Below are 72,089 nucleotides of genomic sequence, written 5' to 3' on the forward strand. Positions count from 1 at the left end.
TGGTTACCGTGAAGCTGTGCCATGCCTTGACTGAGCACACTATGGCTGGAGAACACCAGCATACCGCCGCACTACCTCTGTTGTCCGCCATCACCGCCGGCAATGGTGCTCCAGTGTATCGCCGGTCCAACGAGGGTACCACTAGGAGCGGGGGATCACGGGGAATGCAACGGTGAGGACGCTACCGCCGGAGACTTCGCCATCGGTGAGCTATCGCCGGTCAAACACCATCCTCTATTCTGTTTTGCTGACGGGTGGGTCCCATTGACTGCAAGCCCCATCTGTCAGCCTATGTATGTTTTGATTTTCTGATTTATTTTCCAGATTTGATTGCATCTTTCAAAAATTTATATCTAGAGCTAGGAGTGTCCAAATGGGGTGAACCAAATTTTGTTGGATTCATCATGAAGAGTAGTATTTGATAAAAATATGAAATGCACTGTTTCTTGTATTTTTCTAGGAGAATTAAATGGAGTTAAATAAGTGCTTTTAAATTGTTTGCAATCTGTTGCTTCACACTTTTCAATAGGCTAAACTATTTTTGCTAAAATAAACCTAAGCAACTTGTCATTTTTGTATAGAGGGCTATACTTATCCAATTAGCATGAAATTTTCACAGTAGACTTTTGGAGTCATATGTATGATGCTGTAATTTTCTTTGAATTTATGGAGCAATAGAAATATTTATCTCAAATCACCTTATTATATAAAGAAATTAATAAAGGTATCTAAATACATTAGTTTGGCATAAACATATTGTTTTCGGTAGTCCTTGTGATGCGTATGATCTGCTGATATTGGTAGTTGTGCTTGAAGTTGATTGGTTATAAGCAGCTACTTAATTATTGCTTTATAATTCCGCTAAATGGCTACAGTAGTATTTCCTGTTGTATTGATAAATTCATGATGATAATTATATTTCCTATGAAACTTGTTATTAACAAAGTTGTAGATAACTTACTTATCTTACTTGTGTAAAATTTTCATGGTAATAGACTTAACTATTTGGGAGTTATAGCTGTTAGAAGTCTGATGTCCAAAAATTGCTTGTCTACTGGATAGATCTGTATGATTGAATTGTTTAACCTAGATAGCTATTAAATCATCTTGTGATGACTAAATGAAAGTTGTAGGCAATTTTAGGAGATTTCTAGAATGTCCTAGATCATAGCAATTGGTTGAGTAAAACTCCAGTTAAGATCTAAACTTGTAGCTGCTATGTTGTTGTCCAGAAATGGACTTAGTGTGGATTCTTGAAAATTCTAGAGAAGAGATATGCACCTACTCCGTAAATAAGAATTCAACTTGGTTATCATCTAAGTAACTTGATATAATCATCAGCATAGCATCATTCATGTTCTCATGTTATATCATTCACAATCCTTCTTATGCATCCATGATACTTACTTTGTGCATATGCATGCAATAGGTGCAGCGGAAGGAATCACGTTGGTGGAACTCGAAGCCGATCCAATAGAGGAGAACCAGGAAGCTTAGTACCAAGAAGCTCTAGGTGAAGGTGAGCCTGAAGTTGATCATCTCCAAGAGTGCCCTGACCACCAGTCGGCCATGTTTGTGAAAGGCAAGCCCCAGAGCATTCTAAGTCTCCCCTGTTTTACAAAATATTACTTGAGTCATGTATGTTTGATGCATTAGGTTATAAGAGTTGATTTGAACCACTTGCTACATATACTTTCCTTGTCTAGAAATATCTACCTTGAATCCTATGTAGGTCCAGGATCGACCTTTATGCTTAGCCATGCTTAGATAGGTAGAAGTCGGGTGATTTCCTGTCACCTACGAGCTATAGGTGGTGACTTGATCACGGTTGGCTATATTGTGCTATCGTGGAACATAACCTGGTGATGTTGAACAATTGGAGACCGGGTGGAATCTTATATGTTAGGTGTGGTGACTTATACTTATTCTGTCTGTGTTGTTTAAGGACTGGCCGTTGGAGGCCCTCTTGTCATGTTGAACGCATGCCTCTCACATAGTTGGCCGGATAAGTCATTCCGACCGCGAAGCCGAGTAGCTCAACTTAGGCCGGGGACACGAGCAGTTAAAGTGCGCACCCTAGAGGCAGTAAGGATGTGTGGAGGGCCAATGGCGTGTGTCCAAGGGCAGGTTTGATTCTCAAGCCTCCTAGCAGATTAGTAGTATCTTTGAGGGTGCGGCGCTGGTCTTACCCACGCTTTGGACCTGAGTTGTACCAAAGGTGACCCGATGTGGCCCTAACAGGGGGAGTATGGATGTGTGTTAGGAATAATTCCCTAGCTGGGTAGGAATCGATTCGAATCGCCGTCTCTCCTGGATAGTGAGAACTTGACATGAGCCCCATTCATCGTAGTAATTGATGAAAGTGTTGGTTATGTGGGTTATGAAAATTCTCAACTTGATATGGTTACTATTGTGATGATTTAATGGTACACCACATGTTTGGCATAGGATAGATGCTAATCAAGAATGGAACAAGAATAATAAACTTGTTATTCAAAAGTTAAAAGATACTAGATAAATATTGGCTTGTAGGCAAAGGATGTCAACCAGCTCCACTTATAAGCCTTGCATGATCCTTGGTGTCTCTTATTTTTGGTTTATGACGGGTAAGTCTAGCTGAGTACCTTCTCGTACTTAGGGTTTATTTCCCTATTGTTACAGATAACGTGATGTACCACGGCTACTGTATGCACTGCTTTGCTCCTGCAGTGGATGAGGAATAGGACCATGGGCATGGTCATTCCATATATCATCTCACCCTTGTGCTTTTGTTGGAGATGACTATGAAACTAGCTATGTATCTAAACTACTGTTGATGTCGTTCAGAACTATGTTGCTTCCGCTGCTGTTAAACTGATGTGGTAATAACTTTGTTGGAACTCCAATGTATAACAAACTATTTGTGAACTTGTTGTAACATGTGGCTTGTATATTGAATCATATACGATCTTGGCTTGTATGTTGGTTGATTCGAGATCCTTCGTGATACTCGACAGACTACCGGATTTATATGGGCTTAAGTGTGATGGTTTGACTACCTTGGTGGTTGCTATTGTACTTGTGCTCTTATAAATTGGACGGTTGGGTTACACACACAGCACTGGGTACACTTAGGAAAATGCTAGGTATACCCAGTTTGTGTACACAGAGAATTATAAATCCACTTTCCTAGATTAGAAAAATTCCTAGAAAAATTGTAAATAAACTAGATGCATTAGGGAATTTAATCATATAGTTTACACCCATTTTAATGCACTAGAAAATACATGTAAAAATACCATCTAGTTAAATTTACTATAGAATAAACTTATAAAATGCTTAACTCTTGCATCCTAGCTCCTTTTAGGTGAAACCACTTCTAAAATTCATCTAAAATATAGCTCTATGCATTCATCCTAGTGCCACTATATTGTTCTATGCTTGCTTTCTCTTTTTCTTTTGCATTTGATGATAGTCTTATATGATAGCTACGCCAATAGACGATGGTGACTACTAGGAAAGTGAAGACCCCGATTACATGAACGTGCCAGAAGAAGCCAATAGTGAAGGCAAGTCCTAGCTCCCCCTCCCTCTACCATCTTTCTTAACTATCACTAAATGAATAACTTGCTTAATTATTATCTTGGATTATGAGCTCGGTTATGGTGAAACGATTAATGTTGAATTGAGATAAATGGTTATCTTGTTGAGATCCACAATATAGATGAACTTAGGGATAATAATTAATAAAACTTAAAACTTGGTAAACCTAAAACTAAACACCGACAGGGGATGAGCGGGGATAGCTTATGTGGGATACGTTATCTTGGCGAGAATGCCTAGATAGGGTTCCCCAGGAGATGCTCGTCTCAGTCACATAAGGACCGGTTCATAGTCCCTCTCGCCTAGTGCGATGTTATGTATAGGCTCATGTCTATATGGGTAGACTTGATCTCACACCTTGTTAGATAGAAGTATAATTCCTGCTAGGAGGCCAGTGTTGGCAGCGGAATATTAGGAGCCAACACGGAAGGGGATCTTCCGTGGTTCGGTTGGCATGGTTGCTATGTGATCTTCCACGTTAAGCCCCTTGACTTTGGCCATGTTTGAGCCTAGGATTATTATTATTGATTATTTTGATGATTTGTTAACATTGGTACTGTTATGTTGGGATGATATGGTATCATCCAGGATTATGAGATGGGATGATAAGGTATCCTCCCGAGTTTTAGTGAGTTTTCCAACCCCTGAGAAGCTGTGGTAGAATTATATTGAAGTCTAGGGTAGCACCCAAGCGGGTATGGGGTCTTGTTAGGCCCATTTCAACCATTGATCATGGAAGGGATTGTGCCTATCATATGGGGAAATGTGTACACCTCTGCAGGGTTACTTAAATCTATTCGAATAGCCACGTCCTTGGAATGGGCAGATGCTAGGATGGGATAATATGATTAGCTTTACTTTTATGTGTAATGAAACTGGTAACCAACGTGACATGACAATAACCCGGGGACTAGTTGGAAGGGTAATGATCCACTAGGACCCAACCCTTAATTATAATCAGCACCACACCTCTATTTCCACCCTATGTTTAGGGCTTGCTGAGTACGTAAGTACTCACCCATTGTTGACTCATAGACTTCGGCACTGAGGAAGACCAAGACTATGATGAGGAAGCACACCACGAAGATTAGGAGTTATGCGAAGAGTCCAAACATAGGAAATGACATCGAAGCTAGGGTTTCGACCGTGCTCAAGCTTGCTTGTGGAATAGGTTATCGCTACGCTGTAGAATATCATTGTACTAGAGACCACCATGAATAAGTGCTGCTCCATGGTAGTAGTTTTCTGCTAGCTCTATAAGCCTATGACTAAGACCTTAGGGCTACTATTGTAGAACCCTTTTTAGATATCAATAAAGCTCGGAACCATTCTTTTTGGCTATGTACCAATTCTGTTGATTTTGTGTGTACTTGTGCGTGATCCTGTTGAAAGTACAGATGCACCTAGGACTCTTAGAAATGGTTATAGGGGCTGACCGGGCTGGTGGTGGTGCACACTATTGGTATTTATAAGTGCAAATAGAATATGAAGGATTCCGCAAGCGCACAGAATACCATTGTAGCATTTTACCGGGAGTATTCCAGATAGGGTTATTTATATTTTACCATAGGGAAACAATGGGGTAAAGATTATTTAATATTAAAATAGTATATATCAGTCAACATACCATCATAGCTAGAGCAAGGGGTAAAGGTAATGATAGGAATTAAGCATAATGACACTCAGGGGATAGATCACTAAGATACTGTAAACTAGTTAACTCAGGAGAACAACGGGTGAGGTAGATTCCTATGATATTCTTATTATAGGATCAAAGTATATATATATCCAACTATAGCTAAGACTCACTCTACTCTTGTGCACTTCGGGACGCCACTAGACGGTAGAGCACGCATAAAGGATAACTCTACTGACGCGACTACGGTCCTACAATTTAAGAACCTGCTCCCATGGGGTGGACTATAGAGGATAGACATGGCTGTCACCTCCCGCTGCTACCACACGGCTAGGGAACAGGGTGTACTCCTAGACAGAGCATCATATAAGCACCATGCTTACACGAGGCTCGGCTACTTAACCTAATCGATAAACTAGCAGGCTAAGCGCTCTATGAACCCACACACAAAAGTAAAGATAACCTCAACTAAGCAAGATACATATTAAAAGTAAGCATAGCTGTTGGTATTTATAAGTGCAAATAGAATATGAAGGATTCCGCAAGCGCACAGAATACCATTGTAGCATTTTACCGGGAGTATTGCAGGTATGGTTATTTATATTTTACCATAGGGAAACAATGGTGTAAAGAATATTTAATATCAAAATAGTATCTATCAGTCAACATACCATCATAGCTAGAGCAAGGGGTAAAGGTAATGATAGGAATTAAGCATAATGACACTCAGGGGATAGATCACTAAGATACTGTAAACTAGTTAACTCAGGAGAACAACGGGTGAGGTAGATTCCTATGATATTCTTATTATAGGATCAAAGTATATATATATCCGACTATAGCTAAAACTCACTCTACTCTTGTGCACTTCGGGACGCCGCTAGACGGTAGAGCACCGCAAAAGGATAACTCTACTGACGGACTACGGTCCTACAATTTAAGAACCTGCTCCCATGGGGTGGACTATAGAGGATAGACAGGGCTGTCACCTCCCGCTGCTACCACATGGCTAGGGAACAGGGTGTACTCACAGACAGAGCATCGTATAAGCACCATGCTTACACGAGGCTCGGCTACTTAACCTAATCGATAAACTAGCAGGCTAAGCGCTCTATGAACCCACACATAAAAGTAAAGATAACCTCAACTAAGCAAGATACATATTAAAAGTAAGCATAGCTAGTTGGTATTTATAAGTGCAAATAGAATATGAAGGATTCCGCAAGCGCACAGAATACCATTGTAGCATTTTACCGGGAGTATTCTAGGTATGGTTATTTATATTTTACCATAGGGAAACAATGGTGTAAAGAATATTTAATATCAAAATAGTATCTATCAGTCAACATACCATCATAGCTAGAGCAAGGGGTAAAGGTAATGATAGGAATTAAGCATAATGACACTCAGGGGATAGATCACTAAGATACTGTAAACTAGTTAACTCAGGAGAACAACGGGTGAGGTAGATTCCTATGATATTCTTATTATAGGATCAAAGTATATATATATCCGACTATAGCTAAAACTCACTCTACTCTTGTGCACTTCGGGACACCGCTAGACGGTAGAGCACAGCAAAAGGATAACTCTACTAACGCGACTACGGTCCTACAATTTAAGAACCTGCTCCCATGGGGTGGACTATAGAGGATAGACAGGGCTGTCACCTCCCGCTGCTACCACATGGCTAGGGAACAGGGTGTACTCACAGACAGAGCATCGTATAAGCACCATGCTTACAGGAGGCTCGGCTACTTAACCTAATCGATAAACTAGCAGGCTAAGCGCTCTATGAACCCACACATAAAAGTAAAGATAACCTCAACTAAGCAAGATACATATTAAAAGTAAGCATAGCTATTGGTATTTATAAGTGCAAATAGAATATGAAGGATTCCGCAAGCGCACAGAATACCATTGTAGCATTTTACCGGGAGTATTCTAGGTATGGTTATTTATATTTTACCATAGGGAAACAATGGTGTAAAGAATATTTAATATCAAAATAGTATCTATCAGTCAACATACCATCATAGCTAGAGCAAGGGGTAAAGGTAATGATAGGAATTAAGCATAATGACACTCAGGGGATAGATCACTAAGATACTGTAAACTAGTTAACTCAGGAGAACAACGGGTGAGGTAGATTCCTATGATATTCTTATTATAGGATCAAAGTATATATATATCCGACTATAGCTAAAACTCACTCTACTCTTGTGCACTTCGGGACGCCGCTAGACGGTAGAGCACCGCAAAAGGATAACTCTACTGACGCGACTACGGTCCTACAATTTAAGAACCTGCTCCCATGGGGTGGACTATAGAGGATAGACAGGGCTGTCACCTCCCGCTGCTACCACACGGCTAGGGAACAGGGTGTACTCATAGACAGAGCATCAGTATAAGCACCATGCTTACACGAGGCTCGGCTACTTAACCTAATCGATAAACTAGCAGGCTAAGCGCTCTATGAACCCACACACAAAAGTAAAGATAACCTCAACTAAGCAAGATACATATTAAAAGTAAGCATAGCTATTGGTATTTATAAGTGCAAATAGAATATGAAGGATTCCGCAAGCGCACAGAATACCATTATAGCATTTTACCGGGAGTATTCTAGGTATGGTTATTTATATTTTACCATAGGGAAACAATGGTGTAAAGAATATTTAATATCAAAATAGTATCTATCAGTCAACATACCATCATAGCTAGAGCAAGGGGTAAAGGTAATGATAGGAATTAAGCATAATGACACTCAGGGGATAGATCACTAAGATACTGTAAACTAGTTAACTCAGGAGAACAACGGGTGAGGTAGATTCCTATGATATTCTTATTATAGGATCAAAGTATATATATATCCGACTATAGCTAAAACTCACTCTACTCTTGTGCACTGCGGGACGCCACTAGACGGTAGAGCACCGCAAAAGGATAACTCTACTGACGCGACTATGGTCCTACAATTTAAGAACCTACTCCCATGGGGTGGACTATAGAGGATAGACAGGGCTGTCACCTCCCGCTGCTACCACATGGCTAGGGAACAGTGTGTACTCACAGACAGAGCATCGTATAAGCACCATGCTTACACGAGGCTCGGCTACTTAACCTAATCGATAAACTAGCAGGCTAAGCGCTCTATGAACCCACACATAAAAGTAAAGATAACCTCAACTAAGCAAGATACATATTAAAAGTAAGCATAGCTATTGGTATTTATAAGTACAAATAGAATATGAAGGATTCCGCAAGCGCACAGAATACCATTGTAGCATTTTACCGGGAGTATTCTAGGTATGGTTATTTATATTTTACCATAGGGAAACAATGGTGTAAAGAATATTTAATATCAAAATAGTATCTATCAGTCAACATACCATCACTAGCTAGAGCAAGGGGTAAAGGTAATGATAGGAATTAAGCATAATGACACTCAGGGGATAGATCACTAAGATACTGTAAACTAGTTAACTCAGGAGAACAACGGGTGAGGTAGATTCCTATGATATTCTTATTATAGGATCAAAGTATATATATATCCGACTATAGCTAAAACTCACTCTACTCTTGTGCACTTCGGGACGCCGCTAGACGGTAGAGCACAGCAAAAGGATAACTCTACTACGCGACTACGGTCCTACAATTTAAGAACCTGCTCCCATGGGGTGGACTATAGAGGATAGACTAGGGCTGTCACCTCCCGCTGCTACCACATGGCTAGGGAACAGGGTGTACTCACAGACAGAGCATCGTATAAGCACCATGCTTACAGGAGGCTCGGCTACTTAACCTAATCGATAAACTAGCAGGCTAAGCGCTCTATGAACCCACACATAAAAGTAAAGATAACCTCAACTAAGCAAGATACATATTAAAAGTAAGCATAGCTATTGGTATTTATAAGTGCAAATAGAATATGAAGGATTCCGCAAGCGCACAGAATACCATTGTAGCATTTTACCGGGAGTATTCCAGGTATGGTTATTTATATTTTACCACAGGGAAACAATGGTGTAAAGAATATTTAATATCAAAATAGTATCTATCAGTCAACATACCATCATAGCTAGAGCAAGGGGTAAAGGTAATGATAGGAATTAAGCATAATGACACTCAGGGGATAGATCACTAAGATACTGTAAACTAGTTAACTCAGGAGAACAACGGGTGAGGTAGATTCCTATGATATTCTTATTATAGGATCAAAGTATATATATATCCGACTATAGCTAAAACTCACTCTACTCTTGTGCACTTCGGGACGCCGCTAGACGGTAGAGCACCGCAAAAGGATAACTCTACTGACGCGACTACGGTCCTACAATTTAAGAACCTGCTCCCATGGGGTGGACTATAGAGGATAGACAGGGCTGTCACCTCCCGCTGCTACCACACGGCTAGGGAACAGGGTGTACTCACAGACAGAGCATCGTATAAGCACCATGCTTACACGAGGCTCGGCTACTTAACCTAATCGATAAACTAGCAGGCTAAGCGCTCTATGAACCCACACACAAAAGTAAAGATAACCTCAACTAAGCAAGATACATATTAAAAGTAAGCATAGCTGTTGGTATTTATAAGTGCAAATAGAATATGAAGGATTCCGCAAGCGCACAGAATACCATTGTAGCATTTTACCGGGAGTATTCTAGGTATGGTTATTTATATTTTACCATAGGGAAACAATGGTGTAAAGAATATTTAATATCAAAATAGTATCTATCAGTCAACATACCATCATAGCTAGAGCAAGGGGTAAAGGTAATGATAGGAATTAAGCATAATGACACTCAGGGGATAGATCACTAAGATACTGTAAACTAGTTAACTCAGGAGAACAACGGGTGAGGTAGATTCCTATGATATTCTTATTATAGGATCAAAGTATATATATATCCGACTATAGCTAAAACTCACTCTACTCTTGTGCACTTCGGGACGCCGCTAGACGGTAGAGCACCAGCAAAAGGATAACTCTACTGACGCGACTACGGTCCTACAATTTAAGAACCTACTCCCATGGGGTGGACTATAGAGGATAGATAGGGCTGTCACCTCCCGCTGCTACCACATGGCTAGGGAACAGTGTGTACTCACAGACAGAGCATCGTATAAGCACCATGCTTACACGAGGCTCGGCTACTTAACCTAATCGATAAACTAGCAGGCTAAGCGCTCTATGAACCCACACATAAAAGTAAAGATAACCTCAACTAAGCAAGATACATATTAAAAGTAAGCATAGCTATTGGTATTTATAAGTACAAATAGAATATGAAGGATTCCGCAAGCGCACAGAATACCATTGTAGCATTTTACCGGGAGTATTCTAGGTATGGTTATTTATATTTTACCATAGGGAAACAATGGTGTAAAGAATATTTAATATCAAAATAGTATCTATCAGTCAACATACCATCATAGCTAGAGCAAGGGGTAAAGGTAATGATAGGAATTAAGCATAATGACACTCAGGGGATAGATCACTAAGATACTGTAAACTAGTTAACTCAGGAGAACAACGGGTGAGGTAGATTCCTATGATATTCTTATTATAGGATCAAAGTATATATATATCCGACTATAGCTAAAACTCACTCTACTCTTGTGCACTTCGGGACACCGCTAGACGGTAGAGCACCGCAAAAGGATAACTCTACTGACGCGACTACGGTCCTACAATTTAAGAACCTAGCTCCCATGGGGTGGACTATAGAGGATAGACAGGGCTGTCACCTCCCGCTGCTACCACACGGCTAGGGAACAGGGTGTACTCACAGACAGAGCATCATATAAGCACCATGCTTACACGAGGCTCGGCTACTTAACCTAATCGATAAACTAGCAGGCTAAGCGCTCTATGAACCCACACACAAAAGTAAAGATAACCTCAACTAAGCAAGATACATATTAAAAGTAAGCATAGCTGTTGGTATTTATAAGTGCAAATAGAATATGAAGGATTCCGCAAGCGCACAGAATACCATTGTAGCATTTTACCGGGAGTATTCTAGGTATGGTTATTTATATTTTACCATAGGGAAACAATGGTGTAAAGAATATTTAATATCAAAATAGTATCTATCAGTCAACATACCATCATAGCTAGAGCAAGGGGTAAAGGTAATGATAGGAATTAAGCATAATGACACTCAGGGGATAGATCACTAAGATACTGTAAACTAGTTAACTCAGGAGAACAACGGGTGAGGTAGATTCCTATGATATTCTTATTATAGGATCAAAGTATATATATATCCGACTATAGCTAAAACTCACTCTACTCTTGTGCACTTCGGGACGCCGCTAGACGGTAGAGCACCGCAAAAGGATAACTCTACTGACGCGACTACGGTCCTACAATTTAAGAACCTGCTCCCATGGGGTGGACTATAGAGGATAGATAGGGCTGTCACCTCCCGCTGCTACCACATGGCTAGGGAACAGGGTGTACTCACAGACAGAGCATCGTATAAGCACCATGCTTACACGAGGCTCGGCTACTTAACCTAATCGATAAACTAGCAGGCTAAGCGCTCTATGAACCCACACATAAAAGTAAAGATAACCTCAACTAAGCAAGATACATATTAAAAGTAAGCATAGCTATTGGTATTTATAAGTGCAAATAGAATATGAAGGATTCCGCAAGCGCACAGAATACCATTGTAGCATTTTACCGGGAGTATTCTAGGTATGGTTATTTATATTTTACCATAGGGAAACAATGGTGTAAAGAATATTTAATATCAAAATAGTATCTATCAGTCAACATACCATCATAGCTAGAGCAAGGGGTAAAGGTAATGATAGGAATTAAGCATAATGACACTCAGGGGATAGATCACTAAGATACTGTAAACTAGTTAACTCAGGAGAACAACGGGTGAGGTAGATTCCTATGATATTCTTATTATAGGATCAAAGTATATATATATCCGACTATAGCTAAAACTCACTCTACTCTTGTGCACTTCGGGACGCCGCTAGACGGTAGAGCACCAGCAAAAGGATAACTCTACTGACGTGACTACGGTCCTACAATTTAAGAACCTGCTCCCATGGGGTGGACTATAGAGGATAGATAGGGCTGTCACCTCCCGCTGCTACCACACGGCTAGGGAACAGTGTGTACTCACAGACAGAGCATCGTATAAGCACCATGCTTACACGAGGCTCGGCTACTTAACCTAATCGATAAACTAGCAGGCTAAGCGCTCTATGAACCCACACACAAAAGTAAAGATAACCTCAACTAAGCAAGATACATATTAAAAGTAAGCATAGCTATTGGTATTTATAAGTGCAAATAGAATATGAAGGATTCCGCAAGCGCACAGAATACCATTGTAGCATTTTACCGGGAGTATTCCAGGTATGGTTATTTATATTTTACCACAGGGAAACAATGGTGTAAAGAATATTTAATATCAAAATAGTATCTATCAGTCAACATACCATCATAGCTAGAGCAAGGGGTAAAGGTAATGATAGGAATTAAGCATAATGACACTCAGGGGATAGATCACTAAGATACTGTAAACTAGTTAACTCAGGAGAACAACGGGTGAGGTAGATTCCTATGATATTCTTATTATAGGATCAAAGTATATATATATCCGACTATAGCTAAAACTCACTCTACTCTTGTGCACTTCGGGACACCGCTAGACGGTAGAGCACCGCAAAAGGATAACTCTACTGACGCGACTACGGTCCTACAATTTAAGAACCTAGCTCCCATGGGGTGGACTATAGAGGATAGATAGGGCTGTCACCTCCCGCTGCTACCACACGGCTAGGGAACTAGTGTGTACTCATAGACTAGAGCATCGTATAAGCACCATGCTTACACGAGGCTCGGCTACTTAACCTAATCGATAAACTAGCAGGCTAAGCGCTCTATGAACCCACACACAAAAGTAAAGATAACCTCAACTAAGCAAGATACATATTAAAAGTAAGCATAGCTATTGGTATTTATAAGTGCAAATAGAATATGAAGGATTCCGCAAGCGCACAGAATACCATTGTAGCATTTTACCGGGAGTATTCCTAGGTATGGTTATTTATATTTTACCACAGGGAAACAATGGTGTAAAGAATATTTAATATCAAAATAGTATCTATCAGTCAACATACCATCATAGCTAGAGCAAGGGGTAAAGGTAATGATAGGAATTAAGCATAATGACACTCAGGGGATAGATCACTAAGATACTGTAAACTAGTTAACTCAGGAGAACAACGGGTGAGGTAGATTCCTATGATATTCTTATTATAGGATCAAAGTATATATATATCCGACTATAGCTAAAACTCACTCTACTCTTGTGCACTTCGGGACGCCGCTATACGGTAGAGCACCAGCAAAAGGATAACTCTACTGACTGCGACTACGGTCCTACAATTTAAGAACCTGCTCCCATGGGGTGGACTATAGAGGATAGATAGGGCTATCACCTCCCGCTGCTACCACATGGCTAGGGAACAGGGTGTACTCACAGACTAGAGCATCGTATAAGCACCATGCTTACACGAGGCTCGGCTACTTAACCTAATCGATAAACTAGCAGGCTAAGCGCTCTATGAACCCACACATAAAAGTAAAGATAACCTCAACTAAGCAAGATACATATTAAAAGTAAGCATAGCTATTGGTATTTATAAGTGCAAATAGAATATGAAGGATTCCGCAAGCGCACAGAATACCATTGTAGCATTTTACCGGGAGTATTCTAGGTATGGTTATTTATATTTTACCATAGGGAAACAATGGTGTAAAGAATATTTAATATCAAAATAGTATCTATCAGTCAACATACCATCATAGCTAGAGCAAGGGGTAAAGGTAATGATAGGAATTAAGCATAATGACACTCAGGGGATAGATCACTAAGATACTGTAAACTAGTTAACTCAGGAGAACAACGGGTGAGGTAGATTCCTATGATATTCTTATTATAGGATCAAAGTATATATATATCCGACTATAGCTAAAACTCACTCTACTCTTGTGCACTTCGGGACGCCGCTAGACGGTAGAGCACCAGCAAAAGGATAACTCTACTGACGTGACTACGGTCCTACAATTTAAGAACCTGCTCCCATGGGGTGGACTATAGAGGATAGATAGGGCTGTCACCTCCCGCTGCTACCACACGGCTAGGGAATAGTGTGTACTCACAGACAGAGCATCGTATAAGCACCATGCTTACACGAGGCTCGGCTACTTAACCTAATCGATAAACTAGCAGGCTAAGCGCTCTATGAACCCACACACAAAAGTAAAGATAACCTCAACTAAGCAAGATACATATTAAAAGTAAGCATAGCTGTTGGTATTTATAAGTGCAAATAGAATATGAAGGATTCCGCAAGCGCACAGAATACCATTGTAGCATTTTACCGAGAGTATTCAATGTATGGTTATTTATATTTTACCACAGGGAAACAATGGTGTAAAGAATATTTAATATCAAAATAGTATCTATCAGTCAACATACCATCATAGCTAGAGCAAGGGGTAAAGGTAATGATAGGAATTAAGCATAATGACACTCAGGGGATAGATCACTAAGATACTATAAACTAGTTAACTCAGGAGAACAACGGGTGAGGTAGATTCCTATGATATTCTTATTATAGTATCAAAGTATATATATCCGACTATAGCTAAAACTCACTCTACTCTTGTGCACTTCGGGACACCGCTAGACGGTAGTAGCACCGCAAAAGGATAACTCTACTGACGCGACTACGGTCCTACAATTTAAGAACCTAGCTCCCATGGGGTGGACTATAGAGGATAGATAGGGCTATCACCTCCAGCTGCTACCACACGGCTAGGGAATAGTGTGTACTCATAGACTAGAGCATCGTATAAGCACCATGCTTACACGAGGCTCGGCTACTTAACCGAATCGATAAACTAGCAGGCTAAGCGCTCTATGAACCCACACACAAAAGTAAAGATAACCTCAACTAAGCAAGATACATATTAAAAGTAAGCATAGCTATTGGTATTTATAAGTGCAAATAGAGTATGAAGGATTCCGCAAGCGCACAGAATACCATTGTAGCATTTTACCGGGAGTATTCCAGGTATGGTTATTTATATTTTATCCATAGGGAGACAATGGTGTAAAGAATATTTAATATCAAAATAGTATCTATCAGTCAACATACCATCATAGCTAGAGCAAGGGGTAAAGGTAATGATAGGAATTAAGCATAATGACACTCAGGGGATAGATCACTAAGATACTGTAAACTAGTTAACTCAGGAGAACAACGGGTGAGGTAGATTCCTATGATATTCTTATTATAGGATCAAAGTATATATATATCCTGACTATAGCTAAAACTCACTCTACTCTTGTGCACTTCGGGACGCCGCTAGACGGTAGAGCACCGCAAAAGGATAACTCTACTGACGCGACTACGGTCCTACAATTTAAGAACCTGCTCCCATGGGGTGGACTATAGAGGATAGACAGGGCTGTCACCTCCCGCTGCTACCACATGGCTAGGGAATAGGGTGTACTCACAGACAGAGCATCGTATAAGCACCATGCTTACACGAGGCTCGGCTACTTAACCTAATCGATAAACTAGCAGGCTAAGCGCTCTATGAACCCAGTCACAAAAGTAAAGATAACCTCAACTAAGCAAGATACATATTAAAAGTAAGCATAGCTATTGGTATTTATAAGTGCAAATAGAATATGAAGGATTCCACAAGCGCACAGAATACCATTGTAGCATTTTACCAGGGAGTATTCCTAGGTATGGTTATTTATATTTTACCATAGGGAAACAATGGTGTAAAGAATATTTAATATCAAAATAGTATCTATCAGTCAACATACCATCATAGCTAGAGCAAGGGGTAAAGGTAATGATAGGAATTAAGCATAATGACACTCAGGGGATAGATCACTAAGATACTATAAACTAGTTAACTCAGGAGAACAACGGGTGAGGTAGATTCCTATGATATTCTTATTATAGTATCAAAGTATATATATCCGACTATAGCTAAAACTCACTCTACTCTTGTGCACTTCGGGACACCGCTAGACGGTGTAGCACCGCAAAAGGATAACTCTACTGACGCGACTATGGTCCTACAATTTAAGAACCTGCTCCCATGGGGTGGACTATAGAGGATAGATAGGGCTATCACCTCCAGCTGCTACCACACTGGCTAGGGAATAGTGTGTACTCACAGATAGAGCATCGTATAAGCACCATGCTTACACGAGGCTCGGCTACTTAACCGAATCGATAAAATAGCAGGCTAAGCGCTCTATGAACCCACACACAAAAGTAAAGATAACCTCAACTAAGCAAGATACATATTAAAAGTAAGCATAGCTATTGGTATTTATAAGTGCAAATAGAGTATGAAGGATTCCGCAAGCGCACAGAATACCATTGTAGCATTTTACCGGGAGTATTCTAGGTATGGTTATTTATATTTTATCACAAGGGAGACAATGGTGTAAAGAATATTTAATATCAAAATAGTATCTATCAGTCAACATACCATCATAGCTAGAGCAAGGGGTAAAGGTAATGATAGGAATTAAGCATAATGACACTCAGGGGATAGATCACTAAGATACTGTAAACTAGTTAACTCAGGAGAACAACGGGTGAGGTAGATTCCTATGATATTCTTATTATAGGATCAAAGTATATATATATCTGACTATAGCTAAAACTCACTCTACTCTTGTGCACTTCGGGACGCTGCTAGACGGTAGAGCACCGCAAAAGGATAACTCTACTGACGTGACTACGGTCCTACAATTTAAGAACCTGCCCCCATGGGGTGGACTATAGAGGATAGATAGGGCTATCACCACCCGCTTGCTACCACATGGCTAGGGAATAGGGTGTACTCATAGACAGAGCATCGTATAAGCACCATGCTTACACGAGGCTCGACTACTTAACCTAATCGATAAACTAGCAGGCTAAGCGCTCTATGAACCCACACACAAAAGTAAAGATAACCTCAACTAACAAAGAGACATATTAAAAGTAAGCATAGCTGTTGGTATTTATAAGTGCAAATAGAATATGAAGGATTCCACAAGCGCACAGAATACCATTGTAGCATTTTACCGGGAGTATTCCAGGTATGGTTATTTATATTTTACCACAGGGAAACAATGGTGTAAAGAATATTTAATATCAAAATAGTATCTATCAGTCAACATACCATCATCGCTAGAGCAAGGGGTAAAGGTAATGATAGGAATTAAGCATAATGACACTCAGGGGATAGAATATGAAGGATTCTGCAAGCGCACAAAATACCATTGTAGCATTTTACTGGGAGTATTGCAGGTATCGTATTTTATATTTTACCACGGGAAACAATGGAGTAAAGATGCGACTATGGTCCTACAATTTAAGAACCTGCTCAATTCGGAGTGAACTACATAGGATAGACGGGGCTATCTCCTCCTACTGCTACAACCCAACCAGCGAATAGGGTGTACTCATAGGCAAAGCATCATATAAGCACCATGCTTAGATGAGGCTTGGCTACTTAGCCCAATCAATAAACTACCAGGCTAAGCGCTCTATGAACCCACACACAAAAGTAATGATAACTTCAACTAAGCAAGATACATATTAAAAGTAAGCATAGCCATGTAGGTAGGAATATGATGAATTTATAATAAGTCTTACAAGATGTGGAAATGAAGATACAAGGTTTTGCCAAGCCTCCAAGACTAGATCCAGAACCTGAGCATGAGCCCAACTTGACCCCCACTCTTGAGCTACTAATCTACTACATTGGAGAGTCTAGACCTAATCCTCCTGGTGTATCTTGATCTCTGAATGAGAGGTATGAATTAGGGTTTCAGGGATGCTCTAGGGAGGAGGGTAGGGTCTGCTATATATAGGCCGAAGCATCAATTCTGGACCCTTGGATCAAACCAACTTGAAAGAACGGTGTAGATGCAATCTAGGAGGCGCTGGAGAGCCAACATTCAATGGAGGGGCTAACAGGTGGGCCTAGGGGGCGGGCAGCCTATAGGTGTGGCCGGTCGGCCCCACATGGCAGCCACCTACCCTTCGCTTTAGTGGTTTGCCTTCTAGAGTCTTCTAGAGTCTTCCCACGTCGGTTTTCATTGTGGATAAACGTGATTTGCTTTGACAAATAGGCCCTCCTTGACGGTTTTCTGAGTAAATCCTCCAACAAACATAGATTCACCAAAACATGTGGCATTTATTAGTTTAACCCCTAGACCTATGTTGGTGATCCTTTTTATGCATTTATATAAGTTATATTGACGGTTTATGAAGAATGTTAACTACCATAAACAAGCTCCCCCACACTTAACCTTTGCTAGTCCCTGAGCAAAGCCAAACTCAGCAATGGATCAGGAGTTGCTACAATGCTTTCACTCCTCAAAAGTACACAGGTGTTCAATCAAAAATTCTCCTCCAGATTAGAATAAACTGATATGACTTTCAAACTTACCCATATTACCTTCAACCATGGCGCTTCTTAGCCATCACTTGGGTCTTGAGCAATTGAAATACAGAATGATCAAGTCAAGCACTATGTATTAAGGTCTTTGTTCCACCATTGTTCTAGAGTTTTTATAAGTTTTCAAAATAAAATTCAGAGATTCCATTGTATGACACTCTCAAGTCTCTCAATATATGTGGTATTTGTAGATCCTCACCAAGGCAATAAAGATGTTATGCATTTTCTCTTCCTACCACTAAGGCTTATGTGGAGCTCATAGGAGTGGAGAAAGCATGAAAGAGCATACTTGCAATACATACATTATAAAGTCAAACCTCGGATCCAAAGAGAGTTAAGTCATACAATCAAATCAAGATGTGCATGTGTGTGGATGTTGTCGGCACGAAAACATGGTAGCTGCGCTGGGTGGACACGCAGCAAGCCAGAATGATCTAGAGATCTGCCTGGCTTCAATGCAGGACCAGTCGATCCTATGAATTCCCAAGGGCATGCCAGTCAATTTGACCTGCAATTGACAATGAGAGAAAGTTTATCAGTAATTTAGGGTGGAACATGCTGGTTTTGCCCAGATAGTTCCAAGTGTGCCGCTTCGGGAGTGGCCAGATGGGAAAATTGACTAAATAGCCGATACGAGAAGAAATTGATTGTTAAGGATTGTAACTCTCGTGGGTCATGATTGATTTTTAATGCACCCAGTTTTAATGATCCTTTCCCTTAAGCTATTAACATGTATGCATCAAAGATGCACCACTATCTAAATTGGATTTGATCAATACGTGGTGTAGAGCCAATGAATCCGGTGAAAAGGGATATGCCACGCAAACAATCGACTATTAGATATATACAGGTCTACAAACTATCTAGATCTAATCTATTATCATCAACAGTGAGGTTCAACTGGATCGATGTAGCTATGATGATGATAATAGTCTAGAACCAGAAAATCCATAGAACCGGTCATACTTCAACAGTTTATGAAAGCGTGCCATATCTGTGAAACCATAGGCGAATCCGCTAAAATACCTGATTCAGGTAGAAAAGGGATTATAGCATGTGAACAATCAACTGTTCAATATGGACAGATCTATAAACTCATTAGATCTAACCTGTTATCCTTAATAGTGGGGTTCGACCGGATCGATGGCAGCCATGATAAAGATAACAGATCAAACCTTTAAAATAAATAGATCTATTCACATTTAACAGAATCTTGTAGACACACTATAAGCGTTAAAGTATGGGCGATCGGCTATTTAGCCGATGCAGGCATAGCAAACAGCCAAGGTCATGCCTGGTCGAATGAAAATCTACCAACTAGCATACTCTGATTTAAAGTGCTAATAGTGGGGATTGACCGGATCATTACAGTCATAATAGCGAGCTATAGACCAGATTCAACTAGCTAGTAAACCTTCTCAAGATCAGACATGCCTTAGCCGCGTACTATGCACGATCAAGATCGAAGTAGAATGGCCGATAAAACATAATCAGTCGTTTAAAGTAAGAACCATCGCAATGTGACAAAATAGACGATGGACTAATAGGATGTGAGGTCGATCTAGATCGATCTCAATCGAGCAGGTTGATATTGCTAAAACTAATGACAACAAGAACATCAGCAAGATCAGTAACTTAATAAATCTACCCGAAGGATGCCACCCTTAGGTAGAGCCGATAACTTGACCTTAATCTAATTCAAGCAATGGAGGTCAAATTGCCGTATTTGAACTAAATAAGGATTGATAACTAACTTATACTAGAGCTCGTAAAAGGTCAGCCGGACCAATGCAGCCTTACAAACAAAAGTATAAGCCATGACGGTACTTATAGACAAGCCGGAGGTTGATCGGATTGATGTAGCCCTACTTGTTGAAGAACTCATCGAGGTCTACAGTACTCCTACTCCTAAGGGTTGGTGTGAAGCCAAAAAAAAGTAATTGGTATTGATTGATTGGATGTCTCTTACAATAGCCAGGGTCCAATATTTATACTCGGAACTTAAACATGAATCCTACTCAAACATGACTTATTACAATCTTTGAAATAAAATAAAACATTCCTAATTTAAGATAACTTGGACCATAATCCTTTCCTTTTTATAGAGTCCTACATATTTTCCTCCCCCGACGCCATCTGTACGTAATCCGTTGATGTTATCTACTGACGTCATAAATAAAATAGCCAATTTTTGATACCGCATCAAAATCGGCTGATATCAATTCACATCTGATCGATCCCTTGATACAATCTTGGAAGCTTTGAGTTCTCGCGTTCTTCTCTTCCCAAATTTTGGTGTAAACACATGCCCCCCAATTTTGGGATAAAAGTAATTTTATTCCAAAATTACCACGCCTGTACCCTCAATGGGTCCGTGGTCACGGGTAGAGAACCTTGACCTGGGGCCTACTATCTGTGACCTTCACCAACGTCCTTGCCTACTTATGAGCCCACACTTTAAAGCTTCATGAGAGCACTATTGCTTCACGGGTGCTTGGATTCAATCTTCTAGACAAACTATAAATGCTTATCCGACCCTGGCGAGAGCAACCCAATGACTTAATTATGTTTCTCTTTTGCTTGCCTCCTCGAGTGCCCTTGGCTCTACTAGACCCTCCATGGTCTAATTCCTTGCTATGAGGGTTTTGTGTGGTTAGAAGAATTCTTGTGCATAGGGCGATTGTGTCGCTCATTTTAGCACCTTGTTGAGCAAGAGGATCAGCTGCTGCGGTTAGAAGAATTCTTGTGATATCACCTTAGTTTTCTCACCATTAGTGCAGAGTTGTTCTAGTGTTTGCAAGGGTTCAAATGTGTGGACACCTTCCCCTTGTTCATTCTATCAAGTGCTCATGCCGAGAAATTGATTGGATATATGGGCATCTTTTTAGCAGGTGGCCTTTTCTCTCCCCTGATGCTACTTCTATCAGCGGGCTGATATGACTCGGTCCATGATGACCTTTGTCCTTGTGGGGTTTCGGACTCCCTTGAATCCAAGGAAGTCTTAGTGGGTTGATCATCGGTTAATGTAAACCTTTTGTATTAATCCCACGGTATCTGTAATTATGGGAAGCAATAAGTCTAAATCCGTTGTGCTTCCATGAACCGTTCCCTGAATTTCTAGAGTGTTGATCCATTTCCATAACTGATTTAAATTCCATACCCCTAACAAAGTCCATCTTCTCATCTCTCAGGCTATATATATGGGCCATGGTTGTGGATTGAAAAACAACCTGCTTCGTCCCAAACCTTCTGTGCCTTTGGTGCGATTTGCTTTCTAATAATCTCAAAGATATGGAGAGCGGTAAGAGGCCTGCTGAAGAGGCCCTTGATGAGTTTGTGCCACCACACCAGCGTCTTCATCACCAGGAGAATGCAACCTATGATCTTGGGCAGATGAACTTTCATCTGAATGCGCTGCAGGACGCTCTCATCATCTCAAAACATGGGGCCAACTCCACTTAAGTGAGGCTAGCTGAGGCTAAGGCCAGAATTATGGGTGAGATATCCACCACAATTCTCCATTTATTTTAGTGTTATCTTCAAGATCTTGATTACCCCTTCCTTGAATCTTTCTAGACCTACTAGCCCAGTTGGAAACCTTCAATCAGCTATAGAGTATGCAGCAGGATTCATCAATCCTAGGGGTGCCATACCGGTGGTTCGCCTGTACGACGTCCCAAACCATGTCAGAGAAGTTGCTCTTCACGGTGTTCGTCATGGTGCTGCCATGGCATTGGCTGTTGTGCAAGCTCGCTTTGGTCATGAGCTTCAACTTCTTCCCCATGGTTTCCTAGCCACCAAACACTCTAAGGACCATGAGTGCCTAGTCAAGGACTTCTTCAACATCACCAACTCCGTAGTCCTCGCTTCCCAGGCCGAAGACATAGTGAACAAAGTGTTCTCCAGCCCTTAGTTTGTAATAGGAGAAGCTAGTAAACAATTTTCGTTGTAAGTGACTCCTCTTTTTGCCCCATGTGCCAATTTGTAAGCAGTTATCTGTCCTGTTGCGTGTCTCCTTGAGGCTTAGTAAAATAGTCATTTTGGACTAACCGATTTTGACTTGTGATTCGACCTAACTCGATTAAATCTAAAAATGGCTCACATGGCAAAACTTTTCAAATTCCTCCCCAGTCATCAATCATCGTGTTTTCCCTCGGTGCTGGCAGAACGGCGCTCCCTCTTCCATTAATTGGGCTTGCCTTTGTAGATTCCGAGATATCAACCATCCCATCTCCATGGCTATAAACACCGGCTAAGGACTCTGGCTTCTAGCACATCTACACCTACAACCACCTCTGTTCTCTATACTTCTCCACCTTCACAAACACTGTAGCAATTTCCCTTCTTCTTCCACGATCTAGGCCAGCATCCATGGTAGGAGAAGATCACCGTGACAAGCGCGTAGTGGAAGATCTCCAAGAGGAAGAGGTCCTGGTTAGCCAGTGGCTACGCCGCATGAGGTAAGACTGAATGCTCCCATCCATAGCGAGAATCATCTACTAATGCATCTATAGGCTCATACTCAATGATAGCCTTCGGCTGCTTCCTCTTAGGACCGTTGGACCTTCTACCGCCGCATCTGCTACTGCCATGCCGGACTCATCGTCGAACTCCTCTGACTCCTACAACAGTGATGATGCCTGGTGTTTCCTCCAGGAGTGGAGGGTAGCCAAGGACCGTTACTGTGAGGCAACTCGGGAGAACGGTAAGCTTGAGAGCCACATCAAGGCTTCTCAAGCAGCCCCCCTCCAACCAAGAAAGAAGCCAACACTGCTCGGGCATGGTTGGCTGAGTCTGATGCCATGGTAGCATGTAAGAGAAACTCTAAGAAAATCTTTGTTTCAATTTCCACTATCTTTTTCTTGATAGCTTCTTTGTTTCCATGGTTTCCATCCTTGATGGTGCAGTTGGAGAACATCCAACTGGTGGCGAATGCGGCTACGGTGGCCATCAACGCCCGGGGCCCTCTCCTCAACAACCACCTACAGGACGTCCTGGCGCGCGTTTAGGAGATCGCCCTACATGGCGTTCACCATGGCGCGGCAATGGCTCTGGCAGCGGCGCAGGTCTAGATTGGGCATGATCTCTGCACCATGGAGCTGGGCTTTCCGATGGCCGACAACCCCGGCACGCATGAGGACCTGATCAAGGACTTCAAAGATGCTGCAGCGGACATCGTGGACATCGCTTCAGCTTAGGACATTGTAAATAGGGTGTTCGATTAGCTTGTACCTAGTACGAACTGATTAATGAATGAAATCCCTATTTTTCAATGATCGCGTCTCAGTGAACTTCCTACAATATTTTTGTATACATCATGATTGACTCTGTGTTTGTTTTTTTCTCTATAGGCGATACATATCGCATCGGCTTTTACCCCTTCAGGTTTATTTTTGAACTAGAGACGATACCCTTCTGGTACCGGCTATTAGAGCCGATGACTGAACAAATCGGCTATCAAGTATTAATCTAAATGCTAGGATAATATTTCTTTAGATACTTTCCATTGATTGCTTTATCAAACTCCTCTTCTCCTCCTAGTGTTTCCAAAATATAAGCATTGCCAGGCGCACAATGTTTAATCCGATAAGGTCCTTACCAATTAGGCGACCACTTGTCGAACTTGCTATCTCTTGACCCGATCGGTAATTTCACCTTCTAGACCAAGTCTCCTTCATAAAACTATTTGCTCTTGACCTTCTTATTGTAATACTTCACAATCCTTAGCTTATTGGCTTCGATATTCTCAAGAGCACGCAGTCGATGGCAACTTAAGTCCTCTAAATCATCCATCATAAGATTCTTGTAAACTTGGCTAACAAATCATTTTGCAATGTGACACACCTCAATCCAGTTTGAATCTCCCAAGGAAGGACTGCATTATGACCATACACAAGTTCATAAGGTGATGTTTTAATCGATCCATGATAGGCCATCCTATATGCCCATAATGTCTCATTAAGCGTTGAATATCACTTCCTTGGCTGCTCTTTGATCTTTTTCTTGATCAGCTTAATCATAATTTGATTGGACGCCTCTGCCTAGCCATTAGCCTGAGCATAGTAAGGAGAAGAATTTACTAACTTAATTCCCATACTGGCAGTAAAATCTCTAAACTCTTCTGATGTGAACATTGTCCCCTGATCAGTAGTAATAGTTTGAGGAATCCCAAAACGATACACAATATGTTCGTTGACAAAATAAACCATGTTCTTTGAGGTTACCGTCTTCAAAGGAATGGCCTCAACCCACTTGGTGAAGTAATCTGTTGCTACCAATATAAACTTATGTCCTTTACTTGAAGGTGAAAAGATCTAGCGAATTAAATCAATTTCCCAACCTCAAAACGGCCATGGTTTGATTATTGGATTCATAGCCGATGCGGGAGATTTCTGAATATTACCAAAACATTGACAATCCTGACACTCCTTATAATATTCAAAACAATCTTCTAGTATTATTGGCTAGAAATATCCGGTCCTATGAATAACCCATTTCATCTTATAAACTGATTGATGGGATCCACATATCCCTTCATGTACTTGACCCATCAATACTTTAGCTTCTTCTTGATTTAAGCATTTAAGCAACACCCCATCGACTTTCTTATAATATAGCTGATCATCTAGTAAAACATACTTAGTCGATTTATACCTTAGTTTCCTGGTAACCTTCCATGATGGATTCTTAAGGTAATCGGCTATTTCAACTCTCCAATCATTAGTCAAGGTTTCACTACTTAAGATCTCTTTAAACACTCGATAACCTAACGCACTTTGAGCTAACCGATTAGCCTCTTGATTCTGTGCTCTTGGAATATGCTGAAGAGAAATATGAGGAAACTCCTTGGGTAACCTCTGGCATTCATCATAGTACCCCCTCAGAATATCATCTTTACATTCATATAGGCCAATCAACTGATTAATAATTAACTATGAATCTCTAAATACTTCAATTGACTTGGCCTTTACTTCATGAAGAAGTTGAAGTCCCTTAAGAATAGCTTCATATTCTGCTTGATTGTTGGTAGTCATTGTTTTAGTTAGGAAAGCAAACTCAAAACTTGCCCCCCGAGGTGAAACAATAACAATGCCAATGCCACCACCTTGCTTGCCCGATGATCCATCAAAGAATAACATCCAAGGTATCAGCTCTACATAACCAATACTCGACTTATGATGCTGAGTGACAAAAATTGGCTATTACTTGCCCCTTGACTACTTTAGCCAATTTGTACCTCAAGTCAAATTTCGACAATGCAAGAATCCACTTCCCCATTCTCCCATTTAATATTGGCATTGATAGCATGTGTTTGATCACATTAGTCTTAGAAACAACTCTACACTCAGCCGATAACAAGTAATGTCGCAACTTAGTGCAAGAGAAATATAAGCACAAGCATAACTTTTTAATAGGAGAATATTTTGTCTGGATCCAAAAGCCTTCTACTTAGATAGAAAACAACTTGTTCTTTTCCTTCAAACTCTTGCATTAAAGCCGATCCAATTGTTTGGTTATGGGCCGACACGTACAACTTGAAAGGCTTACCTTACTGAGGAGGGACCAGCACTAGTGGACATTTCATATATTCTTTTATCTCCTCAAACGCCTTTTGTTGTACGTCACCCCATTTAGATTCTTGATCATTTTTCAACTTCAACAAAGGAGAAAATGGTAGAACCTTTTTTGACAAATTTGAAATAAACCTCCTGATAAAATTAATCTTTCCAAGCAAAGATTATAACTCTGTTTTAGTAGTTGGGGGCACTGTCTCGTCAATTGCTTTTATACTTTTTTGACCAATTTTGATTCCTCTCTTGTGGACCAAAAAACCCAAAAATTGTCCAGCTGACACTCCAAAGGCACACTTATTGGGATTCATCTTTAAACCATGTTTCCTTGTGCACTCCAAAGTCTCCTGTAAATCAGCTAGATGTTCCTTTTACCCTTTAGATTTTACCATCACATCATGAATGTAGATTTCAACATTCCTGCCGATCAACTTATAAAAAATATAATTGATCACCGTCTGATAAGTTGCATCAGCATTTTTCAAACCAAAGGTCATCACAACCCATTCAAATAGACCGATTGCGCCAGGGCACCTAAAAGCTATTTTTGCCAAGTCTTCCTCAGCCATAAAAATTTGATTATATCCCGCATTGCTGTCCATAAAACTAATAACCTTGTGCCTAGCTACTGCATCTACCAACATATCGGCTATTGTTATCGGATAACCATCCATGGGTGGAGCCTTGTTTAGATCTCTAAAATCGATGCAAACTCTTAACTTCCCATTTTTCTTATACATAGGAACAACACTCAATATCCACTGTGCATATCAGCATGGTCGGATAAATTTTGCTTCTAGTAGTCTTTTAGTCTCCTTTTTTATATCATCAAGAACATTTGAGTTAAATCTCCTTGGAGCTAGTTTAAATGGCCGATATCTAGGTTTGATTGGCAACCGATGTTCAACAATTGATCGATCTAGACCAGGCATCTCATAGTATTCCCAAGCAAAACAATTTTTAAATTCCCTTAATAAATCTATCAACTCTTGCTTATACTCAGGATCCAACTTAGCACTTACATACATCGGCCTAGGCCTATCTCTAGGACCAATATCTATCTCCCCTAATTCATCGGCCGACGTGAAGCCATGCCCTAGTTTTCCATCTGTACCTTCTATTGGATTATCCATTAAAACAAACTCTCAGAGCCGACTACTTGGATCGGCTGTTTGCTTTCATCATTGATTTTAATGAAGCCTCCTTCCCATAGTTTGCTACATAAACACTCGAAGTCTTCTAGTTCCCAATACATTGGATTAGCTGTTGCTATACTCACAGAATCATCAGCATGAACTAGCTCAACATCATCTCCATGCCACTGAATCAAGCATTGATGCATAGTCGATGGTACACAACAATTTGCATGAATCCAATCACGACCAAGGAGTAAACTATATGAACCCTTTCCATCAATGACAAAGAATGTAGTGAGCAAAGTCTTACTTCCAATTGTCAATTCGATGTTTATTGCCCCCTGGTCTTGGATGCATTACCCCCAAAATCCTTAAGCATCATGTTCGTCTCAATCAAATCTGCTAGTCCCTTGCCAAGCTTGCAAAAAGTAGTATAAGGCATAAGATTCACAGAAAGCACCTCCATCCACCAACATTTTGCTTATCGGCTTCCCATTAATGAAACCTTTTACATATAAAGCTTTTAAGTGCCGATGCTTGACTAGCTTATCGAATATAGCTTGTTGTATAACTGTCAACTTGGCAACTATCTCCTCATACTCTGATTCATCAAATTTTGAATAGATTTCTTGGTCTGCTGGAGCTCTAAATTCTGACGACAATAGAAAAGCCATTTGAATATTAACCGATGGTTGACCCCTATCGGCTGTTTGTTTAGCACACCACACTTGAGGTCTACCAGATGCCGGAGCCTATTCTAGCTCTCTATTCCTTAGGCATTGCGCTCTTCTTTTCTGGCTTCTTGTCAAACCTCCTAGACACCATTGCCCTTCCTACCAAATATATTCTTTCTTATCACCCTCTTCTTCATAATCAGCCCAGTTTTGATCAACAACTCGCTTCTCGAGCCGATCATGAACACTTCTATTTTTTAAGTGTCAATCCATATTATTACGATGATACTCATTTTGAGCACGGACAGACTGGCGGTTGGCTTGAGATTGCCTAAACTCCCAATATTATTCACTACACTCTGGGTAATTATTTCTAGTAGGCAATTTCAAACCTTCATTCCAACAATGTCTAAAAAAAGGACAATTCCAATGTGGTTCTGCTTGTTTTCTTTCATACTTCTCCTCTTCTTGTTGACGTTGGTATTCTTTCTCTTCTAACCAACGCTGATAATTCTTTTCCTTCTGTCGTTGCCATTTATTCAACAAAATTTGAGATGTGACATGTGGCCTTATTGCCCTGACCCTTGTCATCTCTCCCTACTCATATCGGCTCTTCTGTTGGTCACGATGCCTTTTAATTTCTCTATATTCATCAGCCGATATTTGCATCTTTGGATCAATGGTTCTGGTTTCTTTTGCCATGGTTGATGTTAGGACTTTGGTCTTTCCTTTGAGCAACTTCACATCGACCATATTCTGATCTCTTAGGAAAGGATTATCATCAACTTTCATCTTTCTAGGTGTATCAAATTTAATCTTCCCTTGCTGAATAGCCCTCTGTATATGTTGCCAAAAAATTCTGCACTCATTAGTAGAATGAGAAGTAGCATTATGAAACTTGCAGAACTTTTTATTCTTCAACTAATCAGGAGGTAACATAACATGATTGGAGGGCAATTTGATCTGTCCTCTCTCAAGCAAGAAATCAAAGAGCTTGTCTGATTTTGTGACGTCGGAATCATAGCTCTCCTCAACTCCTTTTCATTAAAGGATTTGGCACCATTACTGTCTTCTTACCCCAATTCCATTTAGCCATAGCAATCTCTTCTTCTTCATCATCCTCATTGCCATCATTAACTGAATATGGATTATAAGCTTTAGCAATTATGGCATTCTTCTAGAATCGGGTATCTCTGCGCATATTCTAGAATTGGCTATTGAGTGCTGCCACCCATTGAGCCAGCTGACCTAAATTGTCAAACTCTTGCCCAAGCATCTTCTCTCTCCACATTGGCAACATTCCTTGAATGGCCAAAGTAGCTAGCTAATCATCAGTCAGATTCAATGAAAAGAACAAATTCCTAGTTTCTCAGAACCTCTGAAGAAACTCGGCACCCGATTCATTAGTTCTTTGCCTTATGGTCATCAAATCTGTGATTTTCTTTTCTTCTATCCTAGTATAGAAATATGTATGAAACTTCTTCTCTAGGTTAAGTCCAATTGGCAATGGAATTAACTAGTAATGATGAAAACCAGGTGAAAGCTGGTACTGATAGGGACAGGGAGACAAAACGAACTCAATGAGCTTGTTCAATGGATGCTTTGCACAACTGTGTAAGATACCGACTGACATGTTCTATTGTGCTCATGCTATCTTGACCAGTGAACTTAGTAAATTTTGGGAGCCTGTAATTTGTAGGAAGAGCAACCAAATTATACCACTCTAGATATGGATATTTGTACGAAAAGGTCTACCCTTTTGGTTTTAAACCAAATTAATTCTTCATCATCTCGGTTACTGTAAGCAACAACTCATTAGCATTTGAATCTGGATTTCTCTGTAACTGCTGACCCATCTGTGGATTAAAATTTTGGGTACCTTGATACCCCAGATTTGGAATCATATGAAGGGTACCTTGATATCCTTGTGGAATTTCTATCTATTGGGTCCTTTGTTGATTTGTTGCTTGAAGTCTCTGGTTGTTGATGTTGGGATCTGTATCTCTACGAATCCTTTGAACTGATGGAGCTATTTTTTGAGCCGACGGCGGTATTTGGCCTGATGTGCCAAAATTAACTACTTGATTCTGAACTTGCCCCGTCGGCTATTGCACATACTACACTAATGATCTAGGATTGTTTTGTATTTGATTAGTAGTGGTACCTTGAACTTGCTTAGATGAGCTCTAAACTGCCTGGACATCATCATTACCAGTTAGTGCTGCTTCTTAATGGCTAGTGTCGACTTGATTAGTCCTCTGAGTCGACAGATGTGGAATGTTGTAATAAGCCGGTCCAACCTAATCAATTGGACATCCATGAAACACCTCTTTCATGGTATTGTGGAATGTGTTCAAGAAAGCTGTATTATGGTTCAACATGGCATCATGAACAGATTTGTTTATAGCATCTACGAAGAAATGCCTATCATCAGCTTTGTCTATATCTGACTGCCCATGCATCCAAACTCTTGGTAGTGGATATTTCTAAATAACTTTATTGTCAAGTGTCTTGGTGTAGGACAACAAACACTTATTCTAAAATTCTTCTGTAGCTTTATTGATGACATCTTTATCCTCATCAGGTAGGTCTTCATAAGGCACCACAAGAATGTCCCAGTTGTTGTGAGTTGCCATGATGATTGTGGTGACCCACCAGATGTGCCAGAACACATGTCGGCGTGAAAACATGGTAGCCGCGCCGGGTGGACACGCAACATGCCAGAACAATCTGGAGATCTGCCTGGCTTCAACACAGAACCAGTCCATCCTGTGAATTCCCAAGGGCGTGCCAGTCAATTTGAACTGCAATTGACAAGGAGAGAAAGTTTATCAGTAATTTAGGGTGGAACATGCTAGTTTTGCCCAGACAGTTTCAAGTATGCCGCTTCGGGAGCGGCCAGGCGGGAAAATCGACTAAATAGCCGATATGAGAAGAAATCAACTATTACGGACTGTAACGCTCGTGGGTCATGATTAATTTTCAATGCACCTAGTTTTAATGATCCTTTCCCTTAAGCTATTAACATGTATGCGTCAAAGATGCATCACTGGCTAAATTGGATTTGATCAATACGTGGTGTAGAGCCAATGAATCCGGTGAAAATGGATATGCCACGCAAACAATCGACTGATCGATATAGATAGGTCTACGAACTATCTAGATCTAATCTATTACCATCAATAGTGAGTTCGACCGGATCGATGCAGCTATGATGATGATGATAGTCTAGAACCAAAAAATCCATAGAACCGACCATACTTCAATAGGTTTATGAAAGTGTGCCATATCTATGAAAGCAATGGTGAATCAGCTAAAATAGCTGATTCAGGTAGAAAAGGGATTATAGCATGTAAACAATCGACTGTTCAATATGGACAGATCTATAAACTCATCAGATCTAACCTGTTATCCTTAATAGTGGGGTTCGACCAGATCGATGGCAGCCATGATAAAGATAACAGATCAAACCTATAAAATAAACAGATCTATTCACATTTAACAGAATTATGAAGACACACTATAAGCGTTAAAGTATGGGCGATCAGCTATTTAGTCGATGCAGGCATAGCAAATAGCCAAGGTCACACCTGGTCGAAAGCAAATCTACCAACTAGCATACTCCGATTTAAAGTGCTAATAGTGGGGATCGACCGGATCATTACAGCCATAATAGCGAGCTATAGACCAGATTCAACTAGCTAGTAAACCTTCTCAAGATCAAACATGCCTTAGTCGCGTACTATGCATGGTCAAGATCGAAGTAGAACGGCCGATAAAACATAATCCGTCATTTAAAGTAAGAACCATCACAATGTGACAAAATAGACGATGAACTTAAAGGATATGAGACCGATCTAAATCGATCTCGATTGGACAGGTTGATATTGCTGAAACTAATGACAACAAGAACATCAGCAAGATCGGTAACTTAATGAATCTACCCGAAGGATGCCGCCCTTAGGTAGAGCCGATAACTTGACCTTAATCTAATTTGAGCAGTGGAGGTCGAACTTAACCGATGCAGCCGTACTTGAACTAAATAAGGATCGATAACTAACTTATACTAGAGCTTAGAAGAGGTCGGCCAGACCGATGTAGCCTTACAAACAAAAGTATAAGCCATGACAATACTTACAGACAAGCCAGAGGTCGACCGGATCGATACAGCCCTGCTTGTTGAAGAACTCGCCAAAATCTATAGTACTCCTACTCCTAAGGTTTGGCGTGAAGCCGAAAAAAGTAATTGGTATTGATTGATTGGATGTCTCTTACAATAGCCAGGGTCCAATATTTATACCCAGAACTTAAACATAAATCCTACTCAAACACGACTTATTACAATCTTTGAAATAAAAGAAAACATTCCTAATTTAAGATAACTTGGACCCTAATCCTTTCCTTTTTGTAGAGTCCTACATATTTTCCTCCCCCTGATGCCATCTGTACGTAATCCATTGATGTTATCTGTTGAGGTCGTCTATAAAATAGCCGATTTCTGATACCGCATCAAAACCGGTTGTTATCGATTCACATCTGATCGATCCCTTAATGATACAATCTTGGAAGCTTCGAGTTCCCACGTTCTTTTCTTCCCAAATTTTGGTGTAAACAGATGTATATGGTGGATATATGTATGGTGGCTAACCTAATTCTACTATGCTCCTTGGAAACATATATCTCTTTTGAAATTTAGAAACATTTGCTAGAGAGCAGGAGATATCTTATTCATCTCTTCTTCTTTTTTCAGGCGGGTATCAAAGTACCCATTTTTTAGATATCTTGAACACTTGTCCATTTTTTCTCAAGTTTTTTTCATTTCTTCTTTTTTTTGAATAACTTTTGCATAGCCCATGCCTCTTTTCTACAACAAAACTTTGACAGATAGCAACAAGAACTTGGAGCATTTATTTGGTGGATGGAAAAACCTATCAAGCATGTTTTTGTGTTCACTCCTAGTGTAGGAGTAGAACATTTTTGGGTGGATCTAGATGGAAAGCATGTTTTTGCGCCTAGCCCCAGTGTAGGAGTAGAGCATATTTGGGTGGTGTGTACGTGATCTTAATTTTAAGAGCATGACAAACCTCTCATAAGGGTCAACAAAGCTTGACAAATCTCAATGCAAAACAAGCAACATATATGTGGAAGTTTTCCTAGCCTAAATATATATAGCATGTATGGCTCTGGTGGGAATTCAAGCTTTGTCATACAGGAACTCATCATGTAGCATTTTTGTGTTTTTCAAAAGATAAATCTCCAAAACTTTAGTGTCACTTGGAATAAGATAAACAGCAGCTCAGACCTTTTCATATCATATCCGTCAATTATCTAGACTTAGATCAAGTATATGATACCCACAAGTTTCAAGTTTAGAGTAAATCCATATATCAAAACAGTTTTATCCAAAACTCGGGAGAATTCAAGGCTGAAAACTAGGTACTTGAAAGGAATTACAATAGAGCAAGTATTCATCATTTCCATTTTAAGAGATTATCTTCGGAGTCCTTTTTATTTTATTCAGCTCTTAAAAAAATTAAAGCAAACTGGACACACTCTCTTTATTTTGTTTTCATTTTGTAAATCACACATTATAACTATATATATTTCTATAAAGATAACTTTTACTTCGTTTTTAGTTATTCATCTTTTTTTCTAATATATATAAAGCAATCTAAGAATAATAAAAGAAAAGAAATACTTATCTAGATACACAGGGAATGCCTTCTCCCCCAAGCTAGTTGTTGTAGTGGTTGCTCGACGAGGTGGCCGGATGTGGATGTGCTGGAACGGAGCCTTCCAATTTTGATTTTGCTAATGCTATTGTTGCTGGAAGCTAGCCATCTCCTGTCCCATGCTTACCTGCCATTGTGTATGATTGTGTAACTTACCTTGGATGGCAGGTGTCCTCTCATCAATGATTGTGAGCTTGTTGTCGAATTCAGAACTTCTTGTAGAATTTGGGGGATCGACTCCCCCACACTTTACTCGAAGTGTGTTCTTCTCATAAAGACAAGGTAGAGATCAAGTGCATGGGCTCTGTTGGTGGAAAAACACCAATATAACCAAAACTTTATTTACTCTTGTCTAGCCTTAGGCACATTGAATCATGATAGAGTTAATGTTATGTGCATTATTTATTCTTGTAACATGGGTGATAAGATCAGAAGCATGTAGTATTTTGACTGTGACAAAAAGAGTGGACTTGCTTAACCTATGGAAGGATTGTCTATCTTTATAATGTAACAAACTTTAGATGATTATGACTATTATCTTCCAAGGGTATGCAAAATTTTAGCTCATTTGGTTAAGACTATGAGATCAAGAAAGTGGTGCTATGAACAACTTAAGGAACAAGACATGTTGAGTTAATCAGGTTGGATTAAGCAAAATTGTAACTCAAACATGTTTGTTTCTTCATTTATGTGCATACCAAGATCAAGAGGAAAATGATGACCACTTACCTTAAGATGTTACCTTCATTATTGGAGCATGATGACACCATGTGATGAAGGGTAGATGACTTGTGGTGGTCTTCTCTTCCTGCTTCAAAGTTTCCTTGCTTGAATTGTTCATGAGCATCTTGTCTCCTATGTCGCACTCCTTCTTTCTTATTCTTTTGTCATGCCATCTTTTTGTCCTTTCTTTTGTGGATCTTGGCATTGTGCTGGACCTTCTATTCTACTCATTGTTTCTTCTCTGCAAAGGATTAGTGGACAACACATACCTAAAAGAATATACAAATGATTCAAAGCAAGAATAGTGTTGTCATAGAACCAAAGGTCACCTTCTATGCTACAGAAAAATTGGTTTTAACATTTTAATTTGCATAGAATCTTTATCCCATGTTTTAAATAGTGTACCTTGATTGTTCACCACTACTTCAATTTTTCAACAAGGTTAAGAGAAAGATGTGAAAAATTGTTTTGAAAAATACCTCAAATCTTGATCTATTTCTACGAATGATCTCCTAATATTCCCAATAAAATTTGAATATTTTCCTACAAGGGTTAGTCCATATATACAACCAAATTTTATACAAGTATGTTTTGATTTAATAATCATGTCTGAATAATATTCCGAAGCATACTTGTAACAGAACAAGAAAGCATAAAAGACTAAATAGATTCATTCAAGTAAAAACAAGAATATGTATGATGAACCAAGGGAGCATGATTATCTAGATTTTTATTTGTTGGTGATTTAGCAAGTCGAGCACATAATGAAGGTAAAAATGACCAAGACAAATTAGCAACATGGCATGAGATGTTTTTAAAGAACTCCATCCCCTAGACTTGAATTTTGTAGAATGCAAAATCTAGCTTGGATGATAGAATTCTCCTATGAATGTGATTCTATGTTGTATAATACTTGGTTGAATATACCTTATGTTTTCCTTCTTTTTGTTGAAATGATTAGTGACAAACATACCTGAAGAAAACTTGTCCGATGTACCTATCAATGAGGGCTTCATGGCTTTAGGTCCATGACCTCTTCTTGCCTTTAGCTTTTCTTTGCACCATCCAATTGCATGCCCTTCTTCCATCAACCTTTCTTGATTTTTGTTGATCCTTGGTTGATGAGTTGGGGTTCATTGGAGATGCAAACTCAAGTTCCTCCTTGATCGTCTAACGACGTGGTGGAGAGTTTGTTCTTTGTTTGTTAGCGATATGCCAGACGTCTTGATGATCAAAGAAAGATCCTCATTGGTACTCGCATGGAAGCTTCATCTTCAATGACTATGGGATGTCTTTGGGCGACCATGGTCATTTACGGCCTTACGAGACACATTCGTCAATGAACACTTGATTGATGATGCTTGTTGACACAATGATGCATGCCATGACGTAGTGGCATCTCGTTGTCTTGGTCCTTATTGCCAACGCGCAAGCTGGTCCCTTTGGAGATGATGAAGGTAGGCATATTCTGGTCAATACAAGGTGGGTTTTGTCGGGTACCATAAAACGGGGTACCCCGAGCGTACACCAAAAGAGTCACTTAAATTCCATCAACAACAAAGCTAGAAGGTAAGCCATGGGTTCACCACCAGCCCCAACCAAGCCCACCGGCTCTCCGCCTCGCCTGAGGCCTCGCACGGGAGGTCTCGACACCCTGACGGAATCTCCGCCTCGCGTGAGGCCTCTCGCGAGAGGCCTCGGCAGAGAGCTCGATCTCTGTCTTGCCCGAGGCCTCGTGCGTCTAGCCTCAAGCAAGACAGCTATTCTTCGTATCGCTCGAGGCTGGCTTGTCAATAACCCGTCACTCCCACCTCGACCGGTCTTCCCGATAGCCTGTCACGTCCTATTAATGCATCAACCACTCCCGCAATCTCAGCCGGACAGCGGCTTGACACCACGGGGTGGCCAACAGGACAAGAAGTCGCATCAACACCATACCGGCTGAGACAGGGCGCGGCGAGGATTACCGGCCAATGTATTATGGTGCTGTACCCACGATCAGCGCTCACACTGTGCCCCGCAATCCCCGCCCCGAAGACAACACAGCATGGGAAGTCTGGCCTGGGTCATCATCGCCTCCGAACCAGTGTACCAGCACGACCGCTCCCTCCGAGCCTTGGCACCCTACGACAGGGCCTCGGCCATCTCGAGATTCACATCTGCCAAGACCCCCACCACGGTTCTGCCTCACCACCAACCGAGCCTCGGCCTCACGCGTAGTCAGTCCACAGTGACCCGCACGCTGACCGCCGCACCTGCTTTGAGGTAGCCCTAGAGCTCCCATGATGCACAGGATCGGATGTGACTAGCACGTTGCCCCAGCACTTCAAGGATGGACCACTCCGACGACCACACCGCCATAGGAACAGGCTACAGGGCTTAGACACGCCGCCTCCGTTCGCACGATGCCGTATAGTTAGCACATGTACTACCCCTGTCCTCCCTTAAACTATAAAAGGAAAGGACTTGGGCCGTTTATAGGGGGGACAGGCACTCATGAAGAACAACACCCTATAACATGCACACTTCCCTGCCGCCTGAGAGCAATGTCTCAAGCAGCCCACATCACTCCCCGCCAAGACCTAGGACTAGCTCCCTCTCTCGCCTGGCTTGTAACCCCCTACTACAAGCACTTCGGTGCAAGGAATACAAGATCGATCTCTCAGACTAGACGTAGAGCACCAATTGCCTAAACTAGTATAAGTCTTGTGTCTCTTTGCATCACCATCCATGATTGGGAACACGTAGCACAAATTCACTAGTCAGTTGAGGATCCCCCGGTCCAAAACACCGATAGTTGGCGCGCCAGGTAGGGGCCTCTGCGTGTTAGTTTCGTCATCCCAATAAGTTCCGGATGGCAGACCCTGTACGACCACTGCGTCTTGGCACGGTGGTCTGGTTTGGGAGCCTGGAGTTCATGTCTCTAGGGCACAAGTACGACATGGTACTTCTCACACCTCGAGCCCCGCCTACCGACGATGACATCACGCATCGGCAGCCTAGGCGCAGGCGGCGCCCGGGCAGCCACTCTCGCCGCGCTCGCCGGGCACGACGTGAGCAGGATCACCCCGATGCTACGCGAACCTAGGGTGACTCGCTGCTCTCTGCCGATATCCTATGACTAGCTGTTGGCGCAGGGCCCCTGGTTGGGGACCTGTCTAGCCTGAGCCTGGACAAGGTAAAAACGCCGGTGGCACCCGGTGACGCCCCGACATCAAGCTCCGCTCCACTACTCCCTGAGGAGCCAACTCCGGCAGAGCAGAGCCCGGTGACGGCACCATCTCCATACCCCTTTGGGTTGAGAAATGCCACCGCCTCTTATGCTTACGCCTACGCTTTCGCTCACGCAGATCTCTCAGAGTGCCGCCAGCGCTTTGCTTTCGACTTCGACACCACCGCGTCGACCCACACCCACGCCAACTCCTTGGAGGAGGACGACGCATGGGCCGGAGTGGATTTCTCCAACCTCCATGATAGCGAAACCATGCGTCGCTTCTTGGCCGCAAGTGACTATTGCTTTGGCTACTCCGATTCTGACAATGAAGGTACTTACGATCCCTCTTGTGAGTGCTTCCATGTTGGACTTGGGATGCCAAGCACGGGCGACGAGGATGAGGGGGTAGGCAACCGCACTCCACTTCATCAGGGAATAGGCGATGCCACGCCTTCACGCATTGTCCCATCGGTAGCATGGAATGAGAACCTTGCCCTCAGACAATTTCGACGCCTGGACCTAGAGCAGCTCTGTGAGCTTCAGGCCAAGGTTGAGCAAGATTGACTCCTTCTACAACAGCTTCAAAACACTCTCGAGCAGGAGCAGCAGGGCCGTAGTGATAGCGAAGGAGTCTGGCGACAGGCTCGCGATGTGCACCACCGCATCAACGATGACGAAGGGGACGATCGTCCCCCAATCTTCAATCGCGCTAGCCAGAACGTCACGGCTGCAGCGATGCTAGTGCGCGCAATGCCCGAGCCCTCCACCATGGAAGGGCGACAGGATCGTGGTGAGCTCTAGGATCTCCTCGAGACCGCCGCGGTGCAGCAGGCCGAGAGTTCCACCTCCCGACGGCGCGGTGCTGTCTCGGACCTCCCCTTAGCACCGCACTAGCAAGATAGGGAGGCCTCGGTTCGCCCCAAGCCCGCTCAGGCGCCGACAATCAATAGGGTCCCCTTGGTCCACGACCACCTCCATAATCGACGCGAGGCGCAGGGCGACCACGAGGTGGTTGGGCGGCGACGGCGCCATGACATTGAGGGGCCCGCTCGAGGCTACCATCCACATCGAGGCGACTGTTATGACAGTGAGGAAGACCGCAGTCCTTCTCCTAAACCACCTGGCCCTTAGGTCTTCAGCAGAGCCATCCGCAATGCTCAGTTTCCAGCCTGGTTTCGCCAGCCATCCAACCTCACAAAGTATAGCGGTGAGACCAACCCCGAGCTCTGGCTTGCCGATTACCGCCTGGCTTGCCAGCTAGGCAGCATGGATGATGACCTACTCATCATCCGCAACCCCCCCTTACTCTTGTTAGAGTCAGTGCGAGCCTGGCTCGAGCACCTTCCTCCCTCTCAGATCCACGACTGGCGTGACTTGGTTAGGATCTTCGTTGGGAATTTTCAAGGCACATACGTGCGCCCTGGAAACTCCTGGGACCTTAAGAGTTGTTGCCAGAAACTAGATGAGTCTCTCTGAGACTTCATCCGGCGCTTCTCTAAACAGTGCACCGAGTTGCCCAGCGTCGGTGATTCAGAGATCGTCCAGGCTTTCCTCTCCGGCACCACCTGCCGAGACTTGGTCCAAGAGTTAGGCCGAAACGTGCCACGCTCAGCTGTCATGCTCCTCGACATTGCCATCAGATCATTGACTCCACGGCGGGGTGCGAGACCCTATCTTTCCTTGATGCGTATTCTGGTTACCATCAAATCAAGATGAAAAAGTTTGACCAGCTTGCGACTTCCTTCATCACCCCATTCAGCATGTACTGCTACGTCACTATGCCTTTCGGCCTCAGAAGCGTAGGGGCCACGTACCAGCGGTGCATGACCTAGGTCTTTGGTGACCACATTGGGTGAACCGTTGAGGCCTATGTGGACGACATCATGGTCAAGACCAGAAAGGCCAAGGATCTCATCGATGACTTGAAGATAGCCTTTGAATGCCTTAGAGAGGGGGGCATCAAGCTCAATCCCGAGAAGTGTGTGTTTGGGGTCCCCCGAGGCATGCTCTTGGGATTCATAGTCTCAGAATGCGGCATCGAAGCCAACCCAGAGAAGGTCTCGGCCATAACTAGCATGGGACCAATTAGAGACCTCAAAGGAGTGCAGAGGGTCATGGGATGCCTTGCGGCCCTGAGCCGCTTCATCTCGCACCTCGGCGAAAAAGGCTTGCCTCTATACCGACTCTTGAGAAAATCTGAGCGCTTTTCTTGGACCCCCGAGGCCGAAGAAGCCCTCGACAGGCTCAAAGCACTGCTCACAAATCCTCATGTCCTAGTACCCCTGGCCAGGGACGAGGCCCTCTTACTCTACGTCGCTGCAATGACCCAAGTGGTCAGCGCTGCCGTAGTAGTAGAAAGGCAGGAAAAGGGGCATGCTCTACCCACCCAATGACCTGTTTACTTCATCAACGAAGTGCTCTTCGAGACCAAAACATGCTACCCCCACATCCAGAAGCTGGTCTACATCGTAGTCCTAGCCCGGTGCAAGCTGCATCACTACTTCGAGTCCCACCCAGTGACCGTGGTATCGTCTTTCCCCTTGGGAGAGATAGTCCATAACCGGGAAGCCTCAGGCAGGATAGCCAAGTGGGCCATCAAGCTTATGGGGGAAGCCTTGACTTTTGCGCCTTGGAAAGCGATTAAGTCTCACGTCTTGGCCGATTTTGTGGCTGAGTGGACCGACACCCAATTACCACCTACTCAAGTCTAGACAGAATGCTGGACCATGTACTTTGATGGGTCTCTGACGAGGACTAGGGCAGGCGTGGGTCACCTCTTCATCTCGCCCCTCAGAGTACAGATGCGCTACATGGTGCGGCTCCACTTCGCCGCCTCCAACAACGTGGCCGAGTACGAGGCCCTCGTCAACGGCTTGCAAGCCGCCATTGAACTTGGGGTATGGCGTCTCGATGTCTAGGGCGACTCGCAGCTTGTCATCGATCAAGTCATGAAGGAGTCAAACTGCCTCGACCCCAAAATGGAGGCTTACTACAAGTTGGTATGTTGCCTAGAAGACAAGTTCGATGGTCTTGAACTAAACCACATTGCACGGAAGTACAACGAGGCTGCCGATGAACTAGCAAAGATGGCCTCGGCACGGGCTCTGGTCCCCCTGAATGCCTTTGCCAGGGACCTCCACAAACCTTCCATTGACTGCACCTTAGTAGCAGAGGAGGGCCCACCTGTCGAACCCACGATGGGGCTCGACGCCCCCTCTACTGCCGAGACTCTCTCGACCAAGCTTGAGGTCATGGAAGTCAACACCGAGCCTCCCCAGACCAACCAAGACATGGATTGGCGAATCCCGTTCCTTGATTGGCTTGATCGGGGGGAGCTTCCTAGTGATAGGACCGAAGCCCGACAGCTTGCGCACCGAGCCAAGACTTACGTCCTCTGCAACGATGAACTGTACAGGCGAAGTCCCTCTGGTGTCCTCCAACGATGCATCACCGCCGAGGCAGGCCAAGCCCTGCTTTGGGACTTGCATGCAGGGGCCTGCGGGCACCATGCGGTGCCTCGGACGCTCGTGGGAAATTCTTTCCGCCAAGGGTTCTACTGGCTAATGGCGGTCGCCGACGCCACCAAGCTAGTACGCTCCTGCGAAGGATGCCAGCACTATGCTCGATAGACACATCTCCTAGCCATGGCCCTCCAAACCATCCCCATCACATGGCCGTTTGCCGTGTGGGGGCTCGACATGGTTGGGCCTCTGTAAAAGGCCCCCGGGGGCTACACCCATCTACAGGTATCAATCAACAAGTTCTCTAAATGGATCGAGGCTCGTCCGATCAATCGAATCAAATCTGAGCAAGCAGTGATGTTCTTCACTGACATTATCCATAGGTTTGGGGTTCCTAACACCATCATCACCGACAATGGGACACAATTCACCGGCAAAAAATTCTTGATGTTCTACGATGACCACCACATCCGTGTTGCCTGGTCGGTCGTAGGACACCCAAGGACTAATGGCCAAGTAGAGCGTGCCAACAGCATGATCCTACAAGGCCTTAAGCCAAGAATTTACAACCGGTTGAAGAAGTTTGGCAAGAAATGGCTCGCCGAACTCCCATCGGTCATCTGGAGCCTGAGGAACACTCCAAGCCAAGCCACGGGGTTCACGCCTTTCTTCCTAGTCTATGGGGCCGAGGCCATCCTCCCCACTGACTTGGAATATGGTTCCCCAAGGCTATAGGCCTATAACGAACAAAGTAACCACACCACTCGAGAGGACATCCTCGACCAACTGGAGGAAGCCCGAGACGTCGTGCTACTGCACTAGGCTAAATACCAGCAAACCCTACGACGCTATCAGGCCCGGCGCATCCGAAGCCAAGACTTGAAGGTAGGTGACCTGGTGTTGAGGCTGGCACAGAGCAACAAGGGTCGCCACAACCTGACCCCGCCATGGGAAGGACCGTACATCATCGCCCAAGTGCTGAAGCCCAGGACCTACAAGCTAGCCAACGAGAAGGGCCAAATCTTCACCAACGCTTGGAATATAGAATAGCTACGTCGCTTTTACCCTTAAAATTCCAAGCATTGTATATATGTTATTTCTCGGAATACAATTGAAAAGCGTTCCTTAGTTGTTCTAATTTTTCGAGAAACCCCCCCGAGCCCATCATTGGTCTCGGCAATACGATGACACTATAAGGAAGACTCGGCTCTGCTGACGCATAACCGAATCTCCCTCGGGGGCTAGATGGGGGATTCCCCCTAAGTCCCACACGCCATTTTTTAGTCATTTTTTGAAAAAAAAATCCTACGCCAAACCCTCTAGCACGCTCTGACGAATCGGTTGCGGAAAACCCAAGGACCAAAAGCCCATCTCAGGGCCAGAAGGCCGGTAGAGTCGCGAGACGGCCAAAGCCTCTGGGCTATGGCGCTCCCTCACCACCTTTCACCCAGGGGACGGCTTAGGCTCCAAAGAGGTTTTTTGCAAAGAAATCAGATCAGAGACAACAAGAGGGCAGAGGCTCGGAAATACAAGACGAATGATTAAAGAAACACGAGTACTTCAAAAGAAAGGCATCCACAGCCACAAATGTTATGATACATAGTTAATTCCTATCCTATTTACATGGCCGCTTGGGCCCAGGTCAAGGCTCAGGACCTCCGGCATTGGCAGATGGCGGGGGAGGGACCACCTCCTCTTCAAACAACATTGCCAGCGCTGTGCCAGGGCCTTTCGCCGCCTCCAATAGCTTTGTCACCGCCTCGTCGGCCTCATCGTCATCATCGGGCAAGACGTAGCCATCGCTGATGGCTTGGAGGTCAACACCGACGTAGTGCGAGGCGATGACGGCCAGTGCGCACTTGACGCCCGTATGCAGCGTTCCTCGGAGCCGCTCACGCACTTGACCGCTCAGAGCAATCAGACAGCTCCCAAGGGAGCTACCTGACTAAACCCCCTCGACCACCAGGGCCTCATAGGTGGCACAGGTGGCACCCTTTAGTGCGTTGTGCTCCTTGATCTCGGTCTCGAGCACTGTCTACACCACGACGGAAGCCTCAGCTGCCCGAATGACCTCCGCCTCTGACTCTGCACCACAGAAAACAGAATGGGGTTGAGCGGGGGGAAAAACAAGCTAAATAGGGATGGAAGCCTAGGGAACTCACCCTTGGCCTTAAGCTCCCAGCATCGGGCCTCGACCTAAAAGGCCTTGGCTTTCTCCTTCAGGCGCTGAGCCTCGACTCTAGAAGCCTCGGCTGCCCTAGAAGCTTCACTCCCTAGCTCTGCATCACACTAGGAAGTTAGGGAGCGAACATAAGGAAAAGAAAATAAAACGAGGCGACTAGGACTCACCCTCGGCCTTTCCCCTCCAAACCACAGCCTCGGTTTGTGAGGCCTCAGCCGCTGCAAGGGCCTCATCCAAAGCACCTTTTGTCAGCTAGTGCGCACTCTATTCCGCTCCTAGCTGCCCAGCAAGAGCCTTGCCCGAGGTCATGGCTTCTTCGGCTCGAGACCTGAAGGCATCCCGATCATTGGCAACGCGGGTGAGCTCCTCCTCCAACTCCTTGACCCGCGCCATCAGAGGAGCGAGCTGCTCCTGAGCCATGGCCGCCTTGACCTTCACATCGGCACAACGAAGGTGGAGGTCCTCCACCTCTGCGCTTTGCGCCGACAGGAGCTCATTGGCGCCTCCAAGAAGGCCCTTCTGCCGCTGAAGCTGGTCCCAGATGTCCCTCTTCCACCAGAGAAAGACCGACTTCCCAAGAGACCGGGTCTCGAGCTCCTGGGGGGAAATAGAGCAGGGGTCAATCCCTACAAAGAAAACTCGAAAAAGACCACCGCATGAGAAAAGAAAGCACGAACCTGGGCGACTCCGGGCAGATCATTGGCCACCATGGACAGCGCCGTCTGTAATGACCGCTCTGCTAGCTGGCGGTACTGCTCGAACATGTCCCAACGACCGCCCTCGGCCGCGTCCTCGAGGGCAAACTAGGGCTCCGCCCTAGGGTCATCCCGGCTCTGCCATAGGACACGCGGGTGATCCCACCCGCAGGGCTCGGGTCGTACTCATGCGAGGGCCGAACTTCCCTCGCCCAGGGTTGGAGCCGGCTGTTCCACGACACCGGCCACCTCGGTGTCAGCCATCTCCTGTGCCCGAGAAGTATCGTCAGAGGAGATCGGAAGGACCTCCACCTCCCAGGCGCTTTCCCGCAACAATGGCAGGTCTTGAACCAAGGGAGCCACCGAGGCCTCCGCCGCCTTCATCTCCACTTCCTGGGCCAGCAGCCCCACCATGATCATGTGGGCATCAGTGGTCCCGGGGGCTCCAGCCTCCGCCATCATGGCCTCGGTGGTCTCAGGGGCTCCGACCTCCGCCATCATGGCCTTGGTGGTCACAAGGGCTCCGGTACCTGCCGCAACTACCTCGATGGTCCTGGGCGCCGCGGCCTCTGTCGCCCTGGCATATGGAACCCCGAGGACCTCAATCCCGGTGGCCTCGGCAGCCAAAGGAACCTCGGCCGCATCTGACCTACGGGCCTCGCCATCGTGGGGCAGAGGTGCTCCCTCCCCCTCCTATGTCAGGGCCGCCTCGGTAGCCCCTCCTTGGGTGGCCGGCTCCTTTGGGTCGGCCCTCGCCGATGCCGCACCACGTTGTAGGGCAGCTTGTGCCTCCGCCACCCAGTGGACGGTGGAGCCGGGGTTAACCTTGAGCGCTTTAAGGGGCGCCAAGGTAGGCACCTCCATAGGTCGCTTCCAGCTAAGGACAAGACGTTCACAGGGTCAGCACAAGATGAAAGAACAAACAAAAAGCACTACGACCCCACCAAAAATACACCTACCTCGAGCGGGGTGGCAACCGCTTCACCACGGCGACCCTTGTCCGCAAAGGCGGCGGTGGCGGCAGAGGCATGGCCTCCGTGTCATTCGGTGCCGGTTGGTCCTCAACGGACCCCGATGCCCCCTTGGTCCTCTGCGGGGGCAGTTGCATCGCCTTCGCCGCCACTTGCTCCACCGCTGCCACCAAGCCCACCGGGCTGACAGCGCGTTTGCCCAATGCCCGCGCCTCGGGCGTGTCGGCCTCGGCCCCGGAGCGAGCAATTGCCAACCCCGGGTCAGCTCCTCCTCCTCCTCCCAGAAGTGCCAGGCTGCTTGCCAATGCCCCGGGCACCACCTCCCCTATGTCAGGGAGATGGTCCAGGGGACCTTGCCCCATCTCGTCCTCGTCATCCCCGTCCGAGGCATCCGTTGATATCAACAGCGACGGGGATTCCTCCAACGGGAGGCCATCCTTCCTTTGCTGCCGGTGGCGCTTATCCAGTTCCTTGCGCGCGAGGATCTTCTTCGTGCGCTTTGCCGCCTTGGCGTCTTTCCACTTTTTCTACACCTCGGTGTGCGCCCGGTTGATCGCCCACTGCCTCGTGTCCTCGGGAACGGGTGGTGGAGAGGCACGCACGTCCCTCATCCCCTGTAGGAATGGCGAACGCGCATAAGGGAACGAGAAGTAAGGAGAAATGGAGGAGGCTCAGGGGCTACAGCGGTGCATGACTTACCAGCGAGAGGAACCCCCACGATGGGCGCATCACGATGGGGGTCAGGTTGCCGCCCCTCAGCTTCGCCTCTACCGTCTCCCCCACCCGACGAAGAATTTCCTCATCGGAAAGGGCGGAGGAGGACATCCGGCTGCCCTCATTGGGCTCACCCGGCCTCATCTCGAACAGGCATCGCTGTCGAGCCATCAGCGGCAGCACCCTCCAGCGGTGGAAGGTAGCCACGACCACAGCCGTGGTAAGGCCATGGCCCCGTAGCCTCTCCAGCCCCTCCAGAAGCGGCTACAGCTTGGGCTGATCCTCCCTCGGGATGCCATACTTCCACCTCTCTGGGTAGCTCCCCACAATCCGCCTAGTGTAGGGGGGAAGTCCTCCATCATTGTTGCAAAGATAGAACCAGCTCGTGTACCATCAACGATTGGATGACGTGAGCTGGGCTAGGATGTAGAGGTGCTGGCAGTCCTAGCGCACTTGGAGAGTGCAGCCGCCGACCCTCGTTGCTTTCCTCATGCCCGACGTGCCCGTCGGCTTAGTGGTATGCCCCGCCCAGAAGAGATGGAGCCACAACTCCCAATGGGGAGCAATCCCCAAGTACCCCTCACAGACATCGACGAAGATGGCCGCCTGTGCGATGGAGTTGGGGTTGAAGTTGTGGAGCTCCACGCCATAGTAGTGCGGGAGCACCCGCATGAACCGATCCGCCGGGACACTGAGGCCGCGCTCATGAAAGGAGATGAAGCTCATGACGTAACCGTCGTGAGGCCTCGGCTCCGGCTCGCCCGATGGAGCGATCCACTCTAGGCTATTGGGGTCCATCACTAGACGAAGGAGTCCGCCGTCGACGAGCGACTGAAGCATCTCTGCAGTGATGTCAGATGGATCCCAAGGGTCCGCCTCGATGACAATGATGTTGCCGGCCATGGATGCGGTGGAGGGATCGAATGCGGCGGTGAGTTTCTCTCTCTCTCTCTCTCTCTCTCTTTCTCGCTCTCTCCCTGGCTCGCTCTTCTCCCTTCTTCTTCCTAGCACCCGCTGCTCTAGCGATGGCTCGATGGGGGCAGAGCTAACGTAGGCAAGGTAAGGTGAGGAGGGGCGAGGCTCTTTGCGTATTTATGTAGGATGAAGGTGAAACAGATGGGTGATGAAATCGAGGAAGTTTCCCCTAGATCCGGCGCGGTTAACCCCGATCCGATTTTACCGCCCACGCACCTCTAGGGGTTTGAAGGCTGGGCCCCTAAGGTTTCGACAGCTGCCCTAGGACAATAGAGTCAGGGATGACCGCGGGCGAGCCCACATAGGGCCGAGGCCAAGCAAGCGAAACGCTTGGGACGCCCTAAGTCATGTCCAAGACCGGCAGGGAGGTCTCCGAATGGGATCCCACCGTAGGGAGGCGCCGAGCCACCAAGGCCCAGCGAACGGCCTCAGCACCCACTAGAGAAACCCTCTGGTACTCTTGGAGTGTGTCTCTAGACCGCTAGCCATCCCCTAGTGAACGGGGCACGGGCCTCCACTCGGACTTACCCGATAACAGCTCACCGGAAGTGCCAACACTCGTGCCCACCAAGGGTAGCCTAGACATTCCACCCCTCCTTCTGAGCGAAAAGGAAGCGTGAGGGTCGTACAAAAAGCCAGGGGAACCCCTGACGGACCTCTTGCTCCATGCAAAGGCTAGGGGGCTCTTCCTACAACCTTGCTGAGACCTAGCGACCCCGGCTCGCACTCGAGGGGGCTCGGCAAAACAACCCCTCCTTCCGAGCGAAAAGGAAGCGCGAGGGTCATACAAAAAGCCAGGGGAGCTCCCGACGGCCCTCTCGCTCCGTGCATAGGCTAGGGAGCCCTTCCTGTAGATATGTCGAGACCCTACGACCTAGGCTCGTGCCCAAAGGGGCCTCGGCAAACAAACCCTCATGCGCAAGGGGTGTACAAAAAGCCAAGGGAACTCCTGACAGCCCTCTCGCTCCGTGCAGAGGCTAGGGGCTCTTCCTGCAACCTTGCCGAGACCCAGCGGCCCAGGCTTGCACCCGAATGGGCTCGGCAAACAACCCCTCTGTCCGAACAAAAAGGATATGTGAGGGTCGAACAAAAAAAGCTAGGGGGACCCCTGACCGCCCTCTTGCTCCGGGCGGAGGCTCGAGGGCTCCTCCTACACCCAAGACAAAGACAAACGACTTAAGCTCACGCTAGAAGTTTCGTTGCAAACATGATAAAGGGCACCGAGCCCGTTATGGTCTAGGGGTTTGAAGGCTGGGCCCCCTAAGGTTTCGACAGCTGCCCCAGGGCAACAGAGTCAGGGACAACTATGGACGAGCCCACGTAGGCCAAAGCCCGAGCAAACGATTGCTCGGGATGTCCTAAGTCGTGTCCGAGACCGACAGGGAGGTCTCCGAATGGGATCCCACCGTAGGGAGGCACCGAGCCACCGGGGCCTAGCGAACGGCCTTGACACCCACTAGAGAAACCCTTCGGTACTCTTGGAGCGCGTCTCCAGACCACTAGCTGTCCCCTAGCGAACGGGGCGTGGGCCTTCACTCGGACTTACCCGATAATAGCTCACCGGAAGTGCCACCGCTCGTGCCCACCGAGGGTAGCCTGGCACATTCCACCCCTCCTTCCGAGCGAAAAGGAAGCATGAGGGTCACACAAAAAGTCAGGGGCACCCCTGATCGCCCTCTTGCTTGATGCAGGGGCTCGGGGGCTCTCCCTGCAACCTTGCCGAAACCCCATGACCCAAACTCGCACTTGTGGGCTTGGCAAATATGATAAAAACTCCTCACTCAAACACAAAAAAAGCCCCTAGAGGAGTAAAATTCACTCCTCTAGGGCCTTGGGGGCTACACCCGGTGGGTGCACTCGCGCGCACCACCGAAACCTCAAGAAGCGAGACACAATCCCTATAGGAGCCGCTGCAAGCCAAATCTCGACAAACCCTTAGGGAGAGTGCACACACTCCCCCTAAGGCTCGGGGGCTACTGTCGGGTACCATAAAACGGGGTACCCCGAGCGTACACCAAAAGAGTCACTTAAATCCCATCAACAACAAAGCTAGAAGGTAAGCCATGGGTTCACCACCAGCCCCGACCAAGCCCACCGGCTCTCCACCTCGCCTGAGGCCTCGCACGGGAGGTCACGACACCCTGACGGAATCTCCGCCTCGCACGAGGCCTCTCACAAGAGGCCTCGACAGAGAGCCCAATCTCCGTCTCGCCCGAGGCCTCGTGCGTCCAGCCTCGAGCAAGATAGCTATTCTCCGTATCGCTCGAGGCTGGCTTGTCAATAACCCGTCACTCCCGCCTCGACCGATCTTCCCGACAGCCTGTCACATCCTATTAATGTGTCAACCACTCCCGCAATCTCAGCCGGACGACGGCTCGACACCACGGGGTGGCCGATGGGACAAGATGTCGCATCAACACCATACCGGCTGAGATAGGGCGCGGCGAGGATTACCGGCCACTGTATTCTGGCACTGTACCCATGATCAGCGCCCGCACTGTGCCCCACAATCCCTGCCCCAAAGACAACGCGGCATGGGAAGTCTGGCCTAGGTCATCATCGCCTCTGAACCAGTGTACCAGCACGACCGCTCCCTCCGAGCCTCGGCACCCTATGATAGGGCCTCGGCCATCTCGAGATTCACATCTGCCGAGACCCCCACCACGGTTTGGCCTCACCACCAACCGAGCCTCGGCCTCACATGCAGTCAGTCCACAGCGACCCACACACTGACCGCCGCACCCGCTTCGAGGCAGCCCTAGAGCTCCCATGATGCATAGGATCGGATGTGACCAGCATGTCGCCCTAGCGCTTCAAGGACAGACCACTCCAACGACCACGCCGCCACAGGAATAGGCTACAGGGCTCAAACATGCCACCTCCATTCGCACGACGCCGTATAGTTAGCACATGTACTACCCCTGTCCTCCCTTAAACTATAAAAGGAAAGGACTTGGGCCGTTTCTAGGGGGGACAGGCACTCACGAAGAACAACACCCTGTAACACGCACACTTCCCTGCCGCCTGAGAGCAACGTCTCAAGCAGCCCACATCACTCCCCGCTGAGACCTGGGACTAGCTCCCTCTCTCGCCTGGCTTGTAACCCCCTACTACAAGCACTTCGGTGCAAGGAATACAAGATCGATCTCTCAGACTGGATGTAGGGCACCAATTGCCTGAACCAGTATAAGCCTTGTGTCTCTTTGCATCACCATCCGGGATTGGGAACACGTAGCACAAATTCACTAGTCGGTTGAGGATCCCCTGGTCCAAAACACCAACAGGTTTCATCCTGCTTCTCATCAACATCTTAGCTTGAGTCTTGGGAAGGCTCAAAGCTAGGTTGTCTTCATGTTGCTCATAGCCTATCGATCTATTCGTCCACTTCCACAGCTGTAGTGGTGGTTTGGTTTAGGGTTTGTGGATTCATACCAAACCTTGAACAGGCATAGCTTCTATTCATTCTTTCTTACAAAATGTTAATAGACACATACCCGAGGGAAATAACAAATTTTAAACATGGGTTGTGTTGTCCATTTTTTTGTGATTTTCCTCTATGCTAATGGAAGGATGGTTTTAGGATTGTTTAGCATAGATTTTGTTTATCATGTTTTATGTGTTTGCTGCATTCTAGTATGGTTCAAGGCAAAGATAACTTGTAACAAAAGATAAGTGAATAAACCTTGATACTCACAGTTCTTCCTTCCATGAAGAATGAGCTGGGTCTTCTTTATGCAAAGTTATTGGAGTTCATCGCATGCCTTGATTCTTCTCCAATGTGAATTTATCTTAGGACTTACCTAGATTGAATTTGAGAGTTTTCTGCAGGGGTTAGTCCATCAAAATAACCAGTATCTACTAAACCATACTATTGGCTCAAAAATTAAACTAGACACCATGTCTATTTTAATTTAGGAAAACATTTTAACCTAAGCACCATGCTTAATTTAAAAAGCCTTTGGAAGTAAGATCAACACACCTCTTGGTTCAAAAATCAAAGTAAACACCACGTCTAATTTGATTTAAGAAAACAATTTAAACTAAGCACCACGCTTACTTTAAAAAGTGTATGAAGATACTCCAAACCTAAGCATACTATAGCAAACAAAGGTAGCATGAAAGCATAAAAGAGATTTATTCAAATGGAGATGAAAGAGCATGATCATGGTGAGATTCTTTTTTTATAAAAGATGCAAGTGGTATAAATGTATGCAAGGAACTAAATATGCTGTGGATTTGATATGAGAGAATTTAAACTAAATGGAGTGGATGCATGAATCATTGAAAATAAACATGCAATGGGATACAAAAATTAAAAGATAACTACTCATCAAGTTTAAAGTCCATGAGCAAGACTATCTCACCATTCTTGATCATACTTACCATACTCACATGATGGAATTTGTGAGTAGTGCAGCATCTGTATTCGTCACTTGAGATAAGATTTGTATTCTTGTGACGTCAACCTTTTTTCTCCAGTCTACACATGGTTAGAGAATATATATGTTTATACAAACCTGTGAGATGGTAGGGTTCCAATGTTGATGGATCTTGAATGTTTAGGCACCCTAGGGTTCTTCAATGTTTCTTCTTTTCTTGTGGAAGCTTGCCGGAAGGTCTAAACGGCGTTTGTTGTCATGTCTTATTCAACAATTCAACAGAACAGGGGTAATCCTACTAAAGCTAGTGGTATGTTAATGATCTAAATCTCTACGCCAATTGTTTCCCCAGCAACGGCACCAAAAATGCTTGTTGGTAATTATAAGTGCAAATAGAATATGAAGGATTCCGCAAGCGCACAGAATACCATTGTAGCATTTTACCAGGAGTATTCTAGGCATTGTTATTTATATTTTACCATAGGGAAACAATGGAGTAAAGACTTATTGAATATCAAAGGAGTATCTATTAGTCAACATACTAGCATGGCTAGAGCAGGGGTGAAGGTAATGATAGGAATTAAGGATAATGATACTCAAGGGGTAGATCTATAAGATAACGTAAACTAGTCAACTCGGGAGAGCAACGAGTGAGGTAGATTCCTATGACATTCTTATTACATGGTCAAAGTATATATACATCCAACTATAGTTAAGACTAACTCTACTCTTATGCACTTTGGGACGGCGCTTAGACGGTAGAGTATACATAATAGATATTTCTACCAACGCGACTACGGTCCTACAATTTAAGAATCTGCTCAATTCGAAGTGGACTACAAAGGATAAACGGGGCTGTCACCTCCCGCTACTACCACCCAACCAGAGAATAGGGTGTACTCATAGGCAGAGCATCATATAAGCACCATGCTTACACAAGGCTTGGCTACTTAGCCCAATCGATAAACTAGCAAGTTAAGCGCTCTATGAACCCGCACACAAAAGTAATAATAACCTCAACTAAGCAAGATACATATTAAAAGTAAGCATAGCCTTGTAGAAAGGAATATGATGAATTTATAATAAGTCTTACAAGATGTGGAAATGAAGATACAAGGCTTTGCCGAGCCTCCAAGACTAGATCCGGAACTTGAGCATGAGCCCAACTCGACCCTCACTCCCAAGCTACTAATCTACTACATTGGAGAGTCTAGACCCAATCCTCCTAGTGTATCTTGATCTCTGAATGAGAGGTATGAATTAGGGTTTCAGGGATGCTCTAGGGAGGGGGGTTGGGTCTGCTATATATAGGCCAGAGCATCAATTCTAGACCCTCGGATCAAACCAACTTGAAAGAACAGCGTAGATGCAATCTAGGAGGCGGTGGAGAACCGACATTCGAAGGAGGGGATGATAGGTGGGCCTAGGGGGCTAGGCGGCCTGTAGGTGGGGCCGGCCAACCCCACATGGCAGCCACCTGCCCTTTGCTTTGGTGGTTTGCCTTTTGGAGTCTTCTAGAGTCTTCCCACATCGGTTTCACTACGGATAAATGTGATTTTCTTTGACAAATAGGCCCTCCTTGATGATTTCTGAGTAAATCCTCCTACAAACATAGATTCACCAAAACTTGTGGAATTTATTAGTTTAAACCTCTAGACCTATGTTGGTGATCATTTTTATGCATTTATATAAGTTATATTAACAGTTTATGATGAACGTTAACTACCGTCAATAATAGCCATATAAATAGGAATATGATGAATTGATAATAAGTCTTACAAGATGTAAAAGTGAAGATACAAGGCTTTGTCGAGCCTCCAAGATTAGATCCAAAACTTGAGCATGAGTCCAACTCGACCCTCACTCCTGAACTACTAATCTACTACATTGGAGAGTTCTAGACCTAATCCTCATGGCGTGTGTTGATCTGAACGAGAGATATGAATTAGGGCTTTCAAGATGGCCTCAGGGATGTGGGTAGGGGCTGCTATATATAGGGGAGACGTCAATTCTGGACCCTGGAATCAAACTGACTTGAAACAATAGCATAGATCTGATCTTTAAGGCGGTGGGAAACCAACGTACAAAGGAGAGCCTGACCGATGGGGCCCACATGCTGGCTAGCCTAGGAGTGGGGCTGGTTGGCCCCCCTGTCAACCTCTCAGCTCGATCTTCGGTGGTTTTCCTTCTGGATGATTCTAGATCCTTCCTAAGTTGTTTTTGTCACGGATAAACGTGATTTGATCTGACGATTGGGCCCACCTTGCTTATTTTCTGATTAAATCCTCCTTCAAACACAGATTCAACAAAACACGTGGAATTTATTAGTTTAAACCCTATACCTATGTTTGGTGATGGAATTAAGTATATATGTAGGTTATATTGATGGTTTATGATTGGTGTTAACGACTGTCAACAAGCTCCCCCACACTTAACCATTGCTAGTCCCTGAGCAAAACTATACTCAGCAATGGATCAGGAGTTGCTACAATATTTTCACGCCTCAAAAGTACACATGCATTCAATCAAAAATTCTCCTCCGGATTAGAATAAACTGATCTGACTTTTAAACTTACCCATATTACCTTCAACCATGGGACTTCATAGCCTTCACATGGGTCTTGAGTAATTGAAAGACAAAATGATCAAGTCAAGCACTATGTCTCAAGTTTTTTGTTCCACCATTGTTCTAGAGTTTTTGTAAGTTTTCAAAATAAAACTCAGAGACTCTATTGTATGACACTCTCAAGTCTCTCAATATATGTGGTATTTGTGGATCCTCACCAAGGCATAAAATGATGTTGTGCCTTATCTCTTCCTACCACTAAAGCTTATGTGGAGTTCATAGGTAGGGAGAAAGGTAGACCATACATGCAATGCATATATTGTAAAGTCAAACAACGGATCCAAAGAGAGTTGAGTCATACAATCAAATCAAGGTGTGCATGTGTGTGGATACATGAGGTGGGTATATGTGGTGGCTAACCTAATTCTACTTCGCTCCTTGAAAACATATCTCTCTTTTGAAACTTGGAAAAAAAATTCAAGAGAACATGGGCTATCTTATTCATCTCTCTCTTTTTTCCTTTTCAGGCGGGCATCTAGGTACCCATTGTTTTAAATATCTCGGACACTTTTGTGTCCATTTTTTCTCAAATCTTTTTTCTTTTCTTTTTTATGAATAACTTTTACATATCCCATGCCTCTTCTCTACAACAAAACTTTTGAGAGATAGCAACAAGAACTTTGGAGCATTTATTTGGTGGATGGAAAAACCTATCAAGCATATTTTTGTGTTCACTCCCAGTGTAGGAGTAAAATATTTTTGGGTGGATCTAAATGGAATGGCATATTTTTGCGCTTACCCCCAGTGTAGGAGTAGTGCATATGTGGGTGGAGTGTACATGATCTTGATTTTAAGAGCATGACAAACCTCTCATAAGGGTCAACAAAGCTTGACAAAACTTAATGCAAAACAACCAGCATATATGTGGAAGTTTTCCTAGGCTAAATAACATGTATGGATCTTTTAGGAATTCAAGCTTTCTCATACAAAAACTCATCATGTAGCATTTTTATGTTTTTCAAAAGATAAATTTCCAGAACTTCAGTATCACTTGGAACAAGAAAAACAGTAGCTCAGACCTTCTCATATCATATCCGTCAATTACCTAGACTTAGATCAAGTATATGCTACCCACGAGTTTCAAGTTCAGAGTAAATCTTTATATGAAAACAGTCTTACCCAAAACTCAGGAGAATTCAAAGCTGAAAACTAGGTACTTGAAAGGAATTTCAATAGAGCAACTATTCATCATTTTCATTTTAAGAGATTATCTTTAGAGTCCTTTTTATTTTATTTAGCTCTTAAAAACAAATTAAAACAAACTAGACACACTCTTTTTATTTTGTTTTCATTTTTAGTTCACGTAGTATAACTATATATATTTCTATAAAGATAACTTTTTATTTTGTTTTTAGTAATTCATCTTTTTCTAATATATATACAAAGCAAACTAAGAATAATAAAAGGAAAAGAAATACTTATCTAGATACACGGGGCATGCCTTCTCCCCCAAGCTGTTGTTGTCGGGGTTGCTCAATGAGGTGGCCGAATGTAGAGCTGCTAGAACTGAGCCTCCCAATTTTGATTTTGTTGTTGCTATTGTTGCTGGAGGCTGGCCATCTCTTGTCCCACACTTACCTGCCATTGTGTATGATTGTGTAACGTACCCTGTATGGCAGCATTTGTCTCTTCAATGGTTGCGAGTCTGTTGTTGAAGTGGTGGAAGGCCTCCTGAGAGTCATAATACCCTCGGCCAGAGAAAGACATGCGTCCTCCATGATGCCCACTTGAGGTTGCTTCATAATCTTGCCCTTGGTAGTTATGGAAGTTCATTGATCGAGTGCCTCAGTTCACTCTTGAAGATGAGGATTCTTGAGGTGGCGCCTCCAGTAGTGGTGCTTCCACTAGTAGTGCCACCTTATTTTGCCAAACCTGTCTTGGTTTTGAGTTTGACTTTGGTTTGACAGGTTCATCCTTTCTTGACTTGTTCCTCCTCCTTGTTCAGCATTTTGAAGTCAACCATCAGTAGTAGAAACTGGCGACATCATGTGAGCATCATAATTGCTGGTTCAGAACTTTCACTTGTAGAATTTGGGGCATCGACTCCCCCACACTATGCTCGAAGTGTGTTCTTCTCATAAAGATAGGGTGGAGATCAAGTCCATGGGCTTTGTTTGTGAGAAAACACCAACAGAGCCAAATCTTTATTTTTTTCTCTAGCCTTAGGAATATGGAATCATGTTATAGTTGATGTTATGTGCATTCATTCTTACAATATGGGTGATAAGATTAGAGGGATGAGGATAAATGTGGCATTTGAATACATTTGTCAAAAAGAGTGGAGTTACTTAACCTATAGAAGGATTATCCATCTTTACAAAATGTATCCAGCTTTACATGATTATGGCTATCATCTTCTGAAGATAAGATATGCAACATTTTAGTTCATTTGGTTAAGACTATGAGATCAAGAAAGTGGTGTTATGAACAAACTTAAGGAATAAGACATGTTGAGTTAATCAGGTTGGATCAAGCAAAGTTGTAACTCAAACATGTTTGTTTCTTCATTTATGTGAATGCCAAGATCAAAGGAAAGCTTTTTAAATAATGACCACTTACCTTAAGATGTTACCTTCATCATTGGAGCATGATGATATAATGTGATGAAGGGTAGATGACTTGTGGTGGTCTTTTCCTTCTGCCTGAAACTTTTCTTGCTTCAGCTGTTCATGAGCATCTTGTCTCCTATGTGGTTCTTCTTTTCTCATCCTCTTATCAAGCCATCCTTTTTGTCCCTTCTTTGTGGATCTTGGCATTGCATTTGAACCTTCTGCTCCTCTCATTGTTTCATTCCTATCAGCGAAGGCTTGTAGTCTGTTGAGCAGGATCTTTCCTTTTCTTTGTACCATTCGAACAGCTGCATATTCTTCTCCCATCAACCCATCTTGATTTTTATTGATTCTTGGTTGATGAGTTGGTGTTCTTTTAGGGATGCAAACTCAAGTTCTTCCTTGATTGTCTAATGGCATGGCAGAGAGTTGTTCTTCTTTGTTTATAAGCGATACGCTAGCTGTCTTGATTGTCAAGGAAAGAACCTCATTGGTACTTGCATAGAAGCTTCATCTTCAACGACTTTGGGATGTTGTCTCGTGACTGTGGTCATAGCCTTACGAGACACCGTCGATAGGCCTCCATTGATTTCTGACGTCTGTTGATCCGAGGATGCATGCCATGATGTAGTGGCTCTTGTCATCCTAGTCCTTGCTGTTAACATGTGAGTTGGTCTTTTCAAAGATGATGAAAGCAGGCATATTCTGGCTAATAAAAGGTGGGTTGCATCCTTGCTTCTCATCTTAGCTTGTCTTGGGAAGGTTTAATGCTAAGATGTCTTCGACGTTGCTCATGACCTATTGATTTATCTGTCCACTTCCATAGCTGTAGTGGTGATTTTTGGATTTGCAGGTTCATACCAAACCATGAACAGGCATTGCTTCTTTCTTGCAAAATGTTAATGGACACATACCCAAGGGAATATAACGAATTTGAAGCATGGGTTGTTGTCCACAATTTTGTGATTTTTCTCTATGCTAATGAAAGGATGGTTTTAGGATTACTTTAGCATAGATTTTGTTTATTAACAAATTTTATGTGTTGGCTGCATTTTAGCATGGTTCAAGGCTAAGATAACTTGCAACAAAGGATGAGTGAATAAACTTTGATACTAACAGTTCTTCCTTCCATGAAGAATGAGCTGGGTCTTCTTTGCATAGAGTTATTGGAGTACATCACATGCCTTGATTCATCTTTGACGTGAATTTATCTCAGGACTTTCCCAAATTTGAGTTTGAGAGTTTTCTGCAGGGGTTAGTCCAACAAAATAACCAGTATCTACTACAGCAAGTTTTAGTTCAATAACCAAACTAAACTCCATGTCTAATTTGATTAAGCAAGGTATTTTAACCTAAGCACCACGCTTAATTTAAAAAGCCTTTGGAAATAAGGTCACACGCCACTTGATTTAAACTAAGCACCATGCTTACTTAAAAGATGTATAAAGATACTTCCAAACCTAAACATACTATAGTAAACAAAAGGTGAAAGCATTATAGAGATTTATTCAAATAGAGACGAAAGAGCATGATCATGGTGAGAGATTTTTTTAATAAAAGATGCAAGTGGCATGAATATATGCAAGGAACTAAATATTTTGTGGATTTGAGAGAATTTAAATTAACCAGAGTGGATGCATGAATCATTTAAAATAAACATGCAATGGTATGCAAAAATTAAAAGATAACTACTCATCAAGTTTAAAGTCCATGAGCATGACTATCTCACCTTTCTTGATCATACTTACCATGACTCACAAGATGGAATTTGTGAGTAGTGCAACGTCTGTATTCGTCACTTGAGATCTGATTTGAATTCTTGTGATGATGACCTTTTTCTCCAATCAACACATGGTTAGAGAATATATATATGTCTATATAAACCTATGATATGGTAGGGTTCTAGTGTTGATGGATCTTTGAATGTTCAGGCACCCTGGGGTTCTTCAATGTTTCTTCTTTTCTTGTGGAAGCTTGCCGGAAGGTCAAAACGGCGTCTGATGTCCTATCTTATTCCACAATTCAACAGAATAGGGGTAATCCTACTAAAGCTAGTGGTATGCTTGTTGGTGCTTCTTAGCGTAAGCAGGAAAGTCTGCAAGCACACGGAAGTACCATTGTAGCACTTCACCTGAAAGTATTTAGGGTGTCATATTTTCCCAAAGGAATAGAGGTGTAAGTAGTCTCTTAGCTAGTTTACCCAGGAGAACAAGATGAAGGGTTGAGGTTCTTCTAAAGGTAGAAACCTTAAGTAAAGATAACTTTGCTACTACAGACTCACTTCGAGCATCGAATCACACCTGGTCTGCTAGGCGAGGCTGGCCTGTAGCTCTATGCCATATCAGAACGTGGGGGGTTACGAAGGACGGATAGGGCTATCACCACCTGCCGCCTACCCTCAACCGTGGGATACGAGGCAAACGAAGGTAATGTGTAGCTTAGACACCACGTCTATGCTAACTGCTACTACTCTAGCATTGGCCATGAACTTCCATCTTTATCAGGAGTCCTCTACTAGAGCACCTGTCATGAGGAGAGATGATGAACCCGCAAGTAAGTAGTAACAATGATAACTTTTACTTAAGGGATCAAACCAAAAGATGAACACAAACGTCTTACTCCAAGTAGCACAATGTTTGTAGAGGTACAAGTGTAGAGGGGAGCCGACAAATCCGACACTCTGTCCACCCGATGTATAAGGCTCGTCGAGTACAAGAAGTAGAGGGCACCGCTACTCCGCTATTCCTCTAACTCTTTCCCTCTGTCACTCCCTAACTAGTCTAGCTAGAAGCTAATGGAAATGTGTGTAACCCTCTTCTTCTTCTCCAAATGTGTATGATGCTCCATGGAATGAGGAGGGGGGTCTTCTTATATAGGCTTGGAGGAAAGTACAACATGCAACCGCCTCCCCCAGCATTGAATGCACCGCCTGAGCAAGGTGGGGCCGAGCGAAGCTAGGGGCGGTGCGGCTGCACCCTGGGCCAACCCACTCACCATCGCCTTGCTCTGGTGGGTTGCTGGCTGGGCCTAGATGGCTCCCACGCCGATATTCTAGCCCGAAGTTGAAGTTTGGTTGGGCTTTTGCATATGTTTTGCTTTAATACGCCTTCTTGATTGTGCATTTTGGTGAATTTTCATACTTTTGCCTTCAAAACATGTATATACCAAAACACGTGGAAATGTGAGATGTAAACCCTAATTCTAAGTTTTGGTCTTCATATTTGTTTTATTTTGTTGAAATGTTGGTGGTAGAAATGTGAGTTAAGAACCACCAACATGCTCCCCCACACTTAGTCCTTTGCTCGTCCTTGAGTAAAGTTCTAAGGACTAAGCAAGTTCATCTCCTTGATTTGAAAATCTACATATAGGTTATTCCAAGCTTCACCTAAACCTGTGAACTTCCAGTGTCTACCAAAATATCTTGGGTAATTGAAAAATGGAATAGCTTGGATTCAAATCTTCTTACTCTTTCCCTGCTTAGAAACTTAGGTTTTTGTATGATTTTGAAAACATAAAAAATAGCTTTTGTTCCTAGAATGATTCTCTTGAGTCACTCAAAGTTTGTAAGTGGTTCCTCACCAAGGCATATTTTTGAAGTTTTGCCTTCTCTTTTGATCATCCTACTTCTAATAAGCTTATATGGAGTTTTTAGGTAGGGCTGAAAATTTGTGAGGCACTCTTACCTTGCATTTGTTGTAAAGTCAAATCCCGGACCACACCGAAGAGAAGCGTCATACTCTTAGATCAAAACAGTGCAAGTGTGTCGAATGTTTGGTGGAAATATACTCATCTATTGGATATGATCTCTTTTTCTAGTTTTTATTTTGAGACATGGCTAGCTTATTTTCTCTTTATGAGCCATCATGTGCTCATCATTTTTTTTAAATACTTTTAGGACCTTCATTTTGTCCCTCTATTTTTTTCTATACTTTGGGACCTTCATGTGTCCCATTCTTTTTTAGCCTTTTTGCATAGCCTTGTTGTCTCTTCCTAGAAAATGCTAGAGAGATCATATTTTAAAGCATGGAGTATTTATTTTGGTGGTGATGAAAAACATGTTTTAGCATATTCCCATTGTAGGAATAGTTTTTTATTTATGGCGTGTATGTGAGTTTTGATCTTGGGAGCATGAAGCATCTCTCAACGGGGTCACAAAACTTGACCAAACTCAACACAAAGTAAGAGGCATATATGGAAGTTTTTTTCATGTAAGATCATATATGGCCTTGGTAGGTATTTGAATGTCATTCAAGGAACATGCTATTTGAATTTTTGTATTGTAAAATAAATCCCAAGTACTTTGCAAAAATTAAGCAAGAGTCGTGTCATCCTACTATATCTCATTCGTCAATTACTTACATAAAATGGGTTCCCTACTAATAAGTGTTCACAAGTTGTTAGGAATTTTAACAAGGAATAAAAAGTAGGCAAACTTCTTAATAACAGGAAGACATGGAGATTGAGCATAGTCATTTTGATTCATTTTAAAATTTATTCAATTTTAAAGCTTCTTTATTATAGTATGGAGTGAGAGAGAGAGAGTTGCACAAACCGAGTTTGAATTTGACTATCTTTTGTGCAACCGAGTTGGAGGTGAGTGAGGTTCCTCCCCCACACTTGTTTTCGTACCTATTCTCATTATGATAACAAAAAGAAAAGAAAACAAGTACAAAAAATTTTCCAATAATAAAATATTTATTCAATTATAAAATGTAGGCGCATTACTTGATGGAATTAAATATGATAAGAATGAAAAACTTGAACAAAGATGATGCGCCTAATTTATTCTGATAGCAGGTAGTGGCCTAGAAAGGTTCATCTAGAACATCCACCACTCCTGCTGCCTTACCCACTTTTGCTAACTTCTGGTCGAGCTTGAAGCGCAAGCTATTGATGTCATCGACCAGATCCCTAATTTTTGAGGAGTTTTGCAGCTAAGCTGTCGTTAAGGCTCCAAAGGAGATCTCACGAGCTATCGTTCTTGGCGCTAAGAGAGGCGATGGAAGGAGTGTCCTCCTCATCACTACTCTCGTATTGCCCTATGGGTCTTTTGGTCGACGGGAGCTTCCTAAACCTTTTAACCCTAAGGGGTGCACCCGAGGATTCAACTCCTTTCCTGATGGAGCTGTCTTGCTTTCTAGCTTTTTAGCTGGCTTGCTCATGAGTGCCTTACCATACCCTCCTTCATGTTTGTGCACCCCTACCATAGTATAGGAGAGACTAGGCCTAGCGGTTTGAAAGGACGAACTAGCGCGGGAGACCATCTTGCCCGAAGGCGTTATAGTAGAGCGCTTGCTAGGTCCGCTAACTTCGGGTGCCTTCCACTTGAGGCCAATGGCACTGGTGGTAGGTCATGTGGGCGTCATCTTCTTCTCCTTAGCGCCTCCTTGGGGCACCTTAGAACACGTTGTGGTCTTGAGGCTCGAACCACCGCTCATGGCATAACTTGGTGGTGGCATGATAGCAAGTGGTGCCTCGGTGATGAGCCTTACGTCCTCCCTCATGTAGGAGCTCTCGGGCACCAAGTTAATGGACAGCGGCACTCTATCAAGGTTGTAGGTGGAGCTAGAGGCCGTGTACAAAGCGAGGGCATGGCTGGCCATTTGCTGAGCTATTGGGACTTGAGTGCTAAGTGGAGGGAGAGAAGAAAGCTTGAAGCTTGGAGTGACGAGAGGAGAGGTTATGGGGTGGCTTATATAGGAGCTCAGCCCTCTACCACAATGGAAATGAACCAAGCACCGTCATGGCTATGATACATCGAGGATCAAGAAGATGCATGCAAAGATTGGGGGCTAGCGGAGCCACGTTTGGTGCGGCCACACCATGGGTGCGCCCACACCCCTAGGTGCTCCTCCTAGCCTAGGATTTCATCTAGGTGCACATGCATACATGGGATCCTAGTGATGCTGGTGTCAGATTATGAGCCTACATTGATGCTTGCATGATGGTGTGCTTGTAGGGTCAATCGAAATGCGATGGGTATAGAGAGTTGGGCTAATTCCCTTGAGATCTTGCAAGGAATACCCAAAGACTGACCTATGTTTTTCTAAGATGGCGATGAGTTTGGATGTCTCCTCATTAGAAAGCTTATCGTTAATGATTACAGGAGTGTTTTTGTTGCCATTTAGAAAAGCATAACGTAAACCAGCGTGTAGGGGTTTTAGCTCAACCGGAGGTTGTGCTGGTACTTCCTCTGTGGGAAGGTCTATGGATTCTCCTAAGTCATCCTCTTCTTCTATGAAGAGTTTTGCATCCTTTTCTAAGGACAATTCAGGAGAATCAAAAGGCAAAATTGACATAACTTCCATGGGCAGGTCAAGATGGGGGAGAGATTCTACCACTGAGTTTTTTGCTCGAGTGATAGGAATGGTAAAGATGTCTCTCCCTAGCTTTATGTCTAGTGCCCCTAATGGAAGAGGCTTCATGATAAGTTTTTCTAAGGGATGTCCTATCATGATGTTGAAATCCTAGATTTTGAAGACATGGAAATCCAGGGCCATCTCCATCCCAAGCCCTTTTAGGCTCAAACATGGGCCGACTCTAAAATGCTTTGATGTCGGAGCAAGTGCTTCATCACCTATGTAGGTGCGTGTGAAAGAAGCTGACATAAGATTTGCTCCGACAATGGGATTATAAAGAAGGTCCACCATGACTCTAGCAACCTTGCATTGAATGGGTAGAGGAGTCCGAATCTGAATTTCTTCAGAAGAGTGCTCCACTTCATCTACCCACACACTGCTTATTAAAGCAGTCAACTCCTTGATGGATTCTTTAAGGAAAGCACCATCTAAAGGTTCATGTGGAGTGACAGGAATAGGTGGCCTCTTTTGGCAAGAGTACTTCAAAGTGTTTCTGAAATCTTCAAAAAATTTGTCCTCGAAATACAGAAGATCCAAAGGTTGGGAACCTTCCTCTGGTTCTTCTTGTTTGGGTGAGGGTCTCTCTAAAGACGCTATGGGTTTGGCCTTAGCCGAAGAGACTTCCTCATGATTCATCTCGGGTTCTATACGGAGGGGTTCTAGCGGGGGAGTGTTCTCTAGAATGCAGTCTAGGAGAGCTTCTCCTTCCGCCATGGTTTTATGGGTAAATGAACCTTCGGCCACTATATCAAGCTGTAGGGCAGACTCCTTGCGAAGCCCTAACCAGAAATGATGTAAAACCACATGGTTGGGCATAGACAAGTCTAGGCCAGATCTCGTTAAAATTGAGAATCTGTCACAAGCTACACCTATGGATTCCTTCTCTTTTTGTTGGAAGTTGAGTATCTCCTATCGTAGGGTAGCGATTCAGGATATAGGGAAGAACATGAGATAGAATTTGTTTTTAGTTCTTCCCAATCGCCCGCTACCTTCCCTGTGTTGTGGGCATACCATTGTTTCACCCTCTCATCAAGCGAGAAAGGAAACAACTTCCACCGAAGAGTTTCTTGTGACATGCCTGAAATGGTCAGGCAAGCACAGAGCTACTCAAACTAACTTAAATGGTGGTAGGGGTTTTCATAATCCAACCCTGGGAAGGCTTATTCCTGAACCATGGCTATAAAGCCAGGGCGGAGTTCGTAACTAGAAGCTATGATTGCCTTCTAGGATTATGGAGGTTCAATGAACTCGCCCTTAGGAGCAGAAATGTTTTGAATGGTAGGCCACTCCATTGGAAAAGAGAAAAAAGAAAAGAAAGGTAAAAACAAAGGATACATGGGCAAACTAGGTTCAGAGACTAAAACGATAACCGTTCCCTGGCAACAGCGCCAGAAATGCTTGTTGGTGCTTCTTAGTGTAAGCAGTAAAGTCCGCAAGCACACGGAATACCGTTGTAGCACTTCACCCGGAAGTATTCAAGGTATCGTATTTTCCTAAAGGAACAGAGGTGTAAGTAGTCTCTTAGCTAGTTTACCCAGGAGAACAAGATGAAGGGTAACTTGGGTAGTGAGGTTCTTCTAAAGGTAGAAACCTTAAGTAAAGATAACTTTGCTACTATAGACTCACTTCGAGCACTGGATCACACCTAGTCTGCTAGGCAAGGCCAGCCTATAGCTCTACATCGTATCCAAACATGGGGATTATGAAGGACGGATAGGGTTGTCACCATCTGCCGCCTACCCTCAACCATGGGATACGAGGCAAACGAAGGTAATGTGTAGCTTAGACACCACATCTATGCTAACTGCTACTACTCTAGCATTGGCCAGGGACTTCCATCTTTATCAGGAGTCCTCTACTAGAGCACCCATCAGGAGGACGGGTGACGAACCTGCAAGTAAGTAGTAACAATGATAACTTTTACTTAAGGGGTCAAACCAAAAGATGAACACAAAAGTCTTACTCCAAGTAGCACAACATTTGTAGAGGTACAAGTGTAGAGGGGAGCGAACAAATCCGGCACTCCGTCCACCTGATGTACAAGGCTCGCCGAGTACAAGAAGTAGAGGGCACCGCTACTCCGCTATTCCGCTAACTCTTTCCCTCTCTCACTCCCTAACTAGTCTAGATAGAAGCTAACAGAAATGTGTGTAACCCTCTTCTTCTTCTCCAAATGTGTATGATACTCCATGGAATGAGGAGGGGGTCTTCTTATATAGGCTTGGAGGAGATCAGTTTGCTCGTATTTTAGGAAAGTACCACATGCAACCGCCTCCCCCAGCATTGAATGCACCGCATGAGCCAGGTGAGGCCGAACAGAGCTGGGGGCGGTGTGGCCGCACCCTGGGCCAGCCCACTTGCCACTGCCTTGCTCTGGTGGGTTGCTGGCTGGGCCTGGATGGCTCCCACGCTGGGATTCTGGCCCGAAGTTGAAGTTTGGTTGGGCTTTTGCATATGTTTTGATTTAATACTCCTTCTTGATTGCGCATTTTGGTGAATTTTCATACTTGTGCCTACAAAACATGTATATACCAAAACTTGTGTAAAATGTGAGTTGTAAACCCTAATTCTAAGTTCTGGTCTTCATATTTGTTTTATTTTGTTGAAATGTTGGCGGTAGAAATGTGAGTTAAGAACCACCAACAAAGTTAACGATCTAAATCTTTACGCCAATTGTTTCCCCGGCAATGGCGCCAAAAATGCTTGTTGGTATTTATAAGTGCAAATAGAATATGAAGGATTCCACAAGCGCACAAAATACCATTGTAGCATTTTACCTGGAGTATTCTAGGTATCATTATTTATATTTTACCACAAGGAAACAATGGGGTAAAGATTATTGAATATCAAAGGAATATCTATCAGTTAACATACCATCATAGCTAGAGCAAGGGGTAAAGGTAATGATAGGAATTAAGCATAATGACACTCAGGGGATAGATCACTAAGACACTGTAAACTAGTTAACTCAGGAGAACAACGGGTGTGGTAGATTCCTATGATATTCTTATTATAGGATCAAAGTATATATATACCCGACTATAGCTAAGACTCACTCTACTCTTGTGCACTTTGGGACGCCGCTAGATGGTAGAGCACCACAAAAGGATAACTCTACTGACGCGACTACGGTCCTACAATTTAAGAACCTGCTCACATGGGGTGGACTACAGCGGATAGATGGAGCTGTCACCTCTCGCTGCTACCACACGTCTAGGGAACAGGGTGTACTCATAGGCAGAGCATCATATAAGCACCATGCTTACATGAGGCTCGGCTACTTAGCCCAATCAATAAACTAGCAGGCTAAGCGCTCTATGAACCCGCACACAAAAGTAAAGATAACCTCAACTAAGCAAGATACATATTAAAAGTAAGCATAGCCATGTAAATAGGAATATGATGAATTGATAATAAGTCTTACAAGATGTAGAAGTGAAGATACAAGGCTTTGCCGAGCCTCCATGACTAGATCCAAAACTTGAGCATTAGCCCAAGTCGACCCTCATTCCCGAGCTACTAATCTACTACATTGGAGAGTTCTAGACCTAATCCTCCTCGCGTGGGTTGATCTGAACAAGAAATATGAATTAGGGTTTCCAAGATGGCCTCAAGGAAAGGGGTAGGGGCTGCTATATAGGGGGAGACATCAATTCTAGACCCTTAGATCCCGAGTTGAAACAACGGCTAGATCTGATCTTTAAGGCGGTGGCAAACCGACGTACGAAGGAGAGCCTGACAGGTGGGGCCCATAGGCCATCTAGCCTAGGGGTGGGGCTGGCCAGCCCCTGTTAGCCTCTCGGCTTGATCTTCGGTGGTTTGCCTTCTGGATGATTCTAGATCCTTCCTAAGTTGTTTTTGTCATGGATAAACATGATTTGATCTGACGATTGGGTCCACCTTGCTTGTTTTCTGATTAAATCCTCCTGCAAACATAGATTCACTAAAACTTATGGAATTTATAAGTTTAAACCTCTAGACCTATGTTTGGTGACAGAATTAAGTATATATGTAGGTTATATTGATGGTTTATGATTGATGTTAATGACCGTCAACACGCACATTCATCCACCATTTGATCCTCCCGTTGAGAGAGAGGGCGCATTCGTTGTGGTAGCACCAGGGGATCATCGACCCAATGATGGAGTTCCCTTATCCTATCTTGGAGGAGCTGCTCAGGGTGCTGATGATTAGGGCTATCGGTGCGGACTACCCGGGGGCAGGTGTCGGCCCTGTCCCTTTTAGCGTTCAGCACCCTCCTTCTGTGAGCCATCCGTTCACTGAGATGATCTTGGAGCCCCCCTCTCCTCCTTTGGTGGAGTGGGTGTGGATGGCCATGCCTTCGATAGGGACGGCGGGCGCGCGTGGTGGTGGCTGGCGGAGGGTCACGGAGGCGCCAAAGGAGTCCTGCCCGGCATGGGCGGAGTCTGCCTCGCTCTTCGCCCCCGGTGGGATAGGTAAGCATAATTTTTTGCTTCTCACTGCTTTCATTACTGTTTTTGACTCTGGTGTTCACCCTGTATGCAGGGGATTCCCTGGGAGGACGGTCGTTGTGGTCGGTTCCTCGAGTACCGGCGAGCCTCCCTGACGCCGGGCTCGCTTGCTACCACCTTCTCTGTCAGCGGCCAGACCGGATCAGTACGCCCCTTCATCGGGGGCATCCTCTCATGGTGCCCCACACATGCCTTATGTGGCAGCAATTGAGGTGCTACGGAAGGAGTGGGAGGACACCATCGGGTCCATGGAGGATGCCCAGAGGGAGGCCAAAGAGGAACGGGTGGCGGCGACAGCGGCGGAGAACGTGTGTGATGTAGCGCAAGTAGAGGCAGCCTGTCTGAGGAGGAGCTTGAATGTGCGGGTCATTCCCTTTCTCCATCTTTGCTCCCCCTAGTCGGCTGTCTCTAGACCGCGTTCCCATGTTGTTTTGATGTCTCAAATATTTGGGGGTGCAGGTTCGAGGAAGGAAGCTCATCATCTAGGCAAGCAACTCCAAGGGCTTTAGGAGGAGGCAGCCAGGCTACGAGCCCACCTCGACGCTCATGGCATAGAGTCGAGGGAGCTCTGGGTCACTCCCTCTTCCCTGGGGGTGCGCGACAATGCGGCGGAGGTGAATGCACGGCTCCATGCTGTGCTAGAGCGCTTCCATGAAGCCACGGAGGATGGTGTTCAGTAGAGAGCGGCCTCGGCGCTGGCTATGGTCCACTTTCAGTTCCCCAGGGAGGTCAACGTCCATGAGGTGGCGAGAGGCTTCCCTAGAGACGTCGACCCCATCAACTTGGTGTTCCTGATGCCTCACCTGGAGGACGCCGCCGATGTCGTCCTAGCGATCGTGCCCCTAGATGAGATCCTCCGTGGCCCTTCACCAGATCGCTGAAGAGCGACGGGCATGCCCGGTGCCTCCCCTGTCCCTATGAGAGAAGAGAGATCAGCCAGTACGTGTCCTGTGGTTGGGTTGTGGGGTGTAGTCCCCCAAACAATTTAATATTTTTCTTTTTGTTGTAAATATTTAGTTCGTGTGTTTGCTGTTTCTTTGCTGCCCCTGCTTTTTCTACTTCTTGGGTGCGCTCGACCTTCCTTTCGATCAGTATTTGGGATCCATTTTCCCTTGCGAGCCTTGGCTATGCCATTGGTGGCCGAGGGTCATGCCCTCTTGGCGGCGCACAGGCGTTAGCGCTAGGTCAGGGAGTTTGGGGGCACAAATAGACCGAAGTTGGAAGGTCAAGCAGTAGCGGCTAGCGAGGCAGACCTCGCGGTGCTCTGCACTTAGTAGAAGGTGGGGGATTCATGGCAATCAGAAAGCGAACCAAATATTCAACTTAAAAATGTAAGGTATAGAAATAGGAAATGAACAGGGAAAGTTGCATAGCTTTGCATTTCCTTCCTAGGTGCTTCATCGAGGTGAAGGATGGGCATGACATGACCTAGCTTATGCTCCAAGCCCCTGGGTGATGGGTTTGGCTATGGTTCTCCTTCGCGGGGAAGGTCCGAAACCTTCCTCAATCGGGTCGGTCCCTTATGAGGTTCCAAGTGCCTAGATGGATGGGCCCGCCGTGCCGCCACAGCCGCTGGGTGACACCAAGCGCATTCATGGGGTTTAGCCAATCGAACACCGTCATTGTCTTGACCTCCTCCTCCACCATTAGGAAGTGCCCAAGGCTCCTGAGGAGGCTTTGTTGTTGTCGCCAGGGGCCGCACGGCTGGCTGCCGCGCAAACCCCCGCCTTTGGGGCTCGAGCTCCACCTTAGCGGCCTCTCGGACCCTGTACCGAGCCCATAGGTGGACCACCTTCTTCTCATAGGTGGCTCATAGGGCTATGGGGGCTCTGGTCCGACGGCATGAGTCCTGGCGCCTTCCCAATTGGAATTTCACCGTCGGCGCAGTAGCGTATATGCGGTGGAGCGTAGCAGTCAATGTCATCGGAGTCATACTCTAGGCAATTCCCCAAGAGGATCTCGAGGAAGGTGTGCATGGAGGGGACGTCAGGCCCCATGGTGCCAGAGAGGTTGGCGCTCTATGGCACCTCATGACTGATGAGGTACTCTGGCTCTAGCTAGAAGAACGCCGCCATATTCTGGATCCCAAAAGGTAGATCTAGGAGATAGTACCAAAAGTGGTCGGGTGGCAAGAGCACCTCACCGGTGGTGATCTGGTGGTGGACGTTGGCCAGCATGTAGAACATCTGGTGGCGATCCAACATGGTAGGGTGCAGACCTAGACCACGCTGGATCTGTTGGGCTAGGACCTCGAGATCTGCTCCCAGGCGGGTGGCTCCGGCCACCATAGAGCCTGAATCGCACTTGATGCTACCCCCTACCTAGCATGCTAGCTGTCACGGGGTCATAACCATGGCAAGCATTATTGTTCGAGTTGGTGTCAGAGTATGTGTCTTCGGTGGCTCGGGTGGACTCAAGAACACAAGAATCATAGAGAGGACGCAATAGTTCATCCTGGTTCAGGCCGATCGATGCCCTACGTCTAGCAGCTAATGATCCTTATACTCAATAGCACCCAAAATTGGGGGGGTCACAACAGAGTGTACAGGAAGAAGGAAGAGATTTGGTAGGGGGTTAGCTCGGTGCGAATCCTAAGGTTGCCTCATCGCCGGTGGAGTCTTCCCCTCATCGGAGAGGAGGAAGACAACGGGTGCAGTGGAGGAGCTCTCGGTGCCCCTCTCTCTGGGTTGCTCTGCTCTCAGTGCTGAGCAGGAGCGGATGGATGAGGAACGGAATGATCTATCTAGGATTGTCCTCCCCCTCTAGAATCTGACCTTACCCCTTATCTATCGAGATAGGTTGGGAACATGGCGGTTGGGGGGTGAGCCTTTGGTCTACATGCGCCAGAGTCTAGAAGGGTCTTGCAATGGCACTCTATGGACCGTGGCGATGTCACGGAGCTAAAGAAGCCCTAGGCATCATCCGACAACTCTGTTCTGACACCCTACATGTCAAGCTATGTTGGCTTGGACCGGCCTCCCCTAGGTGGACCTTCTGGAGTCTTCTTGGTGGCGAAGGAGGTCAGCTCTAGGGGCTGATGCATAGGCCCAGGAGCCCCCGAGCCCCTAGAGGTCGAGGGGGAACTTGTCTTCTTGTGTCACACCCCGTTCGTGACCTTGTCGGGGAGCTGCCACTAAGTCCACGCCCAAGGTGCTACATCGAGGAGCCCCCTGAGCCTCGATGTCTTGGGGCGTGTCGTCTTGTGCTTGGGCCTTGGCTGGCATCGTAGGCAGCATAGGAGCTGAGGGCCTAGCTCAGAATTCCCATTGATTAGGAGCCTAAGGCTCGGGCAAGCCCCCGAGCCCTAAGTAGAGGCCTTGGCGTGCTCAGGCTTGGACAAGTCCCTTAGTCTGAGGGTTCGCGCGAGCGTACCCGATGGGTATAGCCCCTGAGCGATCCTAGAGGGATCAGCCGGGGGGTCTCTTCGGTCGGGAACCATAGATCCCGAGGCTTAACATACCCATAAGTTAGGATCTCGTCAGATAGCTTAAGCCACGACCACCACAATTGACTCGATCATCGGAGATCAGACTCAACCCCTCGTCGCTATCACTAATACCCATTTTAACCATCAATATTCCACCCAAAAGCATTGCAAAGTGAGGTAAATCATCATCACATGTGTAGAATTTTGTTTATAATTCACCTAATTCCACTTGTGCTTGTAGAATTATTTGTATGCAGGAAATATACCAATGTTTGGCCAAAATGGTGACAAATATGGACGTATGGAGCAAGTGGACATGGCGGGAGGCCTTGGGCCCATCGCCGGGCCCCTAGGTGGCCTTGCGACGTCACTGATCCATGGGAGCTGCTCCTCAGCCAATGGGAAGCCTCCATTCAAGTCGGTTTGATCAAGGGCAAAGATTTGTTCATGGTGGCTTCATGGGCCCATTGTCATACACTTAGGAGCCTCCACTGACTTACCAACTGATGTCCTACCCGAATTTTGACATGTGTTGTCCAAGTAACCACCATTGGGAGCCAACCATCGCCGTTGGATCAAGAGGCGGTGGAACCAAGGGCCGGCCGACGCCCTACTACCGTTGCCCGGTGCCCTAGGGTGGTCACCAACCTCCTAGCTGTCGACAAATACCCCTCCCCTCACTATACACTATAAATAGTGGGTGTGGAGCTCGGTGGAGAAGTGCCCCATTCATTTCCAAGCTTCTCTTAGCTTTCTAGCTTAGCTTTAGCTATAGAGTAGTAGTCTAGTAGTGGAGTAGACCAACAGTGGAGCTGCTCTCAGAGTCCGGAAGAGTCTTCTGGGTCTGGTATAGCTCCTTTGTAATTCTTTCAATTCTATATTACTTTATTCAATATTTATTTCAGTACTTTATTCTAGTATTGCTTGCTTTACTTTAAGTACTTAGTCATTAGTGTTCATCATTAGTGGCTTAGGTGCTTATTGTTTGGCATTAGTAGCATAGGTTATCTTATCATTAGTAGTCTTTCGTTAGTACCGGTTCCACCGTCTGGTTAGGGTGCTTTGAACTCATTTCATCAGAGCTCAGATCGAAGTAGTAAGTTTATATATTAAGCGTGGTGCTTAGGCTGTAGATTGTGGTAGGTGGTAAGTGGTGACAGCCTTGTCCATCCTCTGTATTCCACCATGATAGGTCTAGTTATTAAATCATAGGGCTCATGGCAGACCTTGTCTATTTAACTCTCCTAGTTGGTAGGCAGGTTGTGCCCCGAAGTACTATCGCATTTCTCCTAGGTATTTGTTTACCCTTAGTTACTAGAAAGATAAATTGCTCGCTCTCCCACCTAGCTATCTCTGGTTAGCTTGTATTTAGTAGTTAGTTTAGGTAGTTCACACCCATCCTTCACTATCATTCACCTACCTAGGATCAACCTCAGCCTTGTCTTAGCAAATCCAA

Source organism: Miscanthus floridulus, chromosome 6, assembly GCF_019320115.1.
Source record: "Miscanthus floridulus cultivar M001 chromosome 6, ASM1932011v1, whole genome shotgun sequence".
Lineage (NCBI taxonomy): Eukaryota > Viridiplantae > Streptophyta > Magnoliopsida > Poales > Poaceae > Miscanthus > Miscanthus floridulus.